This window comes from Lolium rigidum, unplaced genomic scaffold, assembly GCF_022539505.1.
Source record: "Lolium rigidum isolate FL_2022 unplaced genomic scaffold, APGP_CSIRO_Lrig_0.1 contig_38030_1, whole genome shotgun sequence".
In the NCBI taxonomy this organism is placed as follows: domain Eukaryota; kingdom Viridiplantae; phylum Streptophyta; class Magnoliopsida; order Poales; family Poaceae; genus Lolium; species Lolium rigidum.
This window is the reverse complement of record NW_025900410.1, coordinates 1-67,610: the sequence shown is the minus strand read 5'-3', so window position 1 is coordinate 67,610 and position 67,610 is coordinate 1. Positions and strand designations below refer to the sequence as shown.

Below are 67,610 nucleotides of genomic sequence, written 5' to 3'. Positions count from 1 at the left end.
GGGTTCTACTTTTCCTTCCCGGGCCAACTGATTACGCATAATGTTCTTCTTGCATTAAGCATGGATAGTGTTTGTAATAACTCCATCAAGTCTGATCAATATACATTAACAAACTGATAAAATATATTTTCCTCATTATTACAACATATAGCGAAATTAAATAACACTAACGGTTTAGATGCCTTGAGACATCACAATGGTTGTCCTCACATTGAATAAACTTTCCTAATAACAAAAAAACATCACTAAAGTTGAAGATCACCCATCTTGTCTCCATATCAACAACTGCTCATATTGAACCACCAAAGAGATCAACCACTGACAAGTCATGTGTGCCCTTTCTAAAACTTGTATAATTATAGAACTCTTCATCATCGCCGGAAAAACTCCTTAACTCAAAACCTAATTCTCTAGAAGCTTTGTTACTCACATGTAGTTGTATCTGCTGATTAGCCCACCATCCACTGTTGTGATTATAGATGATGACAAACCTCATAACCTTGAGCATTTCAGCATGGAGAACAAAAAACTTGGCTAAGTTAAAATTATGTTTCTTGCCTTGGTAGTAGTTGAAACTAATTTCTGTGAGATGGAGATCAAGAAATTTGATGGGATATAGCCTATTATATTCCATCTCAGTTTGCAAATCCATATAAACTAATAAGAGAACAAATTAAGTATATATATGTATATGGCCTACAACAACAAAAATGTAACTTCTTCATAGCTCAGTTTTAATCAACATCACTTGAGTTGCATCATGTGTGAATTGAGGACTGTTGAACAACATAGTCACATGCCATGTTGCTTATGTATATGACCTTCAAAGTCTCATAGATGGATGTGTGGCCACTAGATTTGTCATTGTAATAAACTTACAAGTTACCCAAAAATTATGTTCATGTACCATGTATTGTTCCAAAGCTCACAACATATTTGTGCAAATCTACGCTGGAGTGATTAACATTTCATGGAAAATATATTCACCTCGATGTATAGCTTTCCCGTGCAAGGAAAACATCTAAGGAATCCAACAAATGCATCAAGATTGGGGCCAATAGAATTTAGAGTTAAGATATTTAATGTGCGTAGAGAATATGTCAAGCTGGTGGGGATCATTCTCTAGAGGACAACGGCACATATATATATATATAAAAATAAAAAATGTGGGTTTAAGATGAAGAAAAGGGTGATTTTCAAAAAAAAAAATGAAGACAAAGATTGGTGTACCTCAATGATTATGTCTCCAATAACAAGTTGGGACCTTTCATTGGAGAAGCAGGCCAACACTAACAATTTCGGTGCCTCGATAACACAGATTCTTGATAGAGCCGTTGGAGCAAGTACGATCAATTTCTCAAGGCAAGGTTCATCCTGAATGATCCGCTCCTCGAAAACCATAAGGGATTTGTGCTCCTCCAAGCCAGACACACCAATTGTACGGATACTCGGCGAGACAATGCGGAGGGTTATGAAACCGTGGATCCTTTGAAGCTCGAGGCTCTCTAGCACAATACAGCCGATGACCAGGCTTTGGATGGCCACCTATGATATGAGGACGTCGTTGAGCTCGAGATGCTTTCAATCTAGGGAAAATAAGGGGATCGGCATGAATATAAGGGAAATAGAAGTCACAAAAGCGAGCTTTTCGCAGCGTGAGCGTGGTCCACGGTAGCGACCGTCGCAATTTTCCACCATGGAATGTGAGTTCCTCGAGGCCATTTAGGGTCCTTGATTGGAAACACCTATTGAACCCGGTGTTGAGCTTGGATTTGGTATGTAAGATGTAGATGTGTACGACAAGGCCAGGCTGTGTCATGAGAATCTTGGAGATTGCGGTGTCGCATTTGCGTTCCTATTGGTACAGATTGCGGTCGGCGATGAGGTTGAGGGGTGGCGCCAGAGGTGGCACCACCTCCAGGAGAGGACGGTTGTCCAACATCTTATCGGGGAGGTTGTTTATGAGGTCAAGGCTAGGCGGTGGGGAGGATGGAGACATCATGTGGGGAAGATTACTGATGAGGTCGAGGCTAGGCGGGGGCCTTGCGTATCTGGCTCGACCCGCCTCCGCTTGTCGGCACCCGCTGCCTCCACCTCTGCCGACGGAAACAAGGAACGCGCCAGTCTCATCGCAACAACTAAGGGGAGTCGTTTGGACGGTGGCAGCGCTAGCTGGGTGTGCAACGGGTGGTGAACCAGATCGACAGAAAAGGTTGTAATTGGCGGGGCGCTAATGGGAGAAAATGAGGGGAAGTTTGCATATTTGGAAATTTTGTGAAGCTTAGCTAGCGGGCGAATGATGATGTGATAAGCAATATTCAAACAAATTACCTATAAGTGACATGTTCTGAGCTGTTACAACCCATTCCCATCTCAAAAAGTAAGTTAAAAAATAGGGTTTACAAACTGTTTCCAAACCGGCTGTTTCACCTTTGATATATTTTAAAAAATTGAGTAGCCCAGCCACAAATATATCTAAAATTTTGACCTTTGATATGAGTGGCCTAACCTCCTCAAGCAAATATTTTTGGGTCCAAGCCAAAATTTAGCGGTAGGTTCATCGTATGATACATAAAGTCATGGGTATGACGTTTTATCATCGACTGTAAATAGCATTTTCCATTTAAATGAGATTCGGTCGATATGCATAAAGTACAGGTCTAATTTTTACTACAAGCCGTGTGCTATACTTTGGCCCTTGGAATTTTCATGAACCCTTATAATTAAGTTGCCATACTAGGATTCTATGCACTAGTCTTAAATATATTTCAAAATTTTACCCGTTTGTTTAAAGTAAATTGTTCATGTTCCTATTTTCAAAAAGTACCAAAGAAAATCAAACAAAAGAAAAGTCCTTTTTGCACCAACTAGTTTCCATGAATTTCTTGTTTAGTGACAATTTTGCTAGAAACATCTTCACAAAAATTTGCTACCATGTCTGACTTAATTATCTTGGCTTTCAAGCCAAATACTAAGGGGATGACCACATCCATGGTATATATTATCACAATGAATCCCAAATGGTACAAATAAGATGAAACATATCAAAACTAAGAAATTATTAGCAGAAGGTAGAGCATATATGTTATGTAAAAGTCCTGGGTGATACCGCTTTCCATGGATTTGTAACTACCTGTTTCATTTAAGTGAGGTTCGGTCAATTTTTCAAAAGTATGTCAAATTTTTACTACAAGTAGTGTGCTATTCTTTGGATCTAGAAATTTTAATGAAACCTCGTAACTTAACCCTAGCTAGTAGGATTCTATGTACTAGTAGTAACTATATTTCAAAACCTTAACCATTAATTTGATATGAATGGCCAAGCCGCCAAATCAACTTGACACCATTTTTAGAAAATACCAACCAAATTCAAGAAAGAAAGAAAGAAAACCATTCACAAAGTGTCCTTCTGTACCAACTAGTTCCATGAAAAATACAGAACTTCTTGCTAGCATCCATTCACCAAAAAAATTCTCCTTCCAAACTCCCTACATTCCTCATGATCATGCCCAAGAAATCCACATTGTTTGCAGAAATAGAGGATTTTCTTATACTCCGTAGCGAGCCTCTCTCTCCGGCTACTAGCAATAGACAATGAAACAAAGTGCATAAGGTCTCTGGTTACATCGATGCGGATACATATATAGTTTCCCTCGTAGAACAACTTAGTGTTCATATGTACTTCTTTCTCCTTGGCAATTATGTGTGCAAGATCATCCATCACCTCTTCCTTGTGATAGAGTTCACGGATCCCATGGATCTGCGCCCACACATTATGCCCCCGAAAACAAAATCCTATAGATCACTCAGGCGGTTGGCATAGTCAATCATCAAACCACAACCATGAAAGGTCCAAGGACGACACTGGTGCACACCTTGTTCCAGTCGCCAAGACAATGCATCTAAAATACAAAACGGTTTCCCCTTCTTCCCGACAGTTTAGCTCACGTGAAAACTCCAGATACTCTTCATATTTGCGAAATGTGTCTCAGCGTTGGATGGTCTTTTTGTGAGAACTTTCCCAATTGCAAACATATCATCTATCTCTCCATCATCTTTACCTCCACTAGTGCCCTTGGCAAACACTCCCATCTGCCATCTCAATCTCTAGAAACCCTAGTTGTACGGGCTTTAGGAACTTGGGGTCTATGCAGAAGGAGATCGGTGAACAAGTTCGTATCGATTAGAGGATCCCACGGAACATAGTCCAAGAAGTGATTGGAAACCAATGAATCTCAGGCTGGTGATCGGATTGCAGGCGGAGCACTAAACCCTAAGTCGGAGGGTGTAAAAAACATACACTTATTGGCCTAAGATGGTAGATATGCTTATATAAGGGTGACATGCCCAATCATCTGTATAAGCCCAATTGGAAAACCATGAACAGGCCAAGGTTTATAAATACTAGTAGTCAACATAAAATAGAAGGCCCAGTGTCAGCAAAAAGATGATTGTATATTAAAGGAGTATTGTGCAATTTGGATAGTAGCTCATTTCTTCCTAGCCCCAATTTAAGTCAGCCAAGTTGAAGTTTGTCCCCAAGATCGAAGTTCCAAATCAATCGAGCTTGCTCAAACCACAAAATTAATAAATTGGATGTTTACATCACAATGATACAAATATATAAGTTTCAACATGGAAAATAATATTTCTTATCTAAAAAAAACAACCTTAGCGAGTCTATGATGATGAGGATGAGACTACGCTCTCTATCTTTGGCACCTCGACGGGGAACCGGTGGATCTCCTCCACCCAGGGGTTGCTGCCGCCTTCCTTTGCCGGGTGGATGTCTCGGAGCGCGCGCCACACCGCGCTGTTGCACTTGAACCCCGACCCGAACGCGATCTGCCACGCGCGGTTCCCTCGCCGGACGCGGCCCTTGGCCTCCGTGTAGGCTAGCTCGTACCATAGCGAGCTGCTCGACGTGTTCCCCCACCGGTTCAGCGTCATCCTCGACGGCTCCATGTGCCAGTCGCTGAGCTCAAGGTTCTTCTCGATGGTGTCCAGCACGGCCCTGCCGCCGGCGTGGATGCAGAAGTGCTCGAAGGCCATCTTGAAGTCCGGGATGTAGGGCTTTATCTTGAGGCCGAAGATCTTCTTGCCAATGAGGGAGGCCAAGAAGAGGACCTGCTCGGACATGGGGAGGACTAGGGGCCCCAGGGTAGTGATGTTGGTCTTGAGCGCCTCGCCGGCGACGGCCATGAGGTCCTTGGAGAGCGCGACGCCGACGCGGCCGGCCTTGTCCTCCTCCTGGAACACGCAGCGGTAGGCGCGGTCGTCAGCGCCGTGGTGCGTCCGCACGGTGTGGACCAGCTGGTACTTTGAGCGGCGCTTGTCGGCGCCGCGGTTGCTGAGGAGGATCGCCGCGCCGCCCATGCGGAAGAGGCAGTTGGACATGAGCATGGAGCGGTCGTTGCCCCAGTACCAGTTGAGCGTGATGTTCTCCATGCTCACCACCAGAGCGTACGAGTTGCGGTGCACCTGCGTATCCATATCAATCCATTAGAAACGAGTTAAATCGGTACTACTGCAAACACATGGACACGACTATTCGTCAGCCTGTGCATCCGCATCCGCGACAGCTATTTGCGACGAATTATTGGGCCTACTTGGGTACTGGCAACATCACAAGATTTAAATGCAGGATTTATTGGACGGGCTCTTTCTGTCACCTAGCTGCGCTCATCAATGGCTATTAGGAGAAGTGTTGAATTAGGGTGATCAGCTGGTCGATCCATCCCTGCACACGTCAACGGTCTACCTATAGTACCACGAATGAAACAGAGATACCAGCAGGTTTTGGAGTACATGGAGTGCTAGGACGGGTGGTTGGGTGTTGATTCTTTTTCCAGAGAGAAGGGTGTTAATTGTTGGGATGTTATCAGCTTAACAACAACGCGAAAGCAAGCAAAAGGTCAATCAGGTAATCAAAAAGATCCCTGTTTGAATTGTATGTTTGCTTCAACAGAAATGTTTGTATGATCATTTTCGACACTAGGGTACATCAGAAGTTACATATGCCTAACAACTGATGTAGTAACTATTACCGATTGAGGATATATACTCTCTCGGTCTCTCCGTTCACAATTACCTCGTGTTCTAGTCAAAATCATACTTTGTAATGTTTGACTAAATATGTAGGAAAAAATCAAGATCTACAATATGAAATCTATTGTATTAGAATCATTATATAGTATATATTTTTAATTATATACATTTGATATTATAAATATACTTTTTTCTATGTTTGGCCAACCTTTTTTTTTTTACTTAGCCTAAACCTACAACGCGAGGTAATTGTGAAAAGAGGAAGTATATGTATCGCCATCATCCATACATGTTATAATCCAACACACATAGCAGCAATGATTATTTACAACGATAACATAGACAGATTACAAAAGTAGATGAAAATGTTTCTGAAATCTTTCTTGCAAGATAGTTTCAATATCCATGTCCTTGTTGTTCTTATTACTACCTCCCTTTTAAAATATAAGGCCACCAGGTATTTGAAGCAAGTTAGAACTTTGATTAACAAGTTCACAAACAAAATATGAGTTATATGTTATCAAGGTATACCATTGGATTCATATTTGAAAGATAGTTTCTAAGAATATAATTTTGGTGTCATATAACTTATATTCTATTGGTCAAAACTTTGTCTTGAAATACGAAGTGACCTTATACATATAAAAGCACGGAGTAGTATAACATACATCAAGGAAATAAATGAAGAAAAACATCGTATGAATTAACATGATTTGGAGTTTGGACCAATATGTCGTTTTGAATTGCTGAAATGTGCTACGTAGGTTGATGCAAGCCATGCAAGTTAAGTCAAAGAAAGTCCATGTTTTTCTATCTAACTCAACATCTCGCTGTGTTCGATCTAGGCCGTTAATTTCCGAATCATCGGCGGTTGTCGTACGAGCACGCAGCTGGCACCTAGGGTGGCTGAACTGCCCTCGCGACCCCCACCCAGCTCAAACCGACCGCGAAATCAATACTGAACAAACTGGTGGGGAGTGTAGTGATGGCCGGAGAGTTAGTTACCTGGAGCAGCTGCTTGGCGAGGTCGATGGAGATGAGGCCTGCGCTGCACCCCATGCCGCCGAGGTTGTAGCTGGCGACGTTGCCCCGGAGCTTGTAGTGGTTGACGACCATGGCGGAGAGCGATGGCGTCGGGTTGAAGAGGCTGCAGTTGACGACGACGACGCCGATGTCCCTGGCCCGCACCCCGGTCTTTGCGAGCAGGCTGTCGATGGCGCCGAACATGACGGCCTCCGCCTCCCGGCGCGCCTCCGCCATGCACGGGTTGGGCGGCGAGTTGAGCACCGCGGCCGGGAAGTAGGTGCCCTGGCCGAGCCCCGAGCGCTCGAGGATCTTCTGCTGGAACGCCAGGTTGTCGTCGGTGAACACCCCGGCCTCCTTGGACTGGCCCATGAAGGTCTCCCGGGTGACCACGTGCTCGGGCCCCGGCTTGTAGCACGCGAAGTCAAGCAGGTACACCGCGCGGGGCCGCCGCGCGAGGTAGACCGTCGCGAGCGCCGACACGACGGAGATGAGGGAGACGACAAGCGGGAGGTTAGCGAGGAGGTAGGCACGCAAGGCGGCGAGGTCGGACGGGGCGAGGCGCGACGCGCGCAGCGCCAGCGCCGCCGCGAACGGGGCCAGCAGTATGTAGACCGCGTTGGACACGGCGATGTGGTAGCATAGCTTGAGGCGGCCCGGGCCGCGAGGGCGCTGGTGCTTGATGTTGCTGACGCCGCCGCCGCCGGCGGTCGTGGTTTGTTGGACGGCGCCGCTCATGGTGGCGTGGGAGTGTTGGTCACCGGCCGGCTAGCGTGCGTGCGGTTGTAAAAGTTGGCGTGCGTGGCGGCCGGCCGGCGGTTGGTCGGGGTTCGGATGTGTTTGTCCGGGAGGGGAGGCAAGCGGGGGAGCGATATATAGGAGCTGCGGCAGGGGGCGGAGGTGGGTGCAACCACCGGAGCGACCATTAAGACGGAGGTGGAGGCAGGGGGAGAAAGAGAACCGATCGGTTTCGAGTTATTAACAACAAGGTGAGAGACGCGCGCCAAGGCGAGTTGGCGCCTCGTCGTCAGTTCGTCACGGTGACGGTCACGGTCACGGTTAGGGTGGTGTCGTGCTCGTGCCGGAGTGGGTCTCGCTCTGCCGGGTTGGAGTAAGGGCATGTACAACAGTATACAGTCACCCGTCTGTAAGATAAAACACGTAGGATTTTCATCTACCTGGAAGAGAGAGAGTAGCATGGGAGGGGTAGGCCGTCTGTAGAATTACAGATCGTCGGTTCCCGTAAAAAACGAGGCTTAACGATAGCTTTTTTTGCCGTTGTACGAGAGGTGTCTGTAACGCATCGTTATTTCCTCTTGCACGGTTGGTTAGATCTCACAATCTTCCAGCCTGGGTAAACTACCTCATCTGGGTGTGATGCGTAACTGTAGGCCTCAAACAGACTGCTTGTTGTAGAAGTCGTCTGTAGGACGATCTATACGTGACATGGCTGGGCACTAAAGACACCCACCGTCTAAACTATTGTACATGCCCTAAATATAGGTTTGGGTCGTTATGTTGGGTACACACGCGATCGGACGCATACTGCTTCGTACGTACGCGCGTGGGTTCATTCCATCGGTTCGGCTCGCCCAACGGGTGGGCGCCGGCGCTTTCCTTCATTATGACGATGATGATACACAATGTGCCTGCTTCGGTACTGTGCCTACATTTTTCTCCTATCCTTCTTTTTAAGCAACCAGGTGTTTCATTAATACAAAACCAAGTTACATCAGAAACAAATATGGCAACTAACAGACAGACTAAGAGAATTTTAAAACAAACATGGAAACTAACATACATACCAAGAAAAAATATATGTCATGGAAACTTTGTAGAAAACTATCCCTACTTTCCGCATTCGTCGAAGCTAGTATCCGATGGCCAGTGGTGGGCCTAGGATTTTGGCAAAAGGTATGTCGCACCAAATTATAGCATCCATCATAATAATCATATACTTGACAAGCTACCGCAAACTAATTATCAGTTAACTACATTATCATCTGATGTTATATAGCTAGCACATACTACTATACGCAGTATAGAGTGCCTTCAAAGTAAGCACAATAGCTACTCCCTCCATACCGGTTTACACATGGCAATTACACACTTTGAGAACAAGTTTGACTATAAATTTGGTCAACAAAATATGAGATATATGCCACAAAAATTATACTATTGGATTTATATTCAGAAAATGTTTCCAATAACACCCCTCTTACCGATAAAATCCTTCTATTTGGACTGCCAGGGATCCATGGATCAGTCCATCTGTTAATTCTCTCTCCATTGCCCACTCTCCAAATATATCCTCTTTTAAAAGTGGCTAAACATGTGATGATACTTTGCCAAATAAATAACGAGCCTGCTGATGTCTACGGGTTCTTCTATTCTTGTAGACAGTGTTGGGCCTCCAAGAGCAGAGGTTTGTAGAACAGCAGCAAGTTTCCCTTAAGTGGATCACCCAAGGTTTATCGAACTCAGGGAGGAAGAGGTCAAAGATATCCCTCTCATGCAACCCCGCAACCACAAACCAAGAAGTCTCTTGTGTCCCCAACACACCTAATAGGTGCACTAGTTCGGCGAAGAGATAGTGAAATATAGGTGGTATAAATAAGTATGAGCAGTGGCAACGGCACCTGAAAAAGTGCTTTGCCCAGGACGAGTAAACAAGCAGTAGTAACGCAGCAGTAGTAACACGATAAAACAAGTAAACAAGCAGCGATAGCGATATTTAGGAACAAGGCCTAGGGATTAGACTTTCACTAGTGGACACTCTCAACTTTGATCACATAACGTGAATAGATAAATGCATACTCTACACTCTCTTGTTGGATGATGAACACCACTAATTGCGTAGGATTACATGAACCCTCAATGCCGGAGTTAACAAGCTCCACAATATTCAATGTTCATATTTAAATAACCTTAGAGTGCATGCACAACTAAACCAAGTACTAACATAGCATGCACACTGTCACCTTCACACTATGTAGGAGGAATAGATCACATCAATACCATCATAGCAATAGTTAACTTCATAATCTACAAGAGATCATAATCGTAGCCTACGCCAAGTACTAACACGGATGCACACACTGTCACCATTTACACCGTGCAGGAGGAATAAACTACTTTAATAACATCACTAGAGTAGCACATAGATAAATTGTGATACAAAACACATTGCAATCATAAAGGGATATAAATAAGCACTTCACTATGCCATTCATAACAATGAATCAGTATTCTGTGAAATATAGCCTAAGAGACCCACACGGTGCACACACTGTCACCTTTACACACGTGGGACAAGGAGTCTCCGGAGATCACATAAGTAAAAAACCCACTTGACTAGCATAATGACATCTAGATTACAAGCATCATCATATGAATCTCAATCATGTAAGGCAGCTCATGAGATTATTGTATTGAAGCACATAGGAGAGAGATTAACCACATAGCTACCGGTACAGCCCCGAGCCTCGATGGAGAACTACTCCCTTCTCATGGGAGACAGCAGCGTTGATGAAAATGGCGGTGGTGTCGATGGAGGAGCCTTCCGGGGGCACTTCCCCGTCCCGGCGGCGTGCCGGAACAGAGACTCCTGTCCCCCAGATCTTGGCTTCGCGATGGCGGCGGCTCTAGAAGGTTTCTCGTACCGTGGCTTTTTTGTCTCGAGGTTTTAGGTCGAGGGGCTTTATATAGGCTAAGAGGCGGCGCCAGAAGTTCGAAGGGGCGCCGACACTATAGGGGGGAGCGGGCCCCCCTTGGCCGCGTCGGCCTAGGGTTTGGTGGGCCTGTGCCCCCCTCTCTGGCGGTTCTCGTGTGTTCTGGATGCTTCCGGGCAAAATAGGAACCTGGGCGTTGATTTCGTCAAATTCCGAGAATATTTCGTTACTAGGATTTCTGAAACCAAAAACAGCATGAAAACAAGAACCGGCCTTTCAAGCATCTCGTCAATAGGTTAGTTCCGTAAAACGCATAAATATGACATAAAATGTGCATATAACATGTAGATATCATCAATAATGTGGCATGGAACATAAGAAATTATCGATACGTCGGAGACGTATCAGCATCCCCAAGCTTAGTTCTCGCTCGTCCCGAGCAGAGTAAACGATAACAAAGATAATTTCCGGAGTGACATGCCATCATAACCTTGATCATACTATTGTAAAGCATATGTAGTGAATGCAGCGATCAAAACAATGTAAATGACATGAGTAAACAAGTGAATCATAAAGCAAAGACTTTTCATGAATAGTACTTCAAGACAAGCATCAATAAGTCTTGCATAAGAGTTAACTCATAAAGCAATAATTCAAAGTAAAGGCATTGAAGCAACGCATAGGAAGATGAAGTTTCAGCGGTTGCTTTCAACTTATAACATGTATATCTCATGGATATTGTCAACATAGAGTAATATAACAAGTGCAATATGCAAGTATGTAGGAATCAATGCACAGTTCACACAAGTGTTTGCTTCTTGAGGTGGAGAGAAATAGGTGAACTGAGTCAACAATAAAAGTAAAAGAATGGTCCTTCAAAGAGGAAAGCATCGATTGCTATATTTGTGCTAGAGCTTTTATTTTGAAAACAAAAAGAGAGCATAAAAGTAAAATTTTGAGAGGTGTTTGTTGTTGTCAACGAATGGTAGTGGGCACTCTAACTACCTCATCAACCAGACTTTCAAGAGCGGCTCCCATGAAGGACGTTATATCTACCAGCAAGGTAGATCATCCCTCTTCTCTTTTGTTTACACATGTACTTTAGTTTAGTTTTTCTTTATTTATGGATGACACTCCTCCCAACCTTTTGCTTACACAAGCCATGGCTAACCGAATCCTCGGGTGCCTTCCAACATTCACATACCATGGAGGAGTATCTATTTGCAAAATTAAGTTGCTTATCGATGAATCGGAGCAAAACATGTGAAGAGAATTATTAATGAAAGTTAATTAATTGGGACTGGGAACCCCATTGCCAGCTCTTTTTGCAAAATTATTGGATAAGCGGATGAAGCCACTAGTCCATTGTGAAAGTCTGTCAAAAGTAAATGACAAGATCGAAAGATAAAACACCACATACTTCCTCATGAGCTATAAAACATTGTCACAAATAAGAGGTGATAAATTTTGAATTATTTAAAGGTAGCACTCAAGCAATTTACTTTGGAATGGCGGAGAAATACCATGTAGTAGGTAGGTATGGTGGACACAAATGGCATAGTGGTTGGCTCAAGGATTTTGGATGCATGAGAAGTATTCCCTCTCGATACAAGGTTTAGGCTAGCAAGGTTATTTGAAACAAACACAAGGATGAACCGGTGCAGCAAAACTCACATAAAAGACATATTGTAAACATTATAAGACTCTACACCATCTTCCTTGTTGTTCAAACTCAATACTAGAAATTATCTAGACCTTAGAGAGACCAATTATGCAAACCAAATTTTAGCAAGCTCTATGTATTTCTTCATTAATGGGTGCAAAGTATATGATGCAAGAGCTTAAACATGAGCACAACAATTGCCAAGTATCACATTATTCAAGACATTTTACCAATTACTACATGTAGCATTTTCCGTTTCCAACCATATAACAATTAACGAAGCAGTTTCAACCTTCGCCATGAACATTAAAATCTAAGAACACATGTGTTCATATGAACCAGCGGAGCGTGTCTCTCTCCCACACAAGCATTTATTCAGAGAATGAAAATCACAAAACGAAAACAAAAGCACACAGACGCTCCAAGTAAAGTACATAAGATGTGACCGAATAAAAATATAGTTTCAATAGAAAAACCTGATAAGTTGATGAAGAAGGGGATGCCTTGGGCATCCCCAAGCTTAGACGCTTGAGTCTTCTTGAAATATGCAGGGATGAACCACGGGGGCATCCCCAAGCTTAGACTTTTCACTCTTCTTGATCATATATCATCCTCCTCTCTTGACCCTTGAAAACTTCCTCCACACCAAACTCGAAACAAACTCATTAGAGGGTTAGTGCATAATCAAAAATTCACATGTTCAGAGGTGACACAATCATTCTTAGCACTTCTGGACATTGCTCAAAGCTACTGGAAGGTAATGGAACAAAGAAATCCACCCAACACAGCGAAAGAAGCAATGCGAAATAAAAGGCAGAATCTGTCAAAACAGAACAGTCCGTAAAGACGAATTTTATTGAGGCACCAGACTTGCTCAGATGAAAATTCCCAAATTGAATGAAAGTTGCGTACATATCTGAGGATCACTCACGTAAATTTTCATAATTTTATGAGTTACCTACAGAGAATTAGGCCCAGATTCGTGACAGCAAGAAATCTGTTTCTGCGCAGTAATCCAATTCTAGTATTGACTTTACTATCAAAGACTTTACTTGGCACAACAATGCAACAAAATTAAGAGGTTGCTACAGTAGTAACAACTTCCAAGACACAAATATAAAATAGAGGTACTGTAGCAAAATAAACACATGGGTTATCTCCCAAGAAGTTCTTTCTTTATAGCCATTAAGATGGGCTCAGCAGTTTTAATGATGCACTCGCAAGAAATAGTAGTTGAAGCAAAAGAGAGCATCAAGAGGCAAATTCAAAACACATTTAAGCCTAACATGCTTCCTATGCATAGGAATCTTGTAAATAAACAAGTTATGTAGGCATAATGCAATAAGCATAGGAAAACTAGACAAGCTCAATTTCAAAATTTTAAGCATATAGAGAGGTATTTTAGTAACATGAAAATTTCTACAACCATATTTTCCTCTCTCATAATAATGTCCAGTAGCATCATGAGCAAACTCAATAATATAACTATCACATAAAGCATTCTTATCATGAGTCTCATGCATAAAATTATTACTACTCCCAACATAAGCATAATCAATTTTATTAGTTGTAGTGGGAGCAAATTCAACAAAGTAGCTATCATTATTATTTTCATCATCAAATATAGGAGGAATATTGTAATCATAGTCAAATTTATCCTCCATAACAGGCGGTACTAAAAGACTACTATCATTATAATCATCATAAATAGGAGGCAAAGTATCATCAAAGTAAATTTTCTCCTCAATGCTTGGGGGACTAAAAAGATCATGCTCATCAAAGCCAGCTTCCCCAAGCTTAGAATTTTCCATATCATTAGCAACAATGGTGTTCAAAGCGTTCATACTAATATGTTCCATAGGTTTTTTAATTTTCGCATCAAACCATCCATGTCTTAAATTAGGAAATAGAATAAGAAGCTCATTGTTGTCCATTATGCCAAACTAGTGTAAACAAGAAACAAAAAGATGCAATTGCAGGATCTAAAGGAAATAGCTTCGAGTACTTACAACGGCGAAAATAGCTTAGTAGCCGAGATCCGGAGTGTGAGTACCTTTTACCTTTCCTCCCCGGCAACGGCGCCGTAAAATAGCTTGATGTCTACGGGTGCTTCTATTCTTGTAGACAGTGTTGGGCCTCCAAGAGCGAGAGGTTTGTAGAACAACAGCAAGTTTCCCTTAAGTGGATCACCCAAGGTATATCGAACTCGGGGAGGAAGAGGTCAAAGATATCCCTCTCATGCAACCCCGCAACCACAAAGCAAGAAGTCTCTTGTGTCCCCAACACACCTAATAGGTGCACTAGTTCGGCGAAGAGATAGTGAAATACAGGTGGTATAAATAAGTATGAGCAGTGGCAACGGCACCAGAAAAGTGCTTTGCCCAGGACATTAAACAAACAGTAGTAACGCAGCAGTAGTAACACAGTAAAACAGTAAACAAGCAGCGATAGCAGTATTTAGGAACAAGGCCTAGGGATTAGACTTTCACTAGTGGACACTCTCAACTTTGATCACATAACAGAATAGATAAATGCATACTCTACACTCTCTTGTTGGATGATGGACACCACTAATTGTGTAGGATTACATGAACCCTCAATGTCGGAGTTAACAAGCTCCACAATATTCAATGTTCATATTTAAATAACCTTAGAGTGCATGACAGATCAACACAACTAAACCAAGTACTAACATAGCATGCACACTGTCACCTTCACACTATGTAGGAGGAATAGATCACATCAATACCATCATAGCAATAGTTAACTTCATAATCTACAAGAGATCATAATCATAGCCTACGCCAAGTACTAACACGGATGCACACACTGTCACCATTACACCGTGCAGGAGGAATAAACTACTTTAATAACATCACTAGAGTAGCACATAGATAAATTGTGATACAAAACACATTGCAATCATTGCAATCATAAAGGGATATAAATAAGCACTTCACTATGCCATTCATAACAGTGAATAAGTATTATGTGAAATATAGCCTAAGAGACCCACACGGTGCACACACTGTCACCTTTACACACATGGGACAAGGAGTCTCCGGGAGATCACATAAGTAAAACCCACTTGACTAGCATAATGACATCTAGATTACAAGCATCATCATATGAATCTCAATCATGTAAGGCAGCTCATGAGATTATTGTATTGAAGCACATAGGAGAGAGATTAACCACATAGCTACCGGTACAGCCCCGAGCCTCGATGGAGAACTACTCCCTCCTCATGGGAGACAGCAGCGTTGATGAAGATGGCGGTGGTGTCGATGGAGGAGCCTTCCGGGGGCACTTCCCCGTCCCGGCGGCGTGCCGGAACAGAGACTCCTGTCCCCCAGATCTTGGCTTCGCGATGGCGATGGCTCTGGAAGGTTTCTCGTACCGTGGCTTTTTTGTCTCGAGGTTTTAGGTCGAGGGGCTTTATATAGGCGAAGAGGCGGCGCCAGAAGGTCGAAGGGGCGCCGACACTATCGGGGGGCGCGGGCCCCCCCTTGGCCGCGCCGGCCTAGGGTTTGGTGGGCTCTGTGCCCCCTCTCGGCGGTTCTCGTGTGTTCTGGATGCTTCCGGGCAAAATAGGAACCCGGGCGTTGATTTCGTCCAATTCCGAGAATATTTCGTTACTAGGATTTCGAAACCAAAAACAGCAGTAAAACAAGAACCGGCCTTTCGGCATCTCGTCAATAGGTTAGTTCCGGAAAACGCATAAATATGACATAAAATGTGCATATAACATGTAGATATCATCAATAATGTGGCATGGAACATAAGAAATTATCGATACGTCGGAGACGTATCACCTGCCTTCGGCCCGGCTGATAAAACATCACCATTGGGATAATACTTAGCACGCAAAACCCGCGCACATAGAGATTCTGGTTCAAGAAGGAGCCTCCAAACTTGTTTCCCTAACATGGCCAAATTAAATGAATGGAAATCATCAGAATTTGGAAATAGCATCCATCATTCTTTTACACACACCTTTAGGAATTTGGTACCGATATTGCATAGACTGGTATTGCTTGTGCCACTGCTTTAATGAGAATCGCCTTTCCTCTAATAGATAAGTGCTGCTCCTTCCAACCATTAATGCGTTGTATAATCCTTTCAATAAAGTGCTTAAAGTTGTCACTCCTATCCGCCCCCATGAGAGAGGGAAGGCCAAGGTATTTGTCAGATAGGAATTCTTGATCAGTATGTAGGCACTCACAAATCACTTCTCTTGTTAACACATGTGTGTTTGGAGAGAAGAAAATACTTGACTTAGCTAAACTCACCATTGTCCCGAATTAGCACAATAGGTATCTAGCACTCCTTGCAAGGAAGTTGCATTGTTCATATCCGCCCTCATGAGAATAAGGAAATCATCAGCAAATAAAAGATGTGAAACTGATGGTACATTCATGCACACCCGTACCACATCAAGGCCACCAACTTCTTCTTCAAACAACAATAAGCTCGATAATCCTTCTGCACACAAAAGAAACAAATATGAAGATAGTGGATCCCCCTGACGGAGCCCTCTCGAAGGAATAAACATGTTCGTCTCCTCAGAATTAAATCTCACTTGGTATCTCACTGAAGTTACACAAGCCATCATAATAGAGATCCACCTTTCATCAAAACCAAGCCTCCTCATCGTATTTTCAAGAAAAAATCCACTCTACTCTATCATAAACCTTGTGCATATCCAACTTGACGGCACATGAACCCCCAACTCCAGTCCTTTTATTTTTTATAGCATGAACACTCTCATAGGCAACAAGGACGTTGTCCGTAATAAGTCAATCCGGAACAAAAGAACTCTCCATAGGAGAAATAACCTCATGTCGTACTTCCTTTAGACGGAAGGGCCAGCATCTTTGAGACTATTTTGTAGATCACATTACACAAATTTAATGGACTAAATTGAGTAATTAACTCTGGATTATCAATTTTAGGAATAAGGACCACCGTGGTATCATTCCACCCCTCAGGAATAATGCATGTGTTTAGGGCCTGCAGGACTTCATTAGTAATTTCTTCACCGCAAATGTCATCCCAGAAGTGTATATAGAAAACTGCATGGAGGCCATCCGGTCCCGGAGCTTTAAAGTCGCCAATGATGAACATTGCTTTCTTGACGTCCTCCACATATAAGGGGGCGAAAAGTTTTTCATTCATTGCCTGGGGCACTTTTGGTTGTATCTTTTCTAAGAATACCGGATCAGTGAACTGCACCTCAGAGGTAAAAAGGTTAGAGAAATATTCAAAGACAAGAGGCTTTAACATCTCTGTATATTCGATCCATTCAGAGTCATCATTTTTCAATTTACTGATGTAGTTCTTCTTCCACCGAGCTGAGGCGAAATTATGAAAGAAGGATGTATTACAGTCCCCTTGTTGCAACCAGTTTACTCTAGATCGTTGTAGCCACTTCACCTCCTCTTGTCCGAGAAGCATTTCAATTTTTTCCACCATCTCTTTCGCCTTTGCTTCACTCTCATCTGTTAATACACCAGAAATAGCTTTTTTAGATTCCCATTGCGCCTTCCGCAACCTTTTTTTCGTTTGTTGTAGCACAGACGATCCCAATTGTTAAGCGCTTCATGCAGATGAGCTAGTTTGGATAGCACGCTCCCACTTGTTATCACATGTGAGGCTTCTCCCAAGCCTTGTGAACCACTGATGTCTACAGGAGCTTCTATTCTTGTAGACAGTGTTGGGCCTCCAAGAGCAGAGGTTTGTAGAACAACAGCAAGTTTCCCTTAAGTGGATCACCCAAGGTTTATCGAACTCAGGGAGGAAGAGGTCAAAGATATCCCTCTCATGCAACCCCGCAACCACAAAGCAAGAAGTCTCTTGTGTCCCCAACACACCTAATAGGTGCACTAGTTCGGCGAAGAGATAGTGAAATACAGGGAGGTATGAATAAGTATGAGTAGTAGTAACGACGCCAAAAAAGTGCTTGTCAAGCGTGCGGTTGATGGTAGTAATATTGCAGGAAGTAAAGATGTAGTAAAACGAGTAAACAAGCAGCGATAGCAGTATTTAGGAACAAGGCCTAGGGATCATATTTTCACTAGTGGACACTCTCAACATTGATCACATAACAGAATAAATAGATAGATGCTAGACTCTACACCCTCTTGTTGGATGATGAACACCACTAACTGTGTAGGATTACACGAACCCTCAATGCCGGAGTTAATAAGCTCCACAATATTCGATGTTCATGTTTAAATAACCTTAGAGCGCATGACAAATCAACATAACCAAACCAAGTACTAACATAGCATGCACACTGTCACCTTCACACTACGAAAGGAGGAATAGATCACATCAATACTATCATAGCAATAGTTAACTTCATAATCTACAAGAGATCACAATCATAGCCTACGCCAAGTACTACACGATGCACACACTCGTCACCATTACACAGTGCAGGGAGGAATAAACTACTTTAATAACATCACTAGAGTAGCACACAGATATATTGTGATACAAAACACATTGCAATCATAAAGAGATATAAATAAGCACTTCACTATGCCATTCATAACAGTGGATAAGTATTCCGTGAAATATAGCCTAAGAGACCCACACGGTGCACACACTGTCACCTTTAGACACGTGGGACAAGGAGTCTCCGGAGATCACATAAGTAAAACCCACTTGACTAGCACAATGACATCAAGATTACAAGCATCATCATATGAATCTCAATCATGTAAGGCAGCTCATGAGATTATTGTATTGAAGCACATAGGAGAGAGATTAACCACATAGCTACCGGTACAGCCCCGAGCCTCGATGGAGAACTACTCCCTCCTCATGGGAGACGAGCAGCGTTGATGGAGATGGCGGTGGTGTCGATGGAGGAGCCTTCCGGGGGCACTTCCCCGTCCCGGCGGCGTGCCGGAACAGAGACTCCTGTCCCCCAGATCTTGGCTTCGCGATGGCGGCGGCTCTGGAAGGTTTTCTCTGGTTTCGTCGAGCGCGTCAGGGTTTTCGCGATGGAGGCTTTAAATAGGCGGAAGGGCAAGGTCGGAGGGGGTCTGGGGCCACCAGACACTAGGGCGGCGCGCCCCCCTCCTGGGTCGCGCCGCCACCATGTGTGGGCCCCATGTGGCCCCTCTTTGACGGTTCTCGGGTGTTCTGGAAGCTCCCGGGGATTCTAAGATCTTCGGTGTTGATTTCGTCCGATTTCGAGAATATTTCCTTACTAGGATTTCTGAAACCAAAAACAGCAGAAAACATGAACTGGCCCTTCGGCATCTCGTCAATAGGTTAGTTCCGGAAAACGCATAAATATGACATAAAGTATGCATAAAACATGTAGATATTATCAATAATGTGGCATGGAACATAAGAAATTATCGATACGTCGGAGACGTATCAGCATCCCCAAGCTTAGTTCTCGCTCGTCCCGAGCGAGTAAACGATAACAAAGATAATTTCCGGAGTGACATGCCATCATAACCTTGATCATACTATTGTAAACATATGTAATGAATGCAGCGATCAAAACAATGGTAATGACATGAGTAAACAAATGAATCATAAAGCAAAGACTTTTCATGAATAATACTTAAAGACAAGCATCAATAAGTCTTGCATAAGAGTTAACTCATAAAGCAATAAATCAAAGTAAAGGTATTGAAGCAACACAGAGGAAGATTAAGTTTCAGCGGTTGCTTTCAACTTGTAACATGTATATCTCAATGATAATTGTCAACATAGAGTAATATAACAAGTGCAATATGCAAGTATGTAGGAATCAATGCACAGTTCACACAAGTGTTTGCTTCTTGAGGTGGAGAGAGATAGGTGAACTCGACTCAACATAAAAGTAAAAGAATGGTCCTACAAAGAGGAAAGCATCGATTGCTATATTTGTGCTAGAGCTTTTATTTTGAAAACATAAAGAGAGCATAAAAGTAAAGTTTTGAGAGGTGTTTGTTGTTGTCAACGAATGGTAGTGGGAACTCTAACTACCTCATCAACCAGACTTTCAAGAGCGGCTCCCATGAAGGACGTTATCTCTATCAGCAAGGTAGATCATCCCTCTTCTCTTTTGTTTACACATGTACTTTAGTTTAGTTTTTCTTTATTTATGGATGACACTCCTCCCAACCTTTTGCTTACACAATCCATGGCTAACCGAATCCTCGGGTGCCTTCCAACAATCACATACCATGAAGGAGTGTCTATTTGCAAAATTAAGTTGCTTACCGATGAATCGAAGCAAAACATGTGAAGAGAATTATTAATGCAAGTTAATTAATCGGGGCTGGGAACCCCATTGCCAGCTATTTTTGCAAAATTATTGGATAAGCGGATGAAGCCACTAGTCCATTATGAAAGTCTGTCAGAAGTAAATGACAAGATCGAAAGATAAAACACCACATACTTCCTCATGAGCTATAAAACATTGACACAAATCAGTGGTGATAAATTTTGAATTATTTAAAGGTAGCACTCAAGCAATTTACTTTGGAATGGCAGAGAAATACCATGTAGTAGGTAGGTATGGTGGACACAAATGGCATAGTGGTTGGCTCAAGGATTTTGGATGCATGAGAAGTATTCCCTCTCGATACAAGGTTTAGGCTAGCAAGGTTATTTGAAACAAACACAAGGATGAACCGGTGCAGCAAAACTCACATAAAAGACATATTGTAAACATTATAAGACTCTACACCGTCTTCCTTGTTGTTAAAAACTCAATACTAGAAATTATCTAGACTTTAGAGAGACCAAATATGCAAACCAAATTTAGCAAGCTCTAGGTGTTTCTTCATTAGTGGGTGCAAAGTATATGATGCAAGAGCTTAAACATGAGCACAACAATTGCCAAGTATCAAATTATTCAAGACATTCTACCAATTACTACATGTAGCATTTCCCGATTCCAACCATATAACAATGAACGAAGCAGTTTCAACCTTCGCCATGAACATTAATGATAAAGCGAAGAACACAAGTGTTCATATGAACCAGCGGAGCGTGTCTCTCTCCCACGCAAGCATTTATTCAAACAAAAACAAAAACAAAAACAAACAGACGCTCCAAGTAAAGTACATAAGATGTGACCGAATAAAAATATAGTTTTCAAGAGAAGGAACCTAATAATTTGTCGATGAAGAAGGGGATGCCTTGGGCATCCCCAAGCTTAGATGCTTGAGTCTTCTTGAAATATGCAGGGATGAACCACCGGGGCATCCCCAAGCTTAGAGCTTTCACTCTTCTTGATCATGGTATATCATCCTCCTCTCTTGACCCTTGAAAACTTCCTCCACACCAAACTCAAAACAAACTCATTAGAGGGTTAGTGCATAATCAAAAACTCACATGTTCAGAGGTGACACAATCATTCTTAACACTTCTGGACATTGCACAAAGATACTGGAAGGTAATGGAACAAAGAAATCCATCCAACACAGCAAAAGAGGCAATGCGAAATAAAAGGCAGAATCTATCAAAACAGAACAGTCCGTAAAGACGAATTTTATTGAGGCACCATACTTGCTCAGATGAAAATGCTCAAATTGAATAAAAGTTGCGTACATATCTGAGGATCACTCACGTAAATTGGCATAATTTTCTGAGTTACCTACAGAGAATTAGACCCAGATTCGTGACAGCAAAGAAATCTGTTTCTCGCGATGAATCCAAATCTAGTATGAACCTTACTATCAACGACTTTACTTGGCACAACAAAGCACAAAACTAAGATAAGGAGAGGTTGCTACGGTAGTAAACAACTTCCAAGACTCAAAATAAAAAACAAAATTACTGTAGTAAAATAAACACATGGGTTATCTCCCAATAAGTTCTTTCTTTATAGCCATTAAGATGGGCTCGGCGGTTTTAATGATGCACTCGCAAGAGATAGTATTTGAAGCAAAAGAGAGCATCAAGAGGCAAATTCAAAACACATTTAAGCCTAACATGCTTCCTATGAAAAGGAATCTTGTAAATATACAAGTTCATGAGGAGCAAAGTAACAAGCATAGGAAGATAGAACAAGTGTAGCTTCAAAAATTTCAGGGAGGCATTTTAGTATCATGAAAATTTCCACAACCATATTTTCCTCTCTCATAATAACTTTCAGTAGCATCATGAGAAAACTCAACAATATAACTATCACATAAAGCATTCTTATCATGAGTCTCATGCATAAAATTATTACTCTCCACATAGGCATAGTCAATTTTATTAGTAATAGTGGGAGCAAATTCGACAAAGTAGCTATCATTATTATTCTCGTCATCAAATATAGGAGGCATATTGTAATCATAATCAAATTTATCCTCCATAACAGGCGGTAACAAAAGACTACTATCATTATAATCATCATATATGGGAGGCAAAGTATCATCAAAGTAAATTTTCTACTCAATGCTTGGGGGACTAAAAATATCATGCTCATCAAAACCAGCTTCCCCAAGCTTAGAACTTTCTATATCGTTAGCAACAATGGTATTCAAAGTGTTCATACTAATATGTTCCATGGGTTTTTTAATTTTCGCATCAAACCATCCATGTCTTAAATCAGGAAATAGAATAAGAAGCTCATTGTTGTCCATTATGCCAAACTAGTGTAAACAAGAAACAAAAAGATGCAATTGCAGGATCTAAAGAAAATAGCTTCGAGCACACACACAACGGCAACAGAAAAGTACTTTACCTGGGACCGGAGTATGAGAGCCTTTTACCTTTCCTCCCCGGCAACGGCGCCAGAAAATAGCTTGTTGCCGGGGTTGCCTATGTGTGTGTGCCGTTTACCTTTCCTCCCCGGAAAAGGCGCCAGAAAAGTGCTTGTTGTCTACGGGAGTTTCTATTCTTGTAGACAGTGTTGGGCCTCCAAGAGCAGAGGTTTGTAGAACAGCAGCAAGTTTCCCTTAAGTGGATCACCCAAGGTTTATCGAACCCAGGGAGGAAGAGGTCAAAGATATCCCTCTCATGCAACCCTGCAACCACAAAGCAAGAAGTCTCTTGTGTCCCCAACACACCTAATAGGTGCACTAGTTCGGCGAAGAGATAGTGAAATACAGGTGGTATGAATAAGTATGAGTAGTAGTAACGACGCCAGAAAAGTGCTTGCTGGCGTGCAGTTGATGGTAGTAATATTGCAGGAAGTAAAGATGTAGTAAAACAGTAAACAAGCAGCGATAGCACTATTTAGGAACAAGGCCTAGGGATCATACTTTCACTAGTGGACACTCTCAACATTGATCACATAACAGAATAAATAGATAGATGCTAGACTCTACACCCTCTTGTTGGATGATGAACACCACTAACTGTGTAGGATTACACGAACCCTCAATGCCGGAGTTAACAAGCTCCACAATATTCGATGTTCATGTTTAAATAACCTTAGAGTGCATGACAAATCAACATAACCAAACCAAGTACTAACATAGCATGCACACTGTCACCTTCACACTACGAAAGGAGGAATAGATCACATCAATACTATCATAGCAATAGTTAACTTCATAATCTACAAGAGATCACAATCATAGCCTACGCCAAGTACTACACGATGCACACACTCTCACCATTACACCGTGCAGGAGGAATAAACTACTTTAATAAGATCACTAGAGTAGCACACAGATATATTGTGATACAAAACACATTGCAATCATAAAGAGATATAAATAAGCACTTCACTATGCCATTCATAACAGTGGATAAGTATTCTGTGAAATATAGCCTAAGAGACCCACACGGTGCACACACTTGTCACCTTTACACACGTGGGACAAGGAGTCTCCGGAGATCACATAAGTAAAACCCACTTGACTAGCACAATGACATCTAGATTACAAGCATCATCATATGAATCTCAATCATGTAAGGCAGCTCATGAGATTATTGTATTGAAGCACATAGGAGAGAGATTAACCACATAGCTACCGGTACAGCCCCGAGCCTCGATGGAGAACTACTCCCTCCTCATGGGAGACGAGCAGCGTTGATGGAGATGGCGGTGGTGTCGATGGAGGAGCCTTCCGGGGGCACTTCCCCGTCCCGGCGGTGTGCCGGAACAGAGACTCCTGTCCCCCAGATCTTGGCTTCGCGATGGCGGCGGCTCTAGAAGGTTTTCTCTGGTTTCGTCGAGCGCGTCAGGGTTTTCACGACGGAGGCTTTAAATAGGCGGAAGGGCAAGGTCAGAGGGGGTCTGGGGCCACCAGACACTAGGGCGGCGCGCCCCCCTCCTGGGCCGCGCCGCCACCATGTGTGGGCCCCCTGTGGCCCCTCTCTGACGGTTCTCGGGTGTTCGGAAGCTCCAGGGGATTCTAAGATCTTCGGTGTTGATTTCGTCCGATTCCGAGAATATTTCCTTACTAGGATTTCGAAACCAAAAACAGCAGAAAACGAGAACCGGCCCTTCGGCATCTCGTCAATAGGTTAGTTCCGGAAAACGCATAAATATGACATAAAGTATGCATAAAACATGTAGATATCATCAATAATGTGGCATGGAACATAAGAAATTATCGATACGTCGGAGACGTATCAACCACATCGCAGAAATCTTTTTCTTTCAGCCATTTTCCTTCAAACCGGATGGGCATCTAGGTGAGCTAAAACATCTTGATAAGCAGTATCGAGTAGAATCGGTACGTAATCTGATTTTATATACTCCAGATGTTGCAGAACTGCTCTCGGATGCATCATCGACCAATAATTGTATGCAACTGCTCGATCTAGTCGTTCTCTCACTAGGTCACGTTTCCGGGTAAAACGATAACCTTTGAAACCAATATCCTCAAGCGCACAGTCCTCTAGTGAATCACGGAATGCATGCATATACGCATGTGGACGGATATTACCTCTATCCTTCTCATGGGAAAACATGATCTCATTGAAGTCTCCAATAACAACCCACGGTATGTTATGTTGGCTGTATTTTTCCTGCCATCGGGGTTGACCATAAATTCCCGACAATCTCCAAATCTTATTTGGTCCTTCAATTACTCGAACATCGATGTAAATTTGGAGTAGAGAAGAGGTGTTGGATAACAATCTCCATTTTTCGAAAAAAGAATAACACCACCACTTCTTCCATCACTTGGGTTTACAATCTTGAAACCCATCTTTAATTTTCTCCTCAAACAACCAGCTGGAAAGTCATCTAGATGTGTCTCCGATAAAAACATCACATCAGGATCATACCGCCTTCGGAGGTCCGAAAGCGAACGAACTGTCGGGACGTTCCCTAAACCCTGATAGTTCAATCCTAATATTTCCATTGCGAGCGGACGGGATTATCGAAAGAACCCACTAATCCAAATGAAGGGGAGTCAGCTCTAGCCTTCTTTGTACGCTTCTTTCTTTCATCTACAGAAGTATCAACCAAATTATCTTCAGCATGACCATTAGCACCTGTAGCCATTGCCATTTCATTATCCTTCTCCGTGGCACCCATACTTGCATCAACATCTTCCTTTGAATTGTTTTCGAGAAGCAACTGTCGCTTAACCCCTGAGTTGGTCTTCTCATTATCTTCCACTTCCATATCCGCTCTCTTTTCAGGACTAGATGCTGTATCATCAAGGGTACCCTCCACTGCCCAACACCATCAACAAAATTTAGGGCATTGTGCCTCCAACTCGTTGGGTTTGATCGACCTCTACCCCGGCTCCCAACATTTGGTTCTCTTCCCCGGCCTCTTGCATTCGGGTCTCTTCCTCGACCTCCACGTCCAGTTCCTCTATTTCCATAAAAATTTCCGCCTCTCCAAGTTTCCCAATCAGCTTTGAGCCAATCTCCCCATTTTAACTTTCTCTCAGCATGTTCCCCTGTCCCACACTCAAGGTGGGTGTGTCCGAGAAAGCCACAGGCCCCACAAAACTTTGGAAACTTCTCAAATTTGATTTGGTAGAACACTCGTTGCCCTCCTCGTACTATAGCTACAAATCGAGCAACACTTTTGTAACGTCCAGCTTAATACGAACTCAAACAATATTATCAACCCCATGGATGTTTGTTTCCACCTCCATAACCCGTTGCCTACCTTCTTCTGCACCAGGTTGGTGATCAAAGCTTTATCTCTATATCCAATCAGAATTTTATGAATTTGGATCCAAATAGCAATTGAATTGAGATGTACTAAATCCATTTAGTTAAGCCATTATATGGTTCAATGATAACTGCGTTTTGGCGAAAGAGCCATGGCCCTTCTTGTTCCACCTTTATCCAATCTCCAAGACAATTCCACTGAATTGTAAAAAGATTGTCCTCCAATGCATTGAATTTACCTCTTTCCATTGGCTCCATGCCGTACGCATATGCTGCTCATAATTCGCTGGACTGAAAAAATTGGTGGTATGCACTTTGGCCAACGCCAGCCACTTGATACCTTCCTTCGGTACATCCTCTTCCTCTTCAAAGATCAGATCGTCGATCTCATCCTCATCGATTCCCAGCCTATGCAGGAGATCATCCAGAGCCTCGGGTTTTTTGATGCCTGGCCTCCCTCAGATCTAGTCGACATGCACTAGTATAGAACTGCCTATTGTCCCGGCCCGTAAGAGCCTTTTATCCCGGCTGGGCAACCGGGACAGCGTAGGCGGGACAAAAGGCCCAACCTTTTGTCCCGGCGCGCTTACCAGCCAGGACAAAAGGTTTCATTTTCTTTTTTCATTTTCATTTTCATTTTTTCTCATTTTCATTTTCATTTTTTCCTTTTTATTTTTTTTGTTTTTTTTGTTTGACTCCTTACTCTCTCACTTGGACCTTGTTAACACTAATTACACTTAATCTTTACTCAAATTCTAGAGTTGGTCACTTCCCGATCGGTCACCCATCCTCACACTACTCGACCCTCAGCACGCTTAACTCCTCGGTTCTTTCCTGCTGTGCTCCCGCGAATGTGATTGTATCTTGTTTTAAATACTACCATAAGAATATAATATAGAATTCCGATGTGAGGAATTTGAATATTCATATAATAGGGCCAAATAATTAATATCTTTAAATGTTTGATCCGCAACTGGATAAATAATATATGCATAACTATTAGAAAAATGTGAGGAATTGAATATGAAATAATTTTGTTTTATTCATTTATTATTATTATCAAATAATATATGCATTATTCATATAATATGGCCAAATAATTAATATCTTTAAATCTTTAAATCGCAACTGGACAAATAATATATCCATAACTATTAGAAAAATGTAAGGAATTTGAATATGAAATAATTTTATTTTTATTCATTTATTATTATTATTATCAAATAATATATGCATTATTCATATAATATGGCCAAATAGTTAATATCTTTAAATGTTTAAACCGCAAATGGACAAATAATATATGCATAAGTATTAGAAAAATATAAGGAATTTGAATAAAATAATTTTGTTTTTATTCATTTATTATTATTATTATCAAATAATATATGCATTATTCATATAATATGGCCAAATAATTAATATCTTCAAATGTTTAAGCCGCAACTGGACAAATAATATATGCATAACTATTAATAAAATGTGAGGAATTTGAATATGAAATAATTTTTTATTCATTTATTATTATTATTATCAAATAATATATGCATTTTCATATAATATGGCCAAATAATTAATATCTTTAAATCTTTAAACCGAGCTGGAAAAATAATATATGTATAACTATTATAAAAATGTGAGGAATTTGAATATGAAATAATTTTGTTTTTATTCAATTATTATTATTACCATCAAATAATATATGCATTACTCATATAATATGGAAAAATAATTAATATCTTTAAATCTTTAAACCGCAACTGGACAAATAATATATACATAACTATTAGAAAATTTTGAGGAATTTGAATTTGAAATATTTTTGTTTTTATTCATTTATTATTATTATTATCAAATAATATATGCATTATTCATATAATATGGCAAAATAATTAATATCTTAAAATCTTTAAACCGCAACTGGACAAATAATATATGCATTACTATTAGAAAATGTGAGGAATTTAGATACGACATAATAATTAATATGTGAAGATAATAGCATGTGTCACCTCAGTGAGATACAATTTATTCTCACCGAATTATTCATATATGCATTATTCATATGGGTGGACTGGATAATAGTATGTGCCACCTCGGTGAGATACAATTTATTCTTGCCGAATTATTCATATATGCATTATTCATATGGGTGGACTCGATAATAGCATGTGTCACCTCGGTGAGATACAATTTATTCTCACCGAATTATTCATATATGCATTATTCATATGGGTGGACTGGATAATAGCATGTGTCACCTCGGTGAGATACAATTTATTCTCACCGAATTATTCATATATGCATTATTCATATGAAACCTTTTGGATGAATTGTTGGAGATATGCCCAAGAGGCAATAATAAAAGTGGTTATTATATATCTTTGCGTTTATGATAAATGTTTATATACCATGCTATAATTGTATTAACCGAAACATTGATACATGTGTGTTATGTAAACAACAATGAGTCCCTAGTAAGCCTCTTGTATAACTAGCTTGTTGATTAATAGATGATCATAGTTTCATGATTATGAAACTAATCATCCATTAATCAACAAGCTAGTTAAGAGGCATACTAGGGACTCTTTGTTTGTCTACATATCACACATGTACTAATGTTTCGGTTAATACAATTATAGCATGATATATAAACATTTATCATAAACATAAAGATATAAATAATAACCACTTTATTATTGCCTCTAGGGCATATCTCCTTCAAAGCCAACATATGGTTCAAGAATTGCCTATGGACAACTCCTACAAAATAACTCAATGCAAACATTAGTCCATAGGGATTGTCATTAATTACCAAAACCACACATGGGGGCTCCATGCACTTTCACCGCACCACCCAAGGCCCCCAGGGCCGGCGCCCCAGCCTCCCCTCTCCCCAAACCCTAGCCTCTCCTCCTCCACATAATACTCCCGCAGCACATAGGCGAAGCCCTGCCGGAGTTCTCCACCACCACCGCCACCACGCCGTCGTGCTGCCGGGATTCCGAGGAGGATCTACTACTTCTGCTGCCCGCTGGAATGGGGAACTGACGTCTTCATCAACACCGAACGTATGACCGAGTATGGAGGTGCTGCCCGATTGTGGCACCGTCAAGATCTTCTACGCGCTTTTGAAAGCGGCAAGTGATCATCTTCTGCAACAACGAGATCTAATCTCGTAGGCTTTGGAAATCTTCAAGGGTTAGTCTCGTTCATCCCCTCGTTGCTACCATCTTCTAGATTGCATCTTGGCTTGGATTGCGTTCTCGCGGTAGGAAAATTTTTGTTTTCTATGCTACGAATCCCATCAACCAAGTAGGATGCACAAGAGATTGATATGTGTGTCATCACACCAGGTTCACTCGCCCCACCTCCAAGTGTAGTGACCAAACATTCTAATCATCGGCAAGTGCAAATAAAATTAGGGATCAAATGAAATGCGCAAAACGACTATCGAAACTAAAGAGCCATATATATAAGTTCACAACATATTCATAGTTTGAATTTTAGTTAGTAACGAGGACAATTAGGGATTAGTTCCTACTGGTTAAATAGCAATAACAATAAAAAAGAATTAGTTCCTAGTTCCTAGTTAGTTCCTAGTTAAATTAGGATTAGTTCCTAGTTAAATAGAAATAACAATAAAATGAACCAGTTCCTAGTTAGTTCCTAGTTAAATTAGGATTAGTTCCTAGTTAAATAGCAATAGAAAAATGAATACAATTTGTGGTTTGCTCTCTGTCATTGGAGAAATTATCTAGTTACTCTTCCTATTGTTTGTTGCCAGGGTTACTGGTGCTGGTTGCTACCGCTATTGAATTATTGGTTGGTTTTTATTTGCTGAAAATCCTCATTGATGTTCGAGGAATTCTTTCGTGTGACACTTACATGGATCCTAGATCAAATGGACTCACCTTACGTGAATCCAAGATTTTAAAACTAACCAATGTTCATCAATGTTGTTTGTGCCTTGCAGATTTGGAAGGTGGTGATGTTGGCCAAATTTTTTACACTAACACTAACCAATGTTCATCAGTGTTGTTTTATTCAATTTCTTTAAGTTAATGAAATTCTAGTTCTATTCAATTTTTCTTATGAACTACGCTACAACCAATAAAAATAAACTAAAATGGCCACAGTACCTGCAGGCAGAAGAGGGTACATGCAGGCAGAAGTAGAGGAGATCGGGAGCTTACCATCAATGGCGAGCTCGACGTGGAGGAGGGCTGCTGCTGCTTGGGCCCTGACGTCGCCCTGGCCACGCACGGCAGGTGCAGCTCCATCCCGACGAGGTCCTCTGCTTGCTCCTATGGAGGGGGCAGGGGGAGGGCGGCGGCGTGGTTCTCGATACCGGTGGAGGCAGATGGCAAGGGAGGGGCAGGGGGAGGGTGGCGGCGTGGTTCCCGGCGCCGGCATGGAGGCAGATGGCGAGGGAGGGGGCAGGGGGAGGGCGGAGCCAGAGCCCTCGTCGAGGTGGGCGGCGCGGGCTCGATACCCGCGATGGTGGCGCAGGTGGAACAGCTCCAGCGCCTCGTCGTCACCCAGGAGCTCCTCCTGGTCACCGTCGTCGCCCATGAGGGGTAGCGGAGGGAGGGGCGGAGGTACGGGTAGATTGACGAGGGGAGGAGAGATACGGACGCACCAAGCAATAATTCGTCTATTTATGTGGCGCACCAAGCAAGGTGCATGCGCCATAGAATGTCTTATTTTTGTGGCGCACCAAGTAAAGTGCGCCACATAATGTCTTATTTCTGTGGCGCAGGTGGTTTTGTGCGCCACACAAATAGTAAAACCAATTATTTGTGGTGGGACCCACTTATTTCTGTGACGCATGCAACTGTGTAGCGCACACAAATATGGTGCGCCATAAAATAGCATCCCACCCATACCTAGTTTTCTACTAGTGCCTACTCCGCCCCGCCACGTATCGAGCTGGGATGATCCACGGGAGGCTTCAAAAGCACCAAACCGCCTCACTTGTCAGCGCGCGCGAAGCGAATCTGAGCACTCTTTCACGAAGCGCGTCCTTTTTCTAGTAGAAAACGTATAATATATAGGAAACTGCTGGGCGTCCCCCGGGGGATCTGATTCCCCAGCCCCCGGGTCCCCAGCCGTCGGATTAACCATTTTAACGGTTAGATTTGCATGTAGCAAAAAAACATCTCCGGCAGCAAAAAACCACCCCCGGCAGCAAATGACTGAAGCAAAAAACGGTTCGTTCGGAAAAGAAAATAAAAAAGCTGGGCTCGCCGGAGACCACGTAGCAAACATATTACCCAGATGTAGCAAAACAGTAAATAAATTGTAGCAAATTTTTTTTATTCACATGTTGCAAATCCTCTAAAACATCAATGGAGACCACAACGCCGTTCGAGGTTGCAGCAACTCCGTCCGCCTAGGACAACAACATCAGAAGCCTCTAGTAGCAACATCCTATGCCTAGGTAGCAAAAGTAGGCCTCCGCCCAGAGCAAAAATCTACCCTCCGTCGGTAGCGATGTCGGACACCTTAAATAGCAAAATCGGCCTCTCGAGGTAGCAACGCTGCAGGCCTAAGACAGCAAAACTCCTAAAAATACAGAGGAGCGCGAGATGGAGGCGGCTTCGGGCAGGCCATGGCAAGGATGGGTGGAAAAACTCGTGGCGAGGTCGCCGCACTTGAGGACGAAAATGAGGTCTACGCTCGCCGCCGGCTCATCCCGTCCCGTTGGTGCCGCCGGCCCAGCCCGTCGCCGTTGCGCCGCCAACACCTACGAGGCGGAGACCCTCACGCTCGCTGCCGGCATGCTGCAGGTCGACCGCCTCACTGGGATCAACCCACTGGAATCCTGCAGCGCGCAGCTTAAGAGGAGGCTCCGACGAGCGGCTGAGGCGGCGCCGGCGAGCGGCTGGAAGGCGACGGCGCGTGGCACGGGAGGCGGCGGCGCGCGGAACGGGAGGCGGCGCCGGCGAGCAGCTGGGAGGCGGCGCCGGCGAGCAGCTGGTAGGCGGCGGCGCGCGGAACGGTAGGCGGCGCCGGTCATATCCAGAGGAAAATATCAGTGGTCAAGAGGAAAAGAAGGGAGAAGATAAGGGAAACATGGTAGGGCCCGCCCACGTGGTCTTCCTTCCGAGCCCACGCAAGGGACACGCGTCGCTTGCGCAAGGCGAAGGCTGCGAGTCGAGCGAGCCCCCGGGGCGTTGAATCATTTTCCTAATATATATGAAGTTTCACAAAAGATTACATGGTGATGTTGCGACACACTTGGAGGCAATCCTGAGGAAGTTTCCTTGCTCGACTCACCCATATACGTACGGGATACGTACTTGGAGGCAATCCTGAGAAAGGCCTGCTGGCTGCTTCTCCATATATAAGGGGGCGGCCCAACACATCAAGGGCTAGCTACCTACCTTGATTCCACGCAAAACAAACAGATCAACCTAGATGGAACAACACGGCGACCTGGCGCTGGTGGCGCGCCTGCCGGAGGACGTGCTCACCGACGTGCTGCGGCGCCTGGCCGCCACGCCGCGCTGGCTCGACATCTCCCGCTCCGTCTGCAAAGCATGGCGAGCCATCATCGACGGCGAGAGCCTCCTCTGCACACGGCTCCCCTTCACGGGAATCTTCATCAGCATGGCGGTGCTCCCGTTCCCCGAGCTGTTCTCCCGCCCCTCCGCGCCGGGCCGGCCCGCCGTCAGCGGCAAGCTCCACTTCCTGGCCGCGGCCGTCAAGGTCCTCCCCGACGGAGGCTGTGACCGGCGAGGGAACCACTGCATCAAGGGCCACTGCAACGGGCTACTCTTGCTCAACGACTACGTGGTTAACCCCGCCACGCAGCGCTGGGACCGTCTTCCCGAGCGCCCGCCAAACAATGCCAAGGGGATGGTTCGGCATTCCTGCTGCAACGAGTACCTCGCCTTTGATCACACCGTGTCGTCCCACTACCAGGTGTTCCGGCTCCCCTATTTGTTGCAACTCCATTGGGATCTAACAACAAATATGATCCCATTGAGGAGGCATCCGAGTGGCCACCATCTCGATATACCTTGCATGTATTCTCGTCGAGGACACGCCGCTGGGAACAGAGATTATTTGTTCGACAAGGGGATGCCGTCGGGACCGTTGCTGAGACGCGTGAGTTTTCAAGGCGACTTCTCTCCGTCTACTGGCGAGGATCACTTTACGTGCATTGCCAGAATAATTTTGTTGTGAGGTATCGCCAAAATTTCATTACTAGTTTTAGTTTCACAATTCTATTAATTTTGCCTAATTAATGGGAGCATCAGTCATATAGTATTTAACTTCTTACTAACAATTTGCTGCAGATTATCTTTGTCCGAAGACAAATACAACATCATTAAGCTACCAATGGATACGGGAAGAGAACCCTATCTAGGATTATCCCAAAAAGGGGTATACTTAGCATCATTTGTTAATGATCATCTTCGGGTTTGCGTCATGGATGAATCGAATGGTCATGCGCAGTGGATACTGAAGCATGATTATGACCTCATCCTCTGAAAGCATTTAACCGCCAAGTAAATGGACCATGGATCTTAGAGGACATCAACTATCACTTCGTTCTTTCTCGACTTCCAAAGGTGAACAAGCAAGCGGTGATTCGATACCATCAGAAAAAGAAAGTAGTAGTTCAAGACAAGTTTGAGTGGAACTCCGACAATGACGATTTTGATGAACATGATGACATAGTTGAAGCGCACCAACATAAATATTTTGATATGGAGATACTTGGATTCCACCCATATAAAGAGATTATCTTTTTAAGTAGGGCGGAGAGCTTGAAAGTGAATGCGACGGGATTTGCATATCATTTGAATAGCTTCAAATTGGAAAGCTTAGGTAGCATATACCCAACAGATTATGCAAAATTCGACTTGATCGGCCTGCCCAATGAAAGTTGTTACATCGATTCGTTTCCATACACGCCGATGTATTGAAGGGAAGAGATCCCAGAAAAAGTGTAATAATATTTCTCTCAATTATAGTATAATAATACCTATTATGTTTTTGTTTGGATTGTTTTCTGTTACATGCCTTGCTATTTGTTAAAGACAATTATTAGTAGAAAAAATATACATGATCTAGTTCAGGAAGCATATAGCCAGATTTTCGTCTCGGCGCTTTCTCTTGTAGTCATTAACTGTAGTGTATTGCCTACTCGATCGATTGCTCTTTTAATTGTTGCCCGCCGGTTCACCTCTAGAGCTCTGTTATTAATAGCAATATATCTTGTTTCCAATTTTGTTTTACTGAAAAGGAGCGTACTCCTTGCTATCATGTAGCTTAGAGATTATAGACATGATGCTCAGCTAAAATCGAATGAAGGCACTGTATATCACCCTACGCGCACACACCTTGCCATTGCAGCTAAGTGTTGGCCCATGTCTTCACTTAAGCTTACATAGAGATTTAGTTTTGTCATAACAGTTCTGCATGAACAACGCTCAGTAATAGTTTTCAATGGAAGCTTTAACTTTCTGAAAGAGTTTAAGTTGACCTCGTATTCCCAATTTTAAGTATGCTCAAATGTTCCTAGCACAAGCTTAGCAACAAGCTGCATCTTTCTCATAAGCATTTTACATTTCCTTTAATTTTTTGACATACAGTGCGCCACTGGGCATGTGATTTGTATGTCCTGCCATCGCAAGCTCCGGAACAAGGACAGGTGCTACGTGTGCTCCATTACTGGCGGCTATCAACGCTGCATCGTGCTCGAGAAAATCCTGGAGTCTGTCCAGATCCCTTGCTCCAATACCATGTACGGTTGCACCGTCAAGACACATTACCTCGAGGGAGCAGATCATGACAAGTCGTGCCCATGTGCACCGTGCTTCTGCCCTGATCCTAGTTGTCACTTTACTGGCTCAACCGCAGAGCTCCTTGACCATCTCACCCATACGGACAACTGGCCGGCAACTGAGTTCGAGTACGGACAGCGTTTTGACCTGCAGATCCAGGAAGGAATGCACGTTCTCTACACAAGGGAGGATGGCACCCTGTTGCTGGTAAAATTCACGCCGGTGCCGCCTTTCGGCAATGCTGTCTCCATCATGTGTGTTGATCCTCATGCCGTGGCGGGGGACCGCAAGTTCAGGTGCCTGGTTGGTTCCAACTGCAGCACCGATAGTTGGCGTTCAGATTTCCGTACCATAAGCACCAATCTGTCCAACGACTTACCGACGGAGGATGGCAGCTACTCATTGGTTGTGCCGACTCTTTCTTGTTACAGCAGCATCAATGTCACTATCTCAAAGGTTACGGTGCTGTAGTCGGGGAGCTCTTCGCCACTCACGCTGACAGGTTGTGTGCTACTTGAGGATTGTTTCCTCAGTTCATCACTTGTTGAACGTTTTATTATTCAGCCTCGAGGCTTTAGTACTTTGGTTGTGTGCATCTTCGGCTGCAGAGATTCTACTTGTGTCTTAAGTTATCTATGTGTTTGAATTGCATGCTGCAATCTGAAGCCATGGCTGATCTGCATTATACTGCCAGTAACAAACTGCAATCAAATCACGTCTCTTGGACAATTAGCAGCTACATTGTTATGTAATGCTCATTCCAGCTTGGTTGCTGCTCTAAACTCTGTATATGTAATGTCTTCGTTTTGCTCGTGCTGTTAGCTAGAATGGCTGCTTTAATATAGATGCAGACATTTCACTGTCCGTCAGTCCCATGGATGAGTAGTATAGTACTGTGAAAGTGAGTACAGGGTACTCTGTCTTCCTATTAGTAAAGCCGGTTTAATTAACCATCCAGCCGGCTGAATTTAGCATTAGAGTCACTCGACTGAATTTCAGTGAAATCTATCCTGTTTTTTTTTCTTAAAGTGTAGGTTGAATTTAGCATTGGAATCTTGTGAAACGATAGTGTGACATTTGTACAAAATGTCTGCCAAATCATTTCTATTTCTATTTCCTGATTACTGAATGTACTTACCTGAAATTTTACGAGCACTTCAATCAAGGTTAGATCACTTGATCGCACACAGTAATCACGAAACATAGAATTGTTTCCTCGGTCCATCACATGTTGAATGTTTTATTTTTCAGTCACAAGGCTGTAGTAGTTTGGCTGTGTGCATCCTCAGATGTAGAGATTCTACCTAAGTTATCTATGTTCACAGGTGTTTGAATTCTTTGTTGCAATCTGAAGCCATGACTGATGTGCATGCTACTGCTAGATATTACGATATTAGGGCATCCCAACGCCGGCGCTTAGCCCAGGCACTAGGGTGATTATCCCAGCCGTTATTACCTATTCCCGGTTTAGTTCAGGATTCAAGCTTGCATCGACTCAACTTTTTTAGTCGGGCGCTTAGCCCAGTTTTTTCCGCATGGACGTTGGAGAGTGCGGTCGAAATGATTCATTATGGTAGTTTTTCCGATTCTAGTAGCGCCCATTTAAGCACTCCGCGCTGCCGGACAGGGCGCTTAGCTCATAAAAGGATTTTGAGGTATTTTATTTTGCTCCCTTAAGCGCCTCTCTAAGCACTTACACTGCCATCGAACCATGTCTCAGCTAGAGTGTCGGTTTTTAATATAAATGCTGATATTTCAGTCTCAGTGAGTCGATGGATGTACTAGGCTGAACCCTGTCTTGCTATTGGCAAAGGTTGAAACTGCCAGTAACAGTCCAGCCGGTTGAAGCAAACCCGTGCATACTTTACCATAATTCGACCCATTTTAATTGGAATCTGTCATATTTCCTCCTTAATTGTAGTTGGTTTTAGTAATTGGAATCTTGTGAAACGATAGATGGACATTTGTGCCAAATGTCGACATAGCATTTTATTTATATTTAATGATTACTGAATGTACTTTTGTACTTACACGTATGGATGTTAGTGTTTCCAACACCGTCCGTTTCGCTTCGAGATTCGGATAAAAGGAGAGAGAAAAGTACTTTTCCGTTGATGTTATTTTCTTTCCGTATCTGGAGGATCAGCCATATGGAACCCAAGTGATTATCATATGAAATTTCAAATATTTAGCAGTCAACCACTCATAGTACAACTTTTGACGTAGCACGAATTTTTGGTCTTACATTTGCTATAGTTAGTTCCATATTTGAAGTAAATGTGAACAAACTGTCAATACATATGTATGGAGTTTTATTCTATAAATTTTATGAAGTTTATATTAACCAAATTATGTTAATTGTCACCCAAACTGTTGGATGATGAAATTGGCCATGGCAAGCTAGGGGCATTCAACTAGCTTACAGTTAATATCTTAGCTAGAACAAAGCACATACCCTTTTTTCGTTTCCTTCTTCTCTAACTCAACAATCATCGTACATTAAATTGCTATGATAGAATTAATTTACATGCACTTATAAAGAATTCAGGGGACAAGAAAAAAACAATACACGGCAAACAAGTTGACGAACTAATTTCTTAGGTTTTAATTACTGCAACCAATAATCATAGATAAAACTCGGTGCAATGATCTTCGAGCTTCGAACATTGGTGATGGCGAGCCAACTTGAGTATCCTGGACACGTTCTTGCTCGAGGCGGACTCACCTAGAATGTTCTCACACATGGCCTTCATCTTCTCCAGATGGAACCGACATGCTGCAAACAATATTTCTCCGGCGATAATCACATCATCACTGGAAACCATAGTTGCAGGGTCTAGGTCTTCGATTGGAGGTAACTTGTCCGTGTAGATGAAGTGGATCACGGCCTTGAAGGCCGCAAACTTTATGTCATCGACTATTACGACATGTTCCTCCTCGTTAGGCCCCACCACCTCGTATAGGACTGGTGACCGTGTGGCAATCACGAGCCTATGCGCTTGAATCTTCCTCTCTTCGACAAGAAAAGTCACATCTGAGCCCTTCCCGCTCGCTAGCAATTTTTCAAGGTTCCACCTGATATTGGGCGACATCGCAAGAGTTGTGTCTCCAATGCCACTAGCACCAATGCATGCCTTGTTGGTAACTACAATGTCACATCGTATAGTTAGAGATCCATCATGTGCCAGATACCGTGACTTTACATCTTTCACGGTGGTGAATTTAGGAAAGCCACATGACGACTCTTTAAAGATATTTTGTAGCCATGCTATGGTCGACGGGGATTTGCCACTAGGATCATCGATCCTGAAACATGCAGACGCCCTTACACCAGCAATTCCAGGATCGCTCAACATATCAGCGTACACGGGAATATGTTGCCCTTTCTTCATCTTCTGTATAAGTGATTCTGAACTGCCGGACGGGTAAAGATATAACATCCATTTGTAACCGCCTACCATGAAAGTGCTGGATTCGAATTCTTGGTCTACAGCATGGCTCTCCCTCACGCTACTGAAATTGGGGATTCTGAACTCGTATGTTCCACGGATAACCTCCGATGTGTTATACGTTGACATGCTCATCATCTTTGGGCACGGGCTGCTGCAGTTGGCGCGGAAGGAGGAGCCCTTAGCTGCTAACTTATGGGTGGCTACTTTGTCCACGAGCTCAGCTATGAACGAGCAGTAGTTTTCCTCGAGCTCCTGGTACTCCTGTGTCTCTTTTACGGCGGCGTACACGTTTGCATCGGACGCCAAGTACTCAATGCAATAGGCCTCCAGTTGCCGGCAGTTGTACCGGCCATGCGCCACCAGTAAAATCGGCATAACAGACGCGACATCCATGCTTTCAGACAATATCTCTTCGCACATGAGCCTCAGCTTCCCCAGGTCGTAGAGGTCCGCTGCAACAAGCAGGTCACACGCCATGGCCAAGCGGCGCCTGGCGTCATACTTGGCTTTGCAAGCACGTCGGCTTCTCAATGCCATATTGTTCTTCTCTGCTTTGATGGGAAGCTCGTCGGTGTAGATGAAGCGGAGCATGGCCCTGAAAGTTGATGCGCTAATGTCGTCGACTCTAACATGAGATATGGTACTTTCTCTCATGTCGCCGAGGAGCTCGGCAGCGAAGACGGGCGACCGCATAGCTAGGACGAGCCTGTGGGCTTGGATCTCGGTCTGCTCCACGAGGAACGTCACATCCGGTAACATGCAGCCGTGCCTCTTGTTCTCCGATTCCGACTCCTCGCCAAGGACAAGAGGAAGAAGCTTGTGGAAATCCTCAGCGATGGTAGAGTGCTCTTCCTCCTGGAGGACCTCGAGGGTGCACACGATGGTGAGGCGGTCATCTTGCACGAAGCGTGCCTCTCGACCACCATGGAACTCGTCAGGGAGCGGCAGCGTCCAGGTCCTGCCGTACCGGGCGGGGAAGGTGTAAGCGCCGTCGCTTAGCCACACGGCAGCGGGGCACCGGCCAAGCGGGTGTTCGATCCTCAGGCCAGCCTTGGCCACGACGTCATCGGTGATGTAGGCGGTGAGCAGCTGCACAGAGACTGAGGCGAGGTGTCCATGGTCGTGAAAGCCGCAGTCGAGGGCCCAGGTGTGGCCGCCGACAAGGAAGGCGCCGGAGAGGATGGAGGAGTGGGCATCGAGGGCCAGAGCCTTGCGCGCGCTGTAGCCAACGATGTGGAACACGTGCTCGCATTCGACGAACGACGACGTCGACGGCCTGCGCCGCGTCGTCTCTTCTTGCGGCGGCGGCGGCGTGGCGGCCGGCCGTCGCTTCTTCCACGGGCAACGGCGAGTCATGGATCCGGTGCTTCACAGCACAGGTAGAACTCTCGCCACAAAATCAAAGCACGTACGAGAGCACGATCAGATCGGGTAGCTTGTTCTGTCTTGCATGAGATTATATATACGCACGCATCCTGCACAGCCTCACAGGAACAACACAACAGCCGCAAGTCGACTCCCAACGCTACTCTGAAACTTGCACGATCCGATTCCGAGTGCATGACAATCAACGTAGTGATGTAGAATCCTTTCCTTACACGCCATGTTGTTGGATAGAAAAGACGCCAGAAAAAAATTTGATCTAGACGATCATCTCAAGCATGATCATGTATACTCTGTTTTTTTCTTCAGACCATTTTATGTTGATTTAGTTATTATTAATAGTACGGAGTAATATAAATCTTTTATGAAGTTTCCTTGTTGAAAAGGAGGGAAGTCATTGCAACGAGTATCTCGTCTTTGATCACACCGTGTCATCCCACTACCAGGTGTTCCGGATCCCCTATTTGCAGCCCCGTTGGGGATCTGATAACGATTATGATCCCATGCATTGAGGAGGCATCCGAGTGGCCGCGTCTCGTTATATCTTGCATGTGTTCTCGTCGAGGACATGCCGCTGGGAACAGAGATTATTTGTACGACAAGGGGATGCTGCCGGGACCGTTGCTGAGACGCGTGAGTTTTCAAGGCGACTTCTCTCCGTCTACTGGCGAGGTTCACTTTAGTGCATTGCCAAAATAATTTTGTTATGAGGTATCATCAAAATTTCACTAATAGTTTTAATTTCACAATTCTATTAATTTTCCCTAATTAATGGGAGCATCTGTCATATATTTAACTTTTTACTACCGAGTAATAATTTCCTGCAGATTATCTTTGTCGGAAGACAAATACAACATCATTAAGCTGCCAATGTATGCGGGAAGAGAACCTTATCTAGGATTATCCCTAAAAGGGGTCTACTTGGCATCATTTGTTAATGATCATCTTCGGGTTTGCGTCATGAATGAATCGAGTGGTCATGCGCAGTGCTGAAGCATGATTATGACCTCGATCCTGTGAAAGCATTTAACCGCGAAGTAAATGGACCATGGATCTTAGAGGACATCAACTATCACTTCGTTCTTTCTCGACTTCCAAAGGTGAACAAGCAAGCGGTGATTCGATACCGTCAGAAAAAGAAAGTAGTAGTTCAAGAGAAGTTTGAGTGGAACTCCGACGATGACGATTTTGATGAACATGAAGACATAGTTGAAGCGCACCAACATAAATATTTTGATATGGAGATACTTGGATTCCACCCATATAAAAAGATTATATTTTTAAGTAGGGCAGAGAACTTCAAAGTGAATGCGACGGGAGTTGCATATCATTTGAATAGCTTCAAATTGGAAAGCTTAGGTAGAATATACCCAACAGATTACGCCAAATTCGACTTCGGCCTGCCCAATGAAAGTTGTTACATCGATTCGTTTCCGTACACACCAATGTATTGAATGGAAGAGATCCCAAAAACAGTGTAATGATATTTCTCTCACACATATGATACTAATACATATCCTGTATTTTGTTTGGATTGTTAAATACTACTCCCTCCGTTCCTTTCTATAGTGCCTATTGTTTTTTGGCACGGAAATTAGCGCGAGCCATTTTTTCACACAAAACCCCCTAGCGATATCACAGACAAAATAGGAAACTGAAAACAGATCTCAGAAATACATGACCAGATCAGTTTCCAGATTTTCTGGACTTGACCTAATCGGTGGAAGGGGTTCTTTGCAAAAAAAACATAGCTTTACTCTTATATTATGAAACAAATGCGAAAAAACAATAGGCATTATAGAAAGGAACGGAGGGACACTGGTAGAAAAACAGGCTTCCGGTGAGCCCCATAAGTCGCGAAGCTGTAGGAACCGCGACTAATGGGACCTTTAGTCGCGGTTCGGGAGGCGAACCGCGACCAACGGCCTGGGCCCAGGGCGCTCGGTGGCCAGCCGGTGCACGTGGGGGCTTTAGTCGCGGTTGGCCAGGCCAACCGCGACTAAGAGTGCCCGAGGGCCTTTAGTCGCGGTTGGCCGGGCCAACCGGGACTAAAGCCCCCCCTATATATACCCAGCCAGCAGCCAACACTTAGCCATTTGGAGCCATTCTCTTCACAAACTTCACAAGTGGGTGTTAGGTTTGCTTTTGGTTCCTCTTATGCACATAAGGTGTTTGATGAAATGCCCCAAGAGCATGAAACAAACATGATATGAAGTGTTGGAGCCACACTTGAGCTTTCTCATTTATTTTTCCTCCTCGATCGCGGTTAGCAACTTGAACCTTTGATGTGTCGTTGATAAAATATGCATGTGTCCGTAGTTCATTGTTTAATTTATATTGTTTGTAGCTAGTTAGTTTAACAAATGCATGATGGTTAATTATATATTTTATATTATAATAATGCAGATGAATCGACAATGGATGTACGGTAACCGACTCTCCGGCGAGTTCAGTACGGGTTTGAAAGATTTCCTCGTAGTGGCTAATGCGAACAAGCAGGGGGTTTTGTTATCTGTCCATGTGTTAACCGTAAGAATCGAAGGGTTACTCTTCCTCAAGAGATGTTCACATGCACCTGCTTCGGCACGGTTTCATGCCAAGCTATAATTGTTGGACCAAGCATGGAGAAAGAGGGGTTATAATGGAAGAAGATGAAGAAGGGGATGATTTCATCGATGAAAGCTATCTTGCTCATTTCGGTGATACTTTCATGGAGGATGCTGAAGGTGAAGGGGAAGGTGAAGGGGAAGGTGAAGAAGAGGCACGTGATGATCCCGTTGATGATCTTGGTCGGACCATTGCTGATGCACGGAGACGCTGCGAAACTGAAAAAGAGAGGGAGAATTTGGATCGCATGTTAGAGGATCACGGGAAGGCGCTGTACCCGGATGCGATGATGGTCTGAAAAAGCTGGGCTGCACACTCGGATTTGCTGAAATGGAAGGCACAGGCAGGTGTAGCTGACTCGGCATTTGAAAACTTGCTGAAAATGTTGAAGAATATGTTTCCAAAGAATAACGAGTTGCCCGCCACTACGTACGAAGCAAAGAAGGTTGTCTCGCCCTCTAGGTTTAGAGGTTCGAAGATACATGCATGCATCAACGATCGCATCCTCTACCACGGTGAATACGAGAATTTGAATGAATGCCCGGTATGCACTTGCATTGCGTTATAAGATCGGAGGCGATGACCCCGGTGACGATGTTGAGGGCCAGAAACCCGGGAAGAGGGTTCCCGCCAAGGTGATGTGGTATGCTCCTATAATACCACGGTTGAAACGTCTGTTCAGGAACAAAGAGCATGCCAAGTTGTTGCGATGGCACAAAGAGGACCGTAAGTCGGACGGCGAGTTGAGACACCCCGCAGATGGAACGCAATGGAGAAAGATCGACAGAGAGTTCAAAGATTTTGCAGCTGACGCAAGGAACATAAGATTTGGTCTAAGTACGGATGGCATGAATCCTTTTGGCGAGCGAGCTCCAGCCATAGTACCTGGCCCGTGACTCTATGCATCTACAACCTTCCTCCTTGGTTGTGCATGAAGCGGAAGTTCATTATGATGCCGAGTGCTCATCCAAGGTCCGAAGCAACCCGGCAACGACATCGATGTGTACCTAAGGCCATTAGTTGACGAACTTTTACAGCTGTGGGGCAGACCTGGTGTCCGTGTGTGGGATGAGCACAAAGAAGAGGAATTTGACCTACGAGCGTTGCTTTTCGTAACCATCAACGATTGGCCTGCTCTTAGTAACCTTTCGGGACTGTCAAATAAGGGATACAATGCATGCACGCACTGCTTACATGAGACCGAAAGTGTACATTTGCCAAATTGTAAGAAGAACGTGTACCTTGGGCATCGTCGATTTCTTCCGAAAGGTCATCCAAGTAAGAAAGAAAGGCAAGCATTACAACGGCAAGGCAGATCACCGGCCGAAGCTCGCGGAACACACTCGGTGCTGAGGTATTTGATATGGTCAAGGATTTGAAAGTCATCTTTGGAAAGGGTCCTGGCGGACAATCAGTTCCGAAGGGAGCTGACGGGCACGTAGCCATGTGGAAGAAGAAATCTATATTCTGGGAGCTAGAATATTGGAAAGTCCTAGAAGTCCGCTCTGCAATCGACGTGATGCACGTTACGAAGAATATTTGCGTGAACATCCTAAGCTTCTTGGGCGTGTATGGGAAGTCAAATGATACAAAGGAAGCACGGCAGGACCAGCAAAGTTTGAAAGACCCTGATGACCGGCATCCGGAACGGTTTCAAGGTCGTGCCAGCTACGCTCTGACCAAAGAAGAGAAGGTCATCTTTTTTGAATGCCCGAGCGAGTATGAAGGTCCCGTCGGGATTCTCGTCCAATATAAAGGGAATAATAAACATGGCGGAGAAAAAGTTCCAAAACCTGAAGTCTCACGATCGCCACGTGATTATGACGCAATTGCTTCCGATTGCTTTGAGGGGCTCCTGCCGGAAAATGTTCGAGTAGCCATTGTGAAGCTATGTGCATTCCTCAATGCAATCTCTCGGAAGGTAATCAATCCAGAAGTTCTACCACGGTTACGAACGATGTGATCCAATGTCTTGTCGGTTTCGAGTTGGTGTTCCCGCCATCCTTCTTCAATATTATGACGCACCTCCTGGTTCACCTAGTCGATGAGATTTCCATTCTCGGTCCTGTATTTCTACACAATATGTTCCCCTTCGAGAGGTTCATGGGAATATTAAAGAAATATGTTCGTAACCGTGCTAGGCCGAAGGAAGCATCGCCAAGGGCTATGGAAATGAGGAGGTAATTGAGTTCCGTGTTGACTTTGTTCCTGACCTTAAGCCGATTGGTCTTCCTCAATCGCGGCACGAGGGGAGACTAAGTGGAAAAGGCACGATCGGAAGGAAATCAACGATATGTATGGATGGCCATTCTCTGACTGAAGCACACCACACAGTTCTGACCAATTCCAGCTTGGTGGCTCCGTACTTTGAGAAACACAAGAATATTTTACGCTCGGACAACCACGAGAAGCACTGAATCCCGGATTAGGAAGGCCCACATGGAGACTTTCGGCAGTTGGTTGAGAAAACATTTAATGAGTGACGATCATGTTGTAGATCAGTTGTACATGTTGGCCAAGACACCATCTTCGACTATAACGACTTTCCAAGGGTACGAGATAAATGGGAATACATTTTACACGATCGCCCAAGATAAAAAGAGCACCAACCAAAACAGTGGTGTCCGCTTTGATGCAGCAACCGAGAATGGGCAAAAGGTCACATATTATGGTTACATAGGGGAGATATGGGAACTTGACTATGGACCCTCCTTTAGGGTCCCTTTGTTCCGGTGCAAATGGTTCAAGCTAACAGGATGTGGGGTAAAGGTGGACCAGCAATACGGAATGACAATGGTGGATTTCAACAATCTTGGTTACCTTGACGAACCATTCGTCCTAGCGAAAGATGTCGCTCAGGTTTTCTATGTGAAGGACATGAGTAGCAAACCGAGGAAACGGAAAGATAAGAAAACGATCAGTACATCATGCGATGATCCAAAGCGCCACATTGTTCTTTCGGGGAAAAGAAACATCGTGGGAGTGGAGGACAAGACAGACATGTCGGAAGATTATAATATGTTTGCTGAAATTCCGCCCTTCAAAGTGAACACCGACCCAAGCATTAAGTTAAATGATGAGGATGCTCCATGGATACGGCACAATCGTAAGCAAGCGGGGACACAAGGGAAGAAATGGTGTGTAATGATTTATTGTACCAAACTTTGTTGAATGAATCATGTGAATTATATTACCCGTGATGTGTTTGGTGTCCATTTTCGAATGATTCAATTGACTCGAGATAGCACCGATGATACATGAAATTTGGAGTGACTAAGTCATACTCCTGCATACATGAAATTTGGAGTGACTAAGTCATACTCCTGCATACGAGGAAATTTGGAGTGACTAAGTCATACTCCTGCATACATGAAATTTGGAGTGATTTAGTCATACTCCTGCCTAGGCGTATAATATGCATACTCGTAGTCTTCATAGCCGCCGCCGTTGTACTTGGTAGTCGTCGCCTTCTAAGTTGCCGGCGTCGTCGTCGCTGCTCGTCGTCGCTGTCGTCGGGCGGCGCTCGTGGCTCGAGCGAGGGTAGCGCAGGCGGGGGATATCGCCGGCCGTGATGTAGTCCATGACGCTCTGCGGAGTCCGGCCGTACCACCATAGCCGACGGCCGGCCTCGTGGAAGTTTCCGGGAGCGGACCGTCCTCCTCATACCAGCGAGCGCCCTCTCACGCCGATTGATGAAGAAGGCGTCCCAAGTATGCTGGTTATCGGGATGCCGGCGGGGATTCATCCGCTGCTCCGGCGTGAGGTCGAGGTAGTAGTGGTTCGTGATGGCCGCCCGGCGCGCAGTACCACGAGGGACGGGAGGGACCGGCACGCCGCCGGCGCTTAGGCTCCGGCCCGGCAGGGACGCGGTAGCCGGAGGGCAAGGGTAGTTCGAGGCGCAAAGCTCCTCCACCTGCTGGTAGGTTAGAGTGGGTGCGGTGGAAGCCATGAGAGAGTGATGAGAGATTGTAGAGATGTGATAATGCTGGCCAAGCCGGGCTACCTATATGTAGTGACAAATGGCGGGAAAAATGGGAGCGGGAAGACAGGAGGCGGGAAGAAAGAGGCGGGGAGAAAGTGGCGGGAAGAAATTGGCGGGAAAAAATTGGCGGGAAGAAAGAGGCCGGAAGAAATTGGCGGGAAACAATTGGCGGGAAGAAAGAGGCGGGAAGACGGGGAAGAAATGGCGGGAAGACGAGGAGGGAAGAGGGGTCGGCGGAAAGAGGCGGGAAGAGGGGGCCAACGAACTTTTGAATTGAATTAGTTTTATTTTTATGAATTTTTGATAATTTGTATTTTTAAAATTTTGAATTGAATTAGTTTTATTTTTCTGAATTTTTTGATATATTATTTGTATTTTTAAGATTTTGAATTGAATTAGTTTTATTTTTCTGAATTTTTTGATATATTATTTGTATTTTTAAGATTTTGAATTGAATTAGTTTTTTTTCTGAATTTTTTGATATATTATAGCAATGGGGAAAGAAGTTGCCCAGCTCGGGGAACAAAGTAAACAATCGATCGCCCCGCTCATAGTGCAAGCCGCCGGTCCGGATGTCCCCGATATCATAGCAGCTGCGGCAGCACATGGATTGGCTGTAACGAGTGCCGAGAGAACAAGCGGCCGACTTAGGTATCACTCTTCGTGCACTGTTAGGCCTTGATGAGGCGCCAATGAAGGACGTAGTATTTACATATGTGAAGAATGGCCCTCTCGTCGAGCCTGCGCAGGAAGAGGATCTACCTCGACAAATGAAAGGTCTGCTAAATTGGTACAAGGGTTACATAAAACTTAAAAACGCCAAAGACTATATTTATGCGGAAGTTAGATATGAGCATCACTTCAAACATTACTATGTACAAATTCATCTGAGTGAATTGTTCCAGCTTTTCAATCTGCGCGATCTCGACAAATCTATCATCAGTTGCTACGTTCTGTAAGTGATTTATTAATTTCTACCCCATCTCGTTCATTGCCTGCACTATATATATATATATTGTCCTAACTATCTTGTTGTGTACGCTATTATGCAGAATGAAGAAGCGGGAAATGCGAATAAGGAACATCCATGATATTGGGTTCATTGACCCACAAATCGTTAATTCATATGTGTTAGAACACCACCCCGCCGACGTGGAGGAAGACCTGTGGCGGTTTCTTAGAAAACAGGAACTCAAAAGTGATATTCTATTTCCTTACCATTTTGGGTGAGTGTTTCTGTCTTGAGCACATTCTCTTTTGTTTACTCCATGCATGGTATGTGGCTAATCCATGAGTTATGCATGACTGTGCATGTATCGTGTTCGCAGGTTCCACTGGATTCTTATGGTAATTCAATTTCACACCTCCTCAGTTCTCGTCCACGACTCTCTGAATATGGATACGACGCTTTGGGCCGACATGAGAAAAATGATGCAAAAGTAATTATTTTCATTCATTTGCGCTCTATATCGATCGGCCTATTTCGTTCATCATTTCCTAATATCAAGTAACTAATTAATAACTCTCTTGTTCATTTAATTTTCTTTGCCTCGTAGGGTTTGGAGACGGTTCGTAGATACCAAGGTCGGTGAATTCAAAAAAGAGCTACATTTTAAAATGGCAGTGCGGACGACTGGGGATATTCAGCCACCGGGGACCAATCTATGTGGATACTATGTTTGTGAGAGGATCCGGAGATACTGCAATGAGCGGGACCAGAAGTGTGAGAAGCACATCATGAGGAATAACCTCCGGAAGACGCTTAGTCCAGAAGCTCGCTTCCGACCACTTCAAGAGGAACTAGCTGGATGGTTGGCGAGGGAAGTCATCGATCCTAGAGGAGAACACCATTACGATGACGTAGAACTTCATATGCACTAAATTATGGATGGAAAGTTGTTCAAAATTGTATATGGTCATCCGATATTGAATATATATTGTATATTCCTCTTGAATTCTTTTTGGTTCTAATTTCAAATTTGTTTGAAATTGTACATTCATATGCATGTATGTAGTGCCGTAGAATATGTGAAACTCCTTCAAAATTAAAACCCAAAAGAAATAAAACAATACAAATTAAAAAGAAACCAGATTTAGGGGGAGGGGGGCTAAACCCTAAACCCTGCGGAGGCCTTTAGTCGCGGTTGGCCAGAAGAACCGCGACTAAAGGTCCTCCGCCCTGGCGCTCGCCTGCGGCCCACGTGGACGGGCCTTTAGTCGCGGTTCGAACCGCGACTAAAGGGGGGGCCTTTAGTCGCGCTACTTTGGTCGCGGTTGCGCAACCGCGACTAATGGCAGTTGCGAACCGCGACCAAAGCCCCTTTTTCCACCAGTGGGAGTATTATGAGTAAGAAATTATCTGTTTGAAAGTAATACTATTAGTATTAATCAATTTAACGGGAGAAATACTATTATATGAGTAATCAATTTGACCCTCAAAAAAAATCGATCCGCATGTCTTTGATCCATGATTAGTGGGTGCAACATGTGGGACTTCTATTCTGAAGAAATAAAAAAATAGCAAAGCTACACGGGATGTTTTATGAGGACTTCTATTCGTGCCCGTGTACGTTTCCGTGTCCAAAGGTGATTCCTTGCCAAGATTAATATAAGACGCCTGTGTTTGCACTGCCTAGTACATCTAGGGCTAGCTAGCCACAGCTTCCAGCGGAAGTTTTCTCTTAAAAAAAAAATCTTCAGCGGAAGGGGGAACATAGCCAGATGCACCGGGGCAGTAACGGCGACCATGCGGCGCTCCCGCCGGAGGACGTGCTTGGCGACCTGGCGGCGCTCCTGCCGGATGACGTGCTTCTCGACGTGCTCCGTCGTGTAGCCACGCCGCGATCTTTGGCCATGTCCCGCAGCGTCTGCAAAGCGTGGCGTGCCATCATCGACGGCGAGAGCCTCCTCCGCACAGAGCTTCGATTCAGTGGCCTGGTCATGAACATCGCCGGGCTTCGGTTACCGGAGTTTTTCTCCCGCACCTCCTCCGTGAGCGGCAAGCTCGACTTCTTGCCCTCACTTGATAAGAAGAATCAGAAAAAAGTCTGGCTACGAGTCTTGGGAGGAGAGGTCTTTTGTTCGACAAGGAGATGTTGCAGAAACTGCTGCCAAGGTCCGTGTTTATTTGAAGCTACTCCACTCTGTCTACTGGCGAGGATCACATTACGTGCATTACCAAACTAACATTGTTATAAGGTACCTACACAGTTCCATTGATAACTTGGCTTTGACGTTCACGTTTGTCTAGAGGAAAGCACTATTCAGTTCTTCGAATTCTAAAATTATCATGTTATTTATTATTTGATTTTGCAGAATATCGTTCTCGGAGGATAATTACAGTGTGATTGAACCTCCAAGGGATATCGGACGTGACGCTTATCTAGGATTATCCAAAAAAGGTGTCTACTTTGCATCATTTGTGAAGGGTCACATTAGGATTTGTACCCTGAATGAATCATGTGGTCAGACACAGTGGACGATAAAGAATGACTATGCCCTTAAGCCGGTGGAAGCGTTTGATCAACAAGCTATTCATGGACCCTGGATTTTAGAGGACATTAACTATGACTCAGATCATCCTCCTATTAACATGGCCAGCAAAAAATCAACAATAGTTCAAGAGAAATTTGAATGGGACTCCGACAACGATGATTTTCATGACCATGAGGGCGTGGTTGAAGCGTGCCATCATCAAAATTTTGAGTTTTCAATACTTGGATTTCACCCATACAAAGAGATATTGTTCTTGTGTTTTTTTGATAAAGGGAATATATTAATATCAAAAAATACCAATTACACCCAGCCTCTGCAACAACGCACCACCCTAATGGCACTACAGATGCACACAGCCAAAAAAGTGAAAAGAAAACTAAGAAACAAAAGTCCCGCTACAGTATCTCGGGCCTAACAACAGCAATACATCCACCGCCAAGACAACACCTGAAATACAGACTCTCCAAAAACAACGCCTTCAAGAAGGGAACAGTGCTCTAACACCGTCGTCGCCCGATCAAAGATCTTAGGTTTTCACCCTGAAGATAGCCCCCGCTCTCAAAACAATGCCTCCAACAAGATCATTGCCAGGCACAACCAGTTAAGGCCAGACCTTGGGTTTTCACCCTGAAAGGTAGGACTCTGAACTTCACCTGTGTTGTCGCCCCCACTTCCATACCGCTGTTGTGAAGCCCGAAACACCAAGCCAATTCCATCTCACCACCAAGATCCAACCACCATTGCTCTTCCACCAAACTTGACTTTCATGACCTTCTCCGCCAGCACCATGGAAAGAAAACAAGCTCCATGATATTAACAGCCAGCAGAGCTTCGAAGCGCTCCCTCCGAAACCAAACGGTCAGATAAAAAACATGGGTGCGCTCGACCGATAACACCCAATCCAGCAATCTTCAGGCATTGATCGCACAATGAATTTCACCGGCAGGGTCTTCCGGAACACGACAATCCAGCAAGCTCGATGAGAAGAAGCGTCCGAACGATCTTCACTTGGCGCGAGAGAAACCCTAGGACTGCCACCTTAAAAAGGCAGAGCAGCAGGCCCCCTCGCCGCCGCCCGCCGGTCGACCTCATCGGCGGAGAGGAGGCCGCCACCGACCACAGACCCGGCGCCGAAGTCGTCCGCCTAGGGCAGAGGACTCACCGACCACCACCAAGCGCGACCACGTCAACGAAGAAGCCGGATCCGCAGCCTTCGGAGTCACCCCCGCCGCCGGCCGCATCGCCGAAGCTTCATCCGGCCACCGCAGCCCTTGCCAAGGCAGCCGGCGCGACGCGCCGCAGAAACAGCCGCCCGAGGCCGCCGCCCCGGATCCCACCCTGGATCCCACCACGGAGGCCGCCGACCAGCCCCGCCGCCGGCCGATGTCCCCACTGCAGATCCAGCGTCACCTCCGCGCGCGCGACGCGAGAGGGAAACCTGTCGCCGCCGAGAGCTTCACGATCTTTGCCCGCACGCGCGCGCCGGCTGCGGCAGGGAGGAGGGAGATCAGAGGAGGGGGAGGCGGCGGCGGCGGTGCTAGGGTTCCGCCCGAGTCGCCCGGTGCGGGGGGCGACGCGGGGGACGGACTACTAAAACTGTTCTTGTGTAGGTTAGAGAACTTTGAGCCAAGACCAACAGGATTTGCCTATCATTTGAATGGCTTCAAGGTTGAAAGATTAGGTGGAATAGACCCAACCGATTACGAATATTATGCATGTGGACTACTCGATGATTCAAACATCCAATCTTTTCCATACACACCATGTTGTTGGATAAAAGATATCCCAGAAACATTTATGTAATTTAGAGTCTCGTCTCAAGAAGAGAACAAATATGTTGTGTTTCGTTGTTTTATTGTGAAACCCTAAATTATCATCAAAGATTTGTAGCAACTAGCATGAGATTTCCTTTTTTTCATCAAGAAGAACAAGACCAATTGATAGTTATTGAGAAAAAATGGAAAGAGAACCGCGAGGATTTGGCTATTGGGTGCAACTAGTTAGAAAAGGTTTTGCACATAATTTATACGGCCAATGAATTTTGATCTTAGAACAACATGTTAGTCTAGAATCACTTCATGTTTTTATTATCTTTTTGGATGGTAGATTCATATAGCAACTCTGTGTTACCTATGATTAAATCTTGTGTAAGATTTAAATTTTAATAAGGTAATAAAAGGCGCTTGAATTGATCGATGCACAAGCTAGGGGAGTTATCTCCTTTTCCACACACAAAAAGTGAGAAAATTTGGCCAAAATTCAGTATAAGTCGCAGTTGACCTTCTCCACTATTTGGAACGGTGTCGTTAACCTTGACAAATAAAGGTTATAATTTTTTTCTTCTATAGTATATTTGTCATTTTTTCCTAAACAAATCCAAGAAATATCAATTTTCCCGATCTGGATGCTTGGCCAAGATTAAAGTACAGCTCCAGTTCAGCATTAGGCATGCCATGTTATACTAGTGCAAAAATAGTGGAAGCAGATTCGGAGCACATGGGTACTAGTGATCTTTTTAAAAAATCATAATTTTAAATTTCAAAATTTCTGAAAAATCCATATATAGTCAATGATGTATCCCACAAACGCGCACAATACTAATTTCAAATACTCTGTATTCTGAGCAACACAAAAATGATAGAAGTGTAGATGTTTTTTATTGAAATGCAGTGCAGCGCTGCTTTTCATTGATAAATAGAGGAGTTTATATACACAAGAAGCATGAAACACAAAACTGAAACAAAACCTAAAGAAACAGCAACAACTAAAGAACACAACTCAATCTAATTTGGCTCTCTAGGTCTATGCAGCATGTCATTAGCCCCTCGGCGTCCTGCGGTGGCCCATCTATCCGCCTCTTGGAGTATCAGTGCAATTGTGCTTGCCATTGTGCTAGCATTTCCTTGGAAAATGCGTTTGTTCCTCTCCTTCCACATCGTCCACCAAATCAGCTCTGTGAGAGAGTTCCATGCCCTTCTCTTGTTCCTTGGAACCATGCAATTATTAATTTTAATTTTTTAAAAAATAAAAAATATATAAAATCCGTAATTTATAGCAAAAACTAAAATCTTCCTCCTTTCGTATTTTCATTTGGAATTTTGAGAATCTAAAATTTGGCTAACCGGGTAAACCCTGATGAATTCGGATGTAACTTTTTCCCACGATGATTTTGATATATTATACGTTTTTTTCGACGTTGTATGCAAAAGTTAATGCGGTTTTACCATTTTTCAAACCTTTTTTTTTGCAAAAATAGTGAAAATTCAAATTTCTTAATTTCACCGAATAGTAGGTTGCATAACATACAAGAATCTGAAGACATTTTATTTTTGAATTTTCTATCATTTTCTTTTGTATTTTACAAAGCAAAAAAAGGCGAACCACGAGGAGAGGGGGTGAAGGGTGCGTGGGGAGTAAAAAACCAGAAAAAACCTCAGTTGCGCATGATATGTCTCCAACGTACCTATAATTTCTGATGTTCCATGCTTGTTTTATGACAATACTTACATGTTTTGCTTGCACTTTATAATATTTTTATGCATTTTATGGAACTAACCTATTAACGAGATGCCGAAGGGCCAGTTGCTGTTTTCTGTTGTTTTTGGTTCCAGAAAGACTGTTCGGGCAATATTCTCGGAATTCGACGAAATCAACGCCCAGAACCTTATTTTTCCCGGAACCTTCCAGAAAGTCAGAGGGGTGCCCTGGGGGCCCCACACAACAGGGCCGCGCGGGCTCCACCCTGGCCGCGCCGGCCTGTGGGGAGGAGGCCCTGTGGCCCCTCCGACTCCGACTCTTCGCCTATTTAAGCCGTCTCGACCTAAAAACGCGATACCGATTGACGAAACTCCAGAAAGACTCCAGGGGCGCCGCCACCATCGCGAAACTCCAATTCGGGGGACAGAAGTCTCTGTTCCGGCACCCTGCCGGGACGGGAAGTGCCCCCGGAAGCCATCTCCATCAACGCCACCGCCTCCATCATGCTCTGTGAGTAGTTCCCCCATGAACTACGGGTTCTAGCTGTAGCTAGTTGGTATTCTCTCCCCCATGTACTTCAATATATTGATCTCATGAGCTGCCTTACATGATTGAGATTCATCTGATGTAATCGGTATTGTGTTTGTTGGGATCCGATGGATTGTTACATTATGATTAGTCTATCTATAAAGTTTATGAAGTTATTGTTGCTGCAATCTTGTTGTGTTTAATGCTTGTCACTAGGGCCCGAGTGGCATGATCTTAGATTTAAGCTCTATAATTATTGCTTAGATTGTATCTACAAGTTGTATGCACATTTCTATGTCCGGAACCAAAGGCCCCAAAGTGACAGAAATTAGGATAACTGGAGGGGAAAGCTTAGGTATGAGGATCACATGTTTTCACGGAGTGTTAATGCTTTGCTCCGGTGCTCTATTAAAAGGAGTACCTTAATTTCCAGTAGATTCCCTAGAGGCCCGGCTGCCACCGGCTGGTAGGACAAAAGATGTTGTACAAGTTTCTCATTGCGAGCACGTATGACTATATATGGGAAACATGCTTACATGATTAATAATCTTGATGTTCTGTCTTAATGCTATTTCAATCCTATCAATTGTCCAACTGTAATTTGTTCACCCAACACTTGTTATTGAAGAGTTACCACTAGTGTAGATAGCTGGGAACCCCGGTCCATCTTTCATCATCATATACTCGTTCTACATGACATTGAAAGTAGTATCAACTATTTTCTGGTGCCATTGCTCTCATATTATTGCTACTGCTACTGTGTTACTGTTACTACTGCTCTCATATTACTACTGCTCTCATATTTTCTGGTGCCATTGCTCTCATATTATTGCTACTGCTACTGTGTTACTGTTACTACTGCTCTCATATTACTGATCAGCAACAGTTTTAAGATCGCCCCTTTTTTTTAGACGGTACCCAATAGGCCCATTCGATCTGTAATCATGAGATCTTGCAACCCAACCATACATCTCGGGCCCTCGGTACTTCTTCCCATACCAGTGCCTTTTGCCACATCCTTGTGCCTCAAAGTAGTTTTCGAAGTCAATTGCATTTTTGAAACCACTCCAGTCTTTTGCAAACTCAACAATGGCACTCCCGGCATGACCATGGTTATTCCTTATAAGAAAAACCTTTTGTGCGCAAAACTCTGAGAACTGATCCCTCAAGCGGCTTGCACTTTCTCCGACAGGGCACCCGTTCTTCCATGTGGTAGGTACATTAACAAGAACACCCATCCATGGCCACACGAACTGATCATCTTCTCTGCATTGAAGAGGTTTATCATGCTCCATAGCCATTAGCTGCCACTGCGACACAGAGTTACTAATTTTGTTGCCTTCTTCAGATGTAATGTCCATGTCGAAAAGATGGGACCTGGATGACACATAGATATAATAAAATAACACTTTTAGTATTCAAAACGCACCTAGGCTACCATTTCTGGAAAACGAATTAAGGGTCAACAACAGAAAATTCGCAAAGAGGAACAACACACAAAGCCAACATAAGATACAGCCGTAATCAGTGCATCATGCTCGCATAAAACCATCATTGTTTAGTAGAAACAGGCAATGACGAACACGACATATGGGTAGAAACATACATTATAAGTGAGAGCTTCTAGCAACTTCCTTCATCCGGTTAACTTCTATACTGAAAAACAGAGGCAGACCCCAGAGTTTTACAGAAGATAGACAGAGCGGTAGAGGAGCAGGGTGAAACTACACATGAGCGACACTAAAACAAGCATGCCAATCATCGACCGTGGCGCGGAGGTCAGTGGGAAAACGTCCACACCAGAGGGTGGCATCATCTCGACATAGCTTGAGGAGGAGAGGTGGCTTCCAAACCTGTCAGCAGCACAGGAGGACGAAGGCAGGGGCAGTGTCCGGGGCGAGGAGCTGGTACAGCTTTTGGACATGAGCATCGGAAGGGATATCGACCTGAACGGCAGCCCAGAAGGGGGCGACGACAGGCCAATGGAGGAGCATGTGGGTCGCTGTCTCAAGTTCTTCGTCTCACATGGGGCAGCCCCAGCCTCCTCCACAAAGATGATGGTTTTTCGGAGGAGCACATCCCTCGTATGGATCCTGGACTGAACCAAAAGCCAAGCGAAGAATTTCACGCGCGAGGGGGCACAGCTGCTCCATTGTGGTATTCGCTTTTTGGTAATTATATCTATCTTCTCTTAATTCCCTGTATGATATCTCTCACAATTTTGTAAGACAATCATGTAGAGCATCCTGATCTACCTTTGGCCTAGAAAACCCCTTTCACAAGGATACATAGTTAGATACAAGATCTCTTTCAGAGATTCTCAGTCAAAACAAGCACGGGCAGTAACAGATGAGAAAGTAAAATCGATTGCCTCAAATGATGTAAACGGATCGGAGAACCTCTACGCGTGCACATTTGGTCACACCTGATTCTCCGCCATACCCACCCACAATCACAGGGCAAGAAAAGCCATATGCTTGCAACTAAAGAAGCAGTAGCCTCTGTTTTACAAAGGAAATAAACTAACAAAAATACATCGGATGATTGGGTTTGCACTGGTTCAAAAACCCCACATCTGGTAACTAATCGAACTAGAAAGGCACGGTGAGCGATGCACTTGCCTGTTCCTGCCGCCGCACTCTAGGATGTTGAGCGGCTGAGCGAGCCGAGTCGCCGCCGCCGCCGCCACTCTAACCCCAAACTGACGCGTAGCCGCCGCTGCCCTAACCCCAAACTGACGCCTCTTAGCCGCGCCTCCCACAAGAGACTGTGCTCCTCTTTTCACATAGGACTGGACGCTCTTCCGATCAGTAACTCTAGCATTTAATCCTACGCTGGTTGCGAGACCACTGCGACGACAAAGCAATACTACTCCGGAATACTAGTATTCTTTTGTCCGGTCAAATCCTTCTGGCACGGTCTCCTATAACCAATTTTTAGGTGACCGTGGCCAAAACTATGTTTTTTTTGCTTGGATGAACGCCAATTATTTGGTATGTCAACTGCCAATCGGGGATTTGAATAAATTAGGCCATAAGGACATGTACAATGCTAGAGAAGGTATGTCTTCCCTTACCCCGCTAAATCAGATAGAGAAGGTATTAGATATAAGTCATACAATGCATTATCTCTTATAGCCATCTCTAGCAATTAATATGAATAATTAAATTTTGGTAGAAAATTTGTTGCTAAGGGAAGATGTATGTGATACAATGGAGAAAATAGTCTTCGCTTATTTTCTAAGAGATGATCCCTTAGTCAACCTTATCTCTCTTCATTTTCTCTCCTCCAACTAAACAAAAATCTGACGTGACATCTCTAAAGGAAGGCTGACATCACCCCATTGTACGTGCCCTAACGAGTTTCGTCTTATCTATACTATTTGACTTTGTACATAATTTAACTAAAAAGGGAAAAAACTAGAGATAACATACAAATGGCGGTGGTGGCTATGCATGCGGCTGATGCAGCGGTAGAAGACATTATAGTCTTCGTCGTCGTTATTGTCGCTGCTGCCGGTCGTCAGCTGTGCCGAGGTGAGATACCTGGGCGGCGGCCGGGATCACCGAGGTGAGATACCTGGGCGTAGTCGTCGACGTTGACGATGAGCCGAGCAGACGCGCCTGCTTGACCCGACGCCGGTGCTCCTCCGCCTCCGCTTCCCATTGGGACCAGTTGAGCGCGAACTTGGTCGCGGATCACGATCCCGCCGCTATGACCATCGACGGCTGAGGCGGCGGCCAGGCAACCAAGCGGGTTAGATTTGGCTCCCGAAACCCTCCATCCTCTGAGTTGCTCTTGAAAAAGTCGACGAATCAAATGTTCCTCCATCCTCTGAGTTGCTTCAAGTACTGTCTTCAAAGATTTTTTAGATAAGAGGCACTCAAGTGCTCAACTTTGAATTAACAAAGCCACGAACGGCGAGATTGATACAGAGTGCTGAACCCAGCTTACAGATCGACACCACACACCCACACGAACTACCGAAGAAGCTACAGTCGGAAGCGCAACCAACAAGCACAGCCAACGCGCCTGCGAGGACTCGGAGGAGAGGTGGAGTCTACAGTGTCGGGCCGGAGCTCACTCGAGAGTGAGCCATTTTCACGCGCGCCTCAACAGACCTCCTCCGTCGCAGAAAACACCGCCGGAAGCCGACCACCCCCGGGGGCCGAGCCAAGATGCTCACACACCGAACCGCAGCGCCAAGGAAGCTCGACAAGGGGAGGGCACGGAGCAAGCCTTGCCGAAGATCGCCGAAGAGTCAACTCTAACACGACCGTCGGAGAGCCTTGTGATGTGGGCTCCAAGACGGTGTCTTCAAGAAGAGCACGACACCGGAGTGCCGCCACCGCCCGATCCGGGGATCTTAGGTTTTCACCCGGAGCACGAAAGGGGGCAGGGAGAAGCCACAACGACGCCTTCAAGAAGGAGACGACGCCCGTGGACGCCGCCGTCGTGGCCCTGGAAGAGCCAGGGCGAGAGTTTCCTCTCGGCATCACCTCTCCACCACCCAGACATGGCGAGGGCCACCACCGAGGTGACAGCCACCACGCCCCCACAGAACGCAACTCGCCAAGAACCATGACATCCCCATGTCCATGGCCCCAGCCAGCACCAGAACCTCGGGCTCGCCCGCCAACCCACAAGGTTCCCACCTTCCAGGGCCGCCGCCCCGGCTCCCAACTCTGCACAATGCCGCACTGAAGAAAGACGGTAACTTTGCAGTGAGGACACCGGGCGCCGACCAAGGAGCCGGCCGGCCACCGCACCCTTGCACCGCCGGGGGGGAAAGCCTCTTCCAGAATGGCAACCAGCAACCCCCATGGCCCTGGCGCCCGCAGATCTGGGGCGAGGATGGGCTCGAGAGGTGCCCGGGGCCCCTGCCCCGGCCCGAACTCGATGCGGCCAGATCTGGCACCAACACCATCTCGCCAGGCTCCACCGAACCGGGCCGTACGGGCGCCGCCGCCGCCGGCCGAGCTGCTCGCCGCGTCGGACGCCACACGCGCCGCCACCTACTTCCTCCGTCCATCAGGGTAGAGCCCGCGCCGCCCGCCGCCGGAGCCGCTCCAGGGAGCCGCCGCCGCCACGAGCGCGCCGAGATCGCGTCGTCACCACGCCGAGGCCGAAGCTCCACGCCGCCGCACCCGCCGCCCAGCGCGCCGCCCTCACCAGCCGCCCGGTCCCGCGCCCCGGCCGCCGCGCGAGGAGGTAGAGAGCCCCGCCGCTGCCGGCGCCCTCTGGCGGCGGCGAGGGGAGGGGGAGGAGAGGAGGGGGTCGAGGAGGGGCGCCGCCGGGGGAGCCCTCACGTCGCTCGCGGGAGCGACCGAGAGGCTAGGGTTTTTTCGTCTGCGAACTGACACTTCATTCGTCTTCAAAGATTCCTCGAGAGCCAGGCAACCAAGCGGGTTAGATTTTGCTCCTGAAACCCTAACGTTTTAGAAATATCGCAGACGATAGAGGTTCATTTCGGGCATGCCTCTCGGTCAGCTCCATGAACGACATTGGTTGCTCTTTGTTACATGAAGAGTACGTGGTTTATTTGGGACGAGGTGTTTCTTTTTTGCACCTCGAAGCATGCATATGCTTTCTAAACGCAGTTTAGTTTTTTTAAAATTGAACGAAAAATTGACGCATACATGTCAACATTCTATGTGCTCATAAACTTGTTTCACGGTAAACTAACATTGTTTATGTTGTGTGCAACAGAGGCAAAAAGTGGTACTTAAAAGTTTTCACAATACATTTTCTTATCTTTTTTTACACATGATACAAGAATGCCAGTTTTTCCAAACTTGAAATGCCCACATATATGCGTCAATTTTTTGTTCAGATTTAATTTTGACATTTTTATATATCTGTGTGGTAGCAAGAGCATATGCTCCCAAGTTCAAAAGTGAATTTCCATTTTACATCAACCATATAAGCCCATATGCATTCGGGCCACAATAAGTTTCTTATTATTCCTAACTTTTCCGAGCCGGAAAACTAATATTTAGGGGGTGGCTTGGCGGAAGCCCTAGCAGCCTAGCTTCCACCACCACAACCTTCTCCCTTATCTCCCTCGTTGCCATCGCAGGATCCTGGCGGCATGGTTGTCTTCTCCTGCGGCGCTAATGCGAGGAGCCCTCTGGCTTCAGCGACGCGTCGCACCGGACGACGCGACAATTGCAGCGGAGATAGGGAGCCGGCACGGTGGCCTTGGGTGGTGGTGGTGGTGCCTATTGTGGAGGCTGCGAGGGAAGCGCTACGCAGGTGACGGTGCACTACAACCGCGATGGAGGTTCTATTGGAGATATACCCAAGAGGCAATAATAAAAGTGTTTATTGTTATCTTAGTGTTCATGATAAATGTTTACATCCCATGCTATAATTATATTAGTCGGAAACATTAATACTTGTGTTATTTGTAAACATAAAAGAGTCCCTAGTAAGCCTCTTATTAAACTAGCTTGTTGATTAATAGATGATCATGGTTTCCTGATCATGAACATTGGATGTTACTAATAACAAGGTAAATATCATTAGGTGAATAATTTGATGGACATACACCCATAGTAAGCGTAGCATATGATCAAGTCATTAAGTTTGTTGTGCTTCAAGCTTTAAGATACATAGTAACATAATCCTTCGACCATGAGATCATGTTAATCACCTACACCGGATGGATGCTTTCATGACACCAAACACTACTTCGTAAATGGGTAGTTATAAAGGTGGCATTAAGTGTTCGGAAAGTATAGGTTGAAGCGCGTGGATCAATAGTGGGATTTATTCATCCAAATGACGGATAGATATACTCTGGACCCTCTCGGTGAAATGTCATCCAACTAGCCTGCAAGCATGTGACTAGCTCACAAGGGATGTCATGTTACGGTATGAGTAAAGAGTACTTATCGGTAACGAGGTTGAACTAGGTATAGAGATACCAACGATCAAACTTCGGATCAGTAAAATATCGCGCGACAAAGGGAATCGGTATCGTATGTTAATGGTTCTTTCGATCACGGAGTCATCGTTGAATATGTGGGAGCCATTATGGATCTCTAGGTTCCGCTATTGGTTATTGATCTGAGAAGTGTCTCGATCATGTCTACATAGTTCACGAACCGTTGGGTGACACACTTAAGGTTCGATGTCGTTTTAAGTAGATATGAAATAAGGAATGGAGTTCGAATACTGTTCGGAGTCTTGGATGGGATCCAAAACATCATGAGGAGTTCCAGAATGGTCTGGAGAATAAGATTCATATATAGGAAGTCACATTTCAAGTTTGGAAATTGGTTCGGTGAATTTATGGAAGGTTCCAGAAGATTCTAGAATCATACGGAACAATTCACTATGGCAGGTGAGGGACTCCACCAGCCCTAGCTAACCCACCTAAGTGGGAAGGTGGAGTCCATGGTGGACTCCACCATGGTGGCCGGCCAACAAGAGAAGGAAAGGGAGAAATCCCTTTCCCTCTAGGTTTTCAATTTTGGTAAGTTTGGGAGTTGGACTCCAAAGTGGTTTTTGGGGGATCCCTAGGTTTTCCACCTATATATAGAGGATGAGAGAGAGGGGCTGAACACATCAAGCCAGCCGCACCACCAAGGGGCTCCTAGTCCGGCGTCCCAAGTGCCCCCCTCTGTCCCAAACCCTAGATACTCCCTCCTCCCTCTTTCTCCCGCAGGGCTGACGGTGAAGCCCTGCCGGAGATCTCCAACACCACCGTCATTGCGCCGTCATGCTGGCGGGATTCCGAGGAGGATCTACTACATCTGTTGCCCGCTGGATAGGGGAGAAGGACGTTGTCATCAACATCATATGTGTGACCGAGTGCGGAGGTGCTGCCCGATTGTGGCACTGTCAAGATCTTCTACGTTCTTTTGAAAGTGGCAAGTGATCAACTAGATCCACCACAAGATTTATCTCGTTAACGCTAAGCAATCTTCAAGGGTATGTTGATCTTCACCTCGTTGCTACCATCTACTAGAGTAGATTTTGGCTTGTTATTCGTTCTTGCGGTAGGAATTTTTTGTTTTCTATGCTACGAATCCCTACAGTGGTATCGGAGCCGTTTCTATGAATAGATTGGTTGCACAAGTAGAACACAATGGTTTTGTGGGCGTTGATACTTTTGTTGTCGTTTTCTTATCGTGTATTTTGCATCTTGCGGCATGGTGGAATGAAGCGGCCCGGGCTAACCTTACATGACCACGTTCATGATACTTGATCCACGCTTGACATGCAACTTGTATTGCATAAGTGGCTTCGCGGGTGTCTGTCTCTCTCACCATAGTTAAGATCCAATTTACAATTTGCACTTGACAACACTTGTATCAGCGTTGTGGTTCATGTTCGTAGGTAGATCGGATCTTACTCGAAAACCCTAAGCCACGTAAAACATGCAAACAAAATTAGAGGCGTCTAACTTATTTTTGCAGGTTTTGGTGATGTGATATGGCCATGATGTGATTATGAATATATTTGATGTATTAGATGATCCTTATTGTATTGTGGCAACCAACAAGAGTCTTATGGTTATCTTTAATTTCATATCCATTCATCATGTAGTAGTTTTATTTCAAAGTAGTTGTAATAGTTGCTACAAGTGGTGGACAACCATGAAGACGACGCCATGGATCTTGACGCCCCACCGACAATGATGAAGACCATGCCCATGCTTTGGAGATGAAGATCAAAGGCGCAAAGATAAAAGGGCCATATCATATCACATTATGAATTGCATGTGATGTTAATCCTTTTTATGCATCTTCTATTTCTTAATCACGACGGTAGCATTATAAGATGATCCCTCTCACTAAAAATCAAGATAATAAAGTGTTCGTCCTTAGTTAGCTCAGTTTCTAAGACTCGTTGTTTCGAAGCATCATGTGATGATCGGATGTGATAGACTCAACGTGTGCATGCAACGGGTGCAAGCCAGATTTGCACATGCGGAAACTAAGGTTTAACTTGACGAGCCTAGCATTAACAGACATGGCCTCGGAACATGGAAAACCAAAAGGTTAAGCATGAATCATATAGATGATATGATGAACATGTCGATGTCCGCCATTGAAGCTACATCATCTCTCGTGATGATCGGACTTGGTGTAGTGGATTTGGTTCGTGTAATCACTAAGGCAACATCAGGGATGTTGTCTTGTGTGGAAGTTCACCTAGTTAATCTAAGAATTAATAGTAAACTCAATTTATCATGAATTTAGTCAAAATTGTATTTGAATTAAAATTTTGTAGAATTGGCATCTGTTTTCTACCTTGCGCTAGGCTTGTAATTGAGATATAAACAATGTTAAATCTGACAAGTAACTTTACGGACTAGTACCGTATCGTTAAAGAATCAAGAAATGATTAAGTCCTATTGCAAACTTTTGGTAATCCTCAAATTGCTGATTCAAATAGCAATGGTTTCAATTAGTATCTAAAAATTATCTTGTCTCCGTGAAACTTGATATTCAAATCCGTTCGAAAAATAAGGTGCTGAAAAATTTGTTTTCAGAAATAAACAAGGTGTGAGATATATGTGATATCTAAGACCTTATTACAAGATGATATAATATAATTTAGTGAGACTACATAAACTCATAAGTTTTATGAGAATGTATGAAGGTTGAAGTCGCTAGGCGTCCCGATCCTCCAACTAGTTGGGCATTAACATTATTCGCATATCCATATGAGCCATAGTAGTCATAAAATTGACATGATTTGATGGATAAAATTATGAGTGAAAATTTTCACCACGTTAAAAGGTTACTAATAGTAAAATCCGGAACATTTGTCATGTGATGATCAACTTCAAATTATGAACCTCAAGGTTATTGGTATTTTACCAACAAGCCTAGAAGTTATTGATGTTGAAGTGTTATCTGAAATATGAGGAAAGTCGAAAGAGAAACTACAAAAAGATTTTGGCAGAAAGAAAGAAAAGACTAGAAAGTCAAGCTCAGGTGTATATAGATGATATACATGTTATGAATGTATTGATATGGGGTGGCCCGATCTTCTCAGTAAGCAATGGTGGTGATGATGATCACGGATGATGGCAGCGGAGATACACGACGATGAGGTGGATGATAACTTGTATGACGCAACGAGATCTCTCGATTGGTCCCTGTCGCCAGATGCAACAGCTCTCAACCCTCGCAAGATATTCGCAACTCCACACACTTGCGCACGTAGCCGCCGACCACGAAGCGGTAAGTTGCAACCGTCTAATTCCCAATGGAACAACAGATCACACAAGACTTAAACAGGATCTACACGATATCCAAGCAATATGGTGTAGGGAATTCAATAGTTTTGCAGAGCAAACAACTAAGAACTAAGGTTTATCTTAAACGTGGTCTAAAGCAGCTAGGGGGTCGTCCAAGGCACTTATATAGGCGTCCGGGACGAGTTCTGGTCGAAAAACTACAAGTAAAACCGACCCGGAATAGATCCGGTCGAGACAGACTCGGACATGTCCGGTCCGGGATCCGGTCGACCGGGCCGTGGACCGGCCGGTCCGGTTTGTGGTCCGGTCAACCGGGCTGTGGACCGGGCTGTCCGGTCAGTGGTCCGGTCAACCGGGCTGTAGACCGGAAAACTGCGAAGTTTCCGGTTTTCGTCCGGTACGAGGGGCTTTCTCCGGTTGACGTCCGGTTTGCGACCGGTCGACCGGGCCAGGGACCGGGCTGGCCGGTCTGGGGGCCGGTCTGACCGGGTTCTGGACCGGCCTGGACTTCTTCTTCTCCTCTCGCGCATGCCTCCCGCTCCTCCCTCGCGCGTCCATGAGATATCTTCATGTCCAGCTCCATGTCCAGCTTCACGGCCATCTTGACGTCCGTCTTCATGTCCAGCTGCTCCTCTCCTCGTGCGATGCTCGTCTCCTCTTGATACCCGATGATACATAAGTAATAGGACTTAGGCAGTATAAAGTTCTCATCAATCAAAGTATCGTTTAGAAACAAATTCACCTGTTGTTTAAGTAGCTTCGCACGAGCTCGTGTCATTGGTCCAATCCCGACTTCATTGGACTTGAGCTTCACGACGAGGTTCATCTTCAGTTGGTAATGACGGAGGTAGTAGTGAGGTAGGGATGTCCTCATCATCTCCCCCCCCCCCCCTTCAAAAGGCGTCGACCCCGACGCTCCAAGGTCTTCTCCGTCATATGGTGTCAAATCAGCAACATTGAAAGAATTACTGACACCAAACTCATCCTCTGGAAGATCTATTGAGTATGCATTATCATTGATCTTGGCACGCACTTTGTAAGGACCATCACCACGAGGCTTCAACTTAGACTTTCTCAGCTTTGGGAATCTATCCTTGCGAAAATGTACCCAGACCAAATCACCAGGCTTGAACAACATCTCCTTGCGCTTCTTATTCATCCTTGCAGCATTGCTCTTACCTTTCTTTTCAATCAACTCTTTAGTCTTCACATGAATCTTTTTCACAAAATCTGCCCTCTTGGATGCCTCCATATTAACTCTCTCATGTATGGGCAAAGGCAACAAGTCAAGTGGAGTAATGGGTTTGAAACCATACACCACCTCAAAAGGACATAGCTCCGTGGTAGAATGTACCGCCTCGTTGTAAGCAAACTCCACATGCGGCAAACACTCTTCCCACTCCTTCGGAGTTCTTCTTGATCATGGATCTCAACAGTTGTGACAATGTTCTATTCACCACTTCAGTTTGACCATCAGTTTGGGGATGACAAGTAGTGCTGAACAGCAGCTTCGTCCCCAGCTTTCTCCAAAGCGTCTTCCAGAAGTAGCTCATAAACTTCACGTCACGATCAGAAACAATAGTCCTCGGAACTCCATGTAGACGTACAATCTCCCTGAAAAACAGGTTAGCAATATGCGACGCATCGTCGCTCTTGTGGCAGGCAATAAAGTGGGACATCTTAGAGAATCTATCCACTACCACAAATATAGAATCATGGCCTCTCTTAGTACGCGGCAAACCCAACACAAAATCCATACTAATATCCTCCCAAGGTGTAGTAGGTGCCGGTAAAGGAGTATACAAACCGTGAGGCTTCAGCTTGGACTTGGACTTGTTGCAAGTATTGCATCTCCTTACATATCTATCCACATCCCGCCTCATCTTTGGCCAATAAAAGTGGTCAGCTAGCATGAGTAGCGTCTTCTCACGCCCAAAGTGACCCATCAAACCTCCAGCATGTGATTCCTGCAATAAGAGCAAACGCACAGACGATTCTGGAACACATAGTTTGTTAGCCCTAAACAAGAAACCATCATGTATGTGATATTTTTCCCATGCTTTACCAAGAGCACATAAGCGATATGGTTCAACAAAATCATGATCAGTGGCATACAAATCACATAGTATCTCTAAACCAGGAATTTTAACATCAAGTTGAGTTAATAGCATATTCTTCCTAGATAGAGCATCAGCAACAATATTATCTTTTCCCTTCTTATGCTTAATAATGTATGGAAAAGACTCAATGAACTCAACCCACTTAGCTAGACGCTTATGCAAAGTAGATTGGGCTTTCGGGTATTTTAAAGCTTCATGATCAGAATGTATGATAAATTCTTTTGGCCACAAGTAATGTTGCCAAACCTCAAGAACTCTAATTAAAGCATACAATTCTTTATCATAGATAGGATAGTTCAACTTAGCACCGGAAAGTTTCTCGAAAAATATGCAATTGGGCGACCCTCTTGCATCAACACACCACCAATTCCAATACCACTAGCATCACATTCAATCTCAAATTGCTTATTGAAATCAGGAAGTGCAAGCAACGGTGCAGAAGTTAACAATCGTTTCAGTTCATCAAATGCATGATCTTGGGCTGCACCCCACTCAAAGACAACACCCTTTTTAGTCAAATCATTCAAAGGTGCAGCAATAGTACTAAAGTTGGGCACAAATCTGCGATAAAACCCAGCTAGACCATGGAAACTTCGTACTTGACTCACATTCATAGGAGTAGGCCAATTTTGAATAGCGTCAATTTTAGACACATCTACTTCTACTCCATGCTTAGAGACAACATAACCCAGAAATATGACCTTATCTTTGCAAAATGTGCACTTCTCAAGATTACCATAGAGTTTATTATCACGCAACACTTGCAAAACATGTCGAATATGTATAGTATGATCAGATTCATTGCGGCTGTAGATTAATATGTCATCAAAATACACAACCACAAATTTGCCAATAAAATCACGCAAAACATGGTTCATCAGTATCATGAAAGTACTAGGTGCATTAGTTAATCCAAAAGGCATTACTAACCACTCATATAAACCAAATTTTGTTTTAAAGGCTGTTTTCCACTCATCCCCTTCTTTCATCCTAATTTGATGATAGCCACTACGCAAATCAATTTTAGAGAACACAGCGAGCACCACTCAATTCATCTAGCATATCCTCTAAACGGGGAATAGGATGACGATATCGAATAGTAAT

At 44.4% G+C, this 67,610-nt stretch overlaps 3 protein-coding genes across 3 annotated transcripts; 1 reads left to right on the top strand and 2 right to left on the bottom strand.

Annotated features, from left to right (window-relative positions):
• Positions 1-4,567: 4,567 nt before the first annotated feature.
• On the bottom strand, positions 4,568-7,989 carry LOC124681261 (3-ketoacyl-CoA synthase 20-like). Its single transcript, XM_047216193.1, has 2 exons — positions 7,054-7,989; positions 4,568-5,481 (listed from the first exon to the last, which is right to left on the bottom strand). Exons 1-2 carry the CDS (start codon positions 7,807-7,809, stop codon positions 4,681-4,683), a joined length of 1,557 nt encoding a protein of 518 aa, XP_047072149.1. The 5' UTR covers positions 7,810-7,989; the 3' UTR covers positions 4,568-4,680.
• A 24,876-nt stretch (positions 7,990-32,865) lies between these two features.
• LOC124681263 lies at positions 32,866-36,075 on the top strand. The gene is made up of 2 exons (XM_047216196.1): positions 32,866-33,372; positions 35,040-36,075. Exons 1-2 carry the CDS (start codon positions 32,866-32,868, stop codon positions 35,712-35,714), a joined length of 1,182 nt encoding a protein of 393 aa, XP_047072152.1. The 3' UTR covers positions 35,715-36,075.
• A 1,792-nt stretch (positions 36,076-37,867) lies between these two features.
• LOC124681262 (BTB/POZ and MATH domain-containing protein 3-like) lies at positions 37,868-39,970 on the bottom strand (the record flags this gene model as incomplete). The annotated part of the gene is made up of 1 exon (XM_047216195.1): positions 37,868-39,970. A coding segment is annotated over one exon (2,103 nt), but the record flags the coding sequence as incomplete, so codon positions are not given.
• Positions 39,971-67,610: the final 27,640 nt, after the last annotated feature.

Coding starts and splice junctions, on each gene's coding strand:
- LOC124681263 (XM_047216196.1), top strand. CDS start 32,866: ATGGAACAACACGGCGACCTGGCGCTGGTGGCGCGCCTGCCGGAGGAC. Junction 33,373..35,039: donor CCGTGTCGTCCCACTACCAG/GTGTTCCGGCTC, acceptor TTCCTTTAATTT/TTTGACATACAGTGCGCCAC.
- LOC124681261 (XM_047216193.1), bottom strand. CDS start 7,809: ATGAGCGGCGCCGTCCAACAAACCACGACCGCCGGCGGCGGCGGCGTC. Junction 5,482..7,053: donor TCGCCAAGCAGCTGCTCCAG/GTAACTAACTCT, acceptor ATGGATACGCAG/GTGCACCGCAACTCGTACGC.